The sequence below is a fragment of the Macrobrachium rosenbergii genome, chromosome 54, assembly GCF_040412425.1.
Source record: "Macrobrachium rosenbergii isolate ZJJX-2024 chromosome 54, ASM4041242v1, whole genome shotgun sequence".
Lineage (NCBI taxonomy): Eukaryota > Metazoa > Arthropoda > Malacostraca > Decapoda > Palaemonidae > Macrobrachium > Macrobrachium rosenbergii.
Window position 1 is genome coordinate 30272802 of NC_089794.1, and position 72089 is coordinate 30344890.

Sequence of the window (72089 nt, forward strand, 5' to 3'; positions counted from 1 at the left end):
TAATCTCCCAGAGAGAGAGAGAGAGAGAGAGAGAGAGAGAGAGAGAGAGAGAGAGAATGGAATTTACCTCCTGGAGGGGAGGGAGAGAGAGAGAGAGAGAGAAGAGAGAGAGAGAGAGAGAGAGAGAGAGAGAGAGAGAGAGCAGACTGGAATTTACCTCCAGGGAAAAGAGAGAGAGAGAGAGAGAGAGAGAGAGAGAGAGAGAGAGAGAGAGAGAGAGAGAGAGAGAGAGAGAGAGCACATACGTAAACTTGAATTTCAGATTGATGACCCAAAATTACTACCCTTCAGGAAGGTGGTGGTAATGTCGTCAGCAGCCACTCCCTGGATCTCCCAGGTCCAAGCCTGGGTGGAGTGGTGGGGGAGGAGGTTTGGGCACTGGTCATGTGTGCATATATTGGGTCTCTAAGTCATTTTACCCCATTGTAATGGCCTGTCCCATGCCCGTCATTTATAAGCGATAGTAATATATAATACGTAGTTAATACAAGGACGAACAACTGCAACCCCTTTTGTTCCTTTTACTGCATCTCCTTTCATATTCTCTTTCTTCCATCCTACTCTCCACCTTCTCCTAACAATTGATTCATAGTGCAACTGCTTTGAGGTTTTCATCCTGATGCACCTTTCAAACCTTTTACTGTCAATTTCCATTTCAGCGCTGAATGACCTCATAGGTCCCAGTGCTTGGCCTTTGGCCTAAACTCTATAATCATTTCAATTCAGTTAGATACGCCTTCAGTACGATGGCATCAAAGGTAACACCTGGGACAGATCTGGTTATGAGAAGTATCAGTTAATCTGCAGCAGGCACATGGAATAATTACGTCGACTAATGCAGCCTTTCCCAATTTCTCTGAGGTGAAGTAACCTTGGTGTGTGCAATACCAAATCACTCTCTTGCATTCAGATTTCATAAATTGTAAATTGTATCCGAGGATGACTGTATCTCTCTCTCTCTCTCTCTCTCTCTCTCTCTCTAGTAGGGTCAGTTTGCAATACTAAATTTCTTAGGAAGATGTCAGGTATTCATATCCAAGATACATTAAACTTTAAACATTCTCTCTCTCTCTCTCTCTCTCTCTCTCTCTCTCTCTCTCTCTCTCTCTCTCTCTCTCTCTCTCTAGTAGGGTCAGCTTGCAATACTAAATTTCTTAGTGAAGATGTGAGGTATTCATATCCAAGATACATTAAACTCTAAACATTCTCTCTCTCTCTCTCTCTCTCTCTCTCTCTCTCTCTCTCTCTCTCTCTCTCTCTCTCTAGTAAGGTCAGTTTGCAAAACTACATTAATGTCTCTATGAGGATGTGAGGTATACATATCCAAGATGCATTTAACATTAAACACCTCTCTCTCTCTCTCTCTCTCTCTCTCTCTCTCTCTCTCTCTCTCTCTCTCTCTCTCTTCCCGGAAGATTAGGTATCGTTGTTCATACACTGGGAAAACTACATTAATGTCTCTGTGAGGATGTGAGGTATACATATCCAATGTACATTAAACTCTCTCCCTCTCTCTCTCTCTCTCTCTCTCTCTCTCTCTCTCTCTCTCTCTCTCTCTCTCCACCTTCTGACTGAACTTAAAGTGAATATGTCGAATAGAAATCTAAAGCCGAAAAACTCAGGATAAACAGGACTTCCAAAAATCCAAAGATGGACTCCTGAATATTAAACTATATACAAATGCAAAACTCCTTTGGTTTTAATACCTCAGCCACTCCAAGAGGCAAATCCAATCCAGCCAGTTAATTGAAGGAGCCGATAGCGCATTATTTATTTAGGTCCGCAAAATGTTGATTTGCATATTCTCCGAAGGGAACGAAGAAGAAAGGAAAAGACTCCCAGTTTTTCTCTCGGTAAAAACTTGACTCGTATTCTGGATGTCCTCCGAAATAAACAATATTCGGAATGCGCTGATGTTTATTGTTTCGTTTTCGTTCCTATGACAAGAGTATTTTCTGAAAGGGAGGATATATTCCTATGACAAAGATATACATATTTTACCTTTAACATTCACTTTCTGCAAGGGGGGGTTATGTTCTTATGGCAAGATTATATAAGAGTTTTTTTGCCTTTAATACTCAGTCTCTGCAAGGGAGGATATATTCCTGTGGCAAGAATACATATTTCGCTTGTACATTCACTTTCTGCAAGGGAGGATATATTCTATGACACAATTATATATTTTGCCTTTTACATTCATTTTCTGCAAGGGAGGATATATTCCTATGAGACAATTATATATTTTCCCTTTTACATTCATTTTCTGCAAGGGAGGATATATTCCTATGACACAATTGTATATTTTGCCTCTTACATTCATTTTCTGCAAGGGAGGATATATTCCTATGAGACAATTATATATTTTCCCTTTTACATTCATTTTCTGCAAGGGAGGATATATTCCTATGACACAATTGTATATTTTGCCTTTAACATTCATTTTCTGCAAGGGAGGATATATTCCTATGACACAATTATATATTTTCCCTTTTACATTCATTTTCTGCAAGGGAGGATATATTCCTATGACACAATTGTATATTTTGCCTTTAACATTCATTTTCTGCAAGGAGGATATATTCCTATGACACAATTATATATTTTCCCTTTTACATTCATTTTCTGCAAGGGAGGATATATTCCTATGACACAATTGTATATTTTGCCTTTAACATTCATTTTCTGCAAGGGAGGATATATTCCTATGACACAATTATACATATTGCCTCTTACATTCATTTTCTGCAAGGGAGGATATATTCCTATGACACAATTATATATTTTGCCCTTTACATTCATTTTCTGCAAGGGAGGATATATTCCTATGACACAAATATATATTTTGCCTCTTACATTCATTTTCTGCAGGGGAAAATATATTCCTATGACACAATTATATATTTTGCCTTTTACATTAATTTTCTGCAAGGGAGGATATATTTCAATGACAAGATTATATAAGAGTTTTTTGCCTTTGATATTCAATTTATGCAAGGGAAGATATATTCCAACGACGAGAATATATATTTCGCCTTTAACATTCACTTTCTGCAAGGGAGGATATATTCCAATGACAAGAATATATATTTCGCCTTTAACATTCGCTTTCTGCGAGGGAGGATATTAATGTCTGAAAGGTGTGTGCATAATTTACATAAGTGAATTTAGTTGCCAGAGTTTCGAGCACATTGTACTTATGGCCTAATAGTTTATAACTGTGTAACTTTTCCTCGTAGTTGTTTAAAGTTCCCTCATGCATTTGTCACTGCAACATTGTCAGTCAATGAGAACTTGGAAAAAGAACGACAAAACACTTTTTAGTCAGTTCTGACAAAAAGTAAACATTTTGTCATATCTCTACTAGTCAGGATTACAACTTGAGATCAAAATGTTTTGAAATATAATAATATAGTAATAATAATAATATAGTAATAATAATAATAATAATAATAATAATAATAATAATAATAATAATAATAATTATTATTATTATTATTATTATTATTATTATTATTATTATTATTATTATTATTATTATTATTATTATTAAATATAATATTTTAAATAGTTTTTATTCTGTTAAACAAAAAAAATTTGCACTTTTTTCAGTTTTTCTACTAGTCAAGATACAAACTAAGGCTAAACTGTTTTGTGATATTATTATTATTATTATTATTATTATTATTATTATTATTATTATTATTATTATTATTATTATTATTTTTAAACTGTACCTAACATGTAAGCGAAGTCATTACGAGAATATGACAAAATAAATATGATTTAAGAATTCTATTTACAGTAATTTGTTGGTAAATCTCTCTAGAGATTCAGATTACACTACATCAAAGTCATTTCATCCCTCTAATCCTTTTACTAATAAAATCAACTGGCAAGTTCAGTCAAAAACAAGGAGCTAGCCATCACATAAATAAACAGATAAAAAATGCGCCGAAGTTTCTTCGGCGCAATCGAGTTTTCTGTACAGCCACTACAGCGTATAATCAAGGCCACCGAAAATAGATCTATCTTTCGGTGGCCTCGGTAGAATGGTGTATGAGCCGCGGCCTATGAAACTTTTTACCTACCTAATCACACTTCCAGACTCTCAGAAGTCTGATAGATTATTTGCTGCTAAATCAAAGCAAAGCAAAATCAAAGAAGCTGGACAGCTCAAAGGTGGGGAATGACGAAGGCTGAAGGATGGAAAGTAAAAGGCAAAAAGCAAAGAACTTTTAGTGCCATCTACAGAGTGCCAGCAAAGGCAGCCCCTATTAAAGCTTTGAAGAATGGCACTCCCTACAAAAAATAATGTTTACCAAGTCACAAAGAATATGAAAGACTGTATTATTATTATTATTATTATTATTATTATTATTATTATTATTATTATTATTATTATTATTATTATTATTATTATTATTACTCTAATGTTGGTGTATTTTGTAATATATTTTGCTAAGAATAAAACTAGAATTAAACAGTTTGTACAAGTGATATACTACTGACATATTTCAACTCAAAAACAAATAATGAAATGTCAATGATTGACATCATCATTGTTAATTCAGAAAGTAAAGAAAATCAAGCTGTCATAAAAAGATCATCAAAATATAAAATATTAAACAATCTAGTTTCCGATTCACAAAAAAATCATAATAAATAAATCATTTTGAAATGTAACTTTTCTAATTCGAATATGAAAAATATTAATTGTTCATAAATAACAACCCCAACGATAAGTGTTGCAGAAATGGAAAGCCAGAATTCACAGGATTATCCGGGAGGTGCATTAGCAATCTTCAGGATTTTGCAGATTTTGCGAGAGCATTTTTCGGGAAGAGATTAAATACCTGAATATCAGGAGGCAAAATATTATTTGGCAAAACATGAGCCAAACCTCTCTCTCTCTCTCTCTCTCTCTCTCTCTCTCTCTCTCTCTCTCTACATGAATAAAAAAAAAAACTTTTGAAAAATAATAAAAATGTGGCATCTGGAACTGAATAAAAGATAGAAAAGTATGGTAAATATTTGGAAAATTATGAGCCAAATCTCTCTCTCTCTCTCTCTCTCTCTCTCTCTCTCTCTCTCTCTCTCTCTCTCTCTCTCTCTCTCTCTCCATAAATTAAAAAGAAAACTGTTCAAAACCATAAAAAATTGAAAATTAAAACTGAATAAATAGTGCAAAAATATGACGAATATCACTTGGAAAAATACGATTTGAATGACCATACCTCTCTCTCTCAATGAATTTTTTTTTTAACTTTAAAGAAACTTTTATAACTGAATAAATAACGGAAAATAACCGTATTTCTAACTTTCGGACTACCACTACTACCAAAAGCAATAACGTCTCCACATATGAAGATTTCAAGTTTTAAATAGGTAAAAGCCCAATTAATGAGCCCAAAAAATTCAAATTGTAAGAGTCTTTTTTTTTTTATTCTGAACTGAAAACATCATTGACAAACATACAATTTCCTCCTCCTCTTCAAGCACAGAACACTAAATGTATACACAAGGTGAACTAAATTAACAAAACAAATATAAATTAGTACACAAAATTCAAATAACTTCATTTGAAAGCCATGGAATTAGATTACAGCGACGGTAAATTAAGAAGTACTTGCTGGTCAAAAAGGTATTTGTTAGTGTTTGCAAGTAGAATTGTTTATGCTTGTTGTTGCTGATGTACTGTGCTGGAATTAGAATGACTTGATGAATCCACATTCTTTCATTTGCATTTTTCATGTGTTTGGATAACTGCGCTCAGATGAATAAGAAAACAAAACTTGCATGAGACAATAATGTAATTTTTCTAGAGTGAAAGGAAATGTGATTACAATATTTATATGACAAAGATCATATACATACATTTTAGTATATGTGATTACAATAATTATATGAAAAAGATCATATACATACATTTTAGTATGTGAATACAATATTTATTTGAGCAAGATCATACACTGTACATACTTTATATATGAGAACCATCATATACATACATTTTGATAACAGAAAATATGAATGAAATTCTCAACAGAAAATTTTTAAAAATCTTTTAAAACAGAAAAGAGAGAACATTTCATACTGACAAGATCTGACAGAACAATGATGAGTAGATCTAAAATATTCAAGAAGGTGAATACTCCGCACATTGCATAAAGTATATAACGTTTTCAAACCAGAACAATGTGAGCATTTCGTAACGAAAATTAATGAGAGAGAAGTTACTCTAATAATGAATGATGTGACCTTTGCATCATAAAAGGAAATAGGAATCAACTGTGAAAAGATAAATCCGCAAAATTATAATGAAAGAAACTAAACCCACTACGAACCTCAGGTTCGTAGTGGTCGTAAAAAGATTAATCCAAAAAATATAATGAAAAATAATGAATCCATTATGAAACTGAGGAATCATAAAATTTTATAATGAAAGGCATTGTTCAACATTTCTGAAACTGTAGGATGCGAGGATTTATTTAAATTTTTATCTCATACGAGGCAATATCATTAACAGATTTACAAAATGGAATAACGCTGCCATTTTATGATGAAAGAAAAGCAGAGCGTAACGAATATGGAACTGGATAGTCAGAAAGGTATAATGAGCATTATACAGCACAGATTTACAAAATGCTACAAGGCAATCATTTTATGATGAAAGAAAGCAGAGGAAAACGAATATCGAACTGGATAATCAGTATAATGAAAATTATACAGTACAGATTTACAAAATGCAATAAGACAATCATTTTATGATGAAGAAAAAGCAGAGGAAAACGAATGTCGAACTGGATAATCAGAAACGTATAATGAACATTATAACAGTACAGATTTACAAAAATGCAATAAGACAATCATTTGATGATGAATGAAAAGCAGAGTAAAACGCTGATGAATAACTTCATAATGAACAATTATACAATACCTGCGAGACGGAACAAGGAGAAAACATATTTTCCTACCGAAAGGAATAAAACTCTTACGAGCAACTGTATAATGAACATCATACTATGTCTATGAGAAGGTACAATGATGAAAGCTAATTTTAGCACCAAGAGGAAATCCGAGTTAAAACAGTTTATCATGAGCCAGAAAAACTTTGTCATTAAAACATAACACAAGCACAATTTTTACCATGCAAAGTAAACTCCCGGCAAAACATGAAAAGTAGATTTTCCTCGGCTCCTGCAAGCAATAAACAAGCACAATCTCGGCTACGAGCCTGTTTACCTTAATAAAAAGGAATAAAACACACTTCCGGGGACTTTCCCGGCCGCAGTTTTATGTCAGACCAGCTGCCCAAAACGGCCTGCCGAGGGAAGGGTTTTCTCCAGACTTGAGTAAGTGATTATTTCGCCAACTTTTCTTTTTTAGTTTTCTGTAAAAGAAAACTATTGTGCCGGCTTTGTCTGTCCGTCCGCCCTCAGATCTTAAAAACTACTGAGGCTAGAGGGCTGCAAATTGGTATGTTGATCACCCACCCTCCAATCATCAAACATGCCAAATCGCAGCCCTCTAGCCTCAGTAGTTTTTATTTTATTTAAAATTTAGGTTAGCCATAATCGTCGTGCATCTGGCAACGATGTAGGCCATCACCGGGCCGTGGTTAAAGATTCATGGGCCGCAGATCATACAGCATTATACCGAGACTACCGAAAGACTGATCTGTTTTCGGTGGCCGTGATTATACGCTGTACAGAAAACTCGATTGCGCCGAAGAAACTTCGGCGCACATTTTACTCAATTTCTGACGGTTTTTCTTCTTTTCTCGGATCGTGTTTATTTTATAACTTTCATATAATTCTGATTTCTTCACTCATTCTAAAATTTGATTTATTTAAGAAGTCATTAATGTTTCTCAGTCTCTTCTTTTATATAATTTCTGACAATTTTTCTTTCGCTCTCAGAATGCCGTTTAATAATTTATAATTTTAAAAAATTTTCTACCTATTTATAATTCTGAAGATACGATTTTTCTGATTTCCTCACTTATCCTCAAATCCGATTTCTTTAAGTAATTTTAATGTTCCTCAGTCTCTTCTTTTATATATGATTTCAGACGATTTTTCTTTCCTTGTGAATATCGTTCAACACAATTTATGTATTTTTAAATTTTATTTTCTATCTTTCATATAATTCTGACGATTTTATTTTGTCTTATTTCTTAACTTATTGTCATATTCGATTTCACCAAAATAATCTTCTTATTTCTACAGCTTTTCTTTTATATAATTTCTCACGATTTTTCTGCCCCCCTCTCTCCAAGCATCGTTTATTTTCATTTTTTATTTTCCGTCTTTTTTACATAAATCTGACGATTCCAGTTTTTTTTTATTTCTTCACTTATTCTCGTGTTTATTTTTAAGATTTCCTTTCCCTCATTCATCACTTTTTTTTTTAGTACAATTTCCATTTTTCTCTCTTTCTCCGACTACAATTTCATACTATTTGAAAAAAAATTTTTTTTTGCCTTTCAAATAATTTTGACAATTCGATTTCCTTTATATTTTTCAGTTAATCTCACACTCAATATTTCAAAACTCTTGTCTTCTCCTCCACCTTTTATTTCATAGAATATCGAATGATTTTTTTTTTCTTATTTCTGCATTTCTTCTTTTATACAATTTTTGACATTTCTTTATTTCCATACTCATTCCTTTATACGATCTGACTTTTCTTTTTAAACGTTTTCTTTTACATAATTTCTAAATTTTATTTATCTTAATTCCTAATCTGTTCTTTCATAAAACTTAAGGCGATTCCTTCTTTCTCTCACTAACATTTACGTTATACAATTTTTGAAGTTTTCTCTTCATGTACTTCTAAATAAAAAAGTTTTGTCCATCATTTTATGATAAAAAAAAAACAATAAAACGCTTATGAGTAATTGTATAATGAACATCATACAATACCTGTGGGAAGGTACAATGATGGAAACTAATTTTAGCACAGTTTATCATTGGCCACAAAAACTTTGTCATTAAGACATAACACAAGCACAATTTTTACCATGCAAAGCAAACTCCCGGCAAAACATGAAAAGTAGATTTTCCTCGGCTCCTGCAAGCAATAAACAAGCACAATCTCGGCAACGAGTCCGTTTACCTTAATAAAAAAGGAATAAAACACACTTCCGGGGACTTGTTTCCTCGCCCAAAACAGCTGCCCAAAACGACCTGTGGGGAAGAGTTTGTTCCAGACTTAAATAAGTGATTATTTCGCCAACTATTCCCTTGTATGATTTCTGACCGGGTTCCTGGTTTTCTTTCCTCTTGGGAATTTCGTTTTATGTTATTCACCGTTTCTTTGTTTTGTTTCTTTTCTACACTTTACATGGTTCCGAGGTTTTGCTTTTTTCCGATTTCCTCACTTGTTTTCATATTTGATTTTTCAAACGATTATTTGTCCATTTCGTCACTTCTTGTTTCATAGAGTTTCTGTTGAATTTTCTGTCCCTCTCGAATATCGTTCGATACAATTTATGATTTTTTTATTTTGTACCTTTACATAATTCTAACGATTTGCTTTTTCTAATTTCTTAATTATTCTCGTTTTCAAAACCACAAGATTATCTTTTGACTCTCTCTCTCTCTCTCTCTCTCTCTCTCTCTCTCTCTCTCTCTCTCTCTCTCAAGACTCAAGACCTTTTTACTCTCTCTCTCTCTCTCTCTCTCAAGACTCTCTCTCTCTCTCTCCCCAAGACCTCAAGATTTTGTTTAGTCTCTCTCTCTCTCTCTCTCTCTCTCTCTCTCTCTCTCTCTCTCTCTCTCTCTCTCTCTCCAAAACCTCAAGATTTACCTTTTATTTTGATTCTCTCAGCGAGAGAAAGCGTACTCCCTTTCGGTTTAATATTTTCTTCTACGTCTGGGCCGTCGGCAGCAGAAATATAAGCAATATTTCCCCCAATCTTTATTTCGGCGAAGTTCAAATACTTGCGGGGAGCTCGTTTCTGTCAACATTTCTTCGAGCATGAAATTAGCTGTGCTCGTGGCATTTGCAAAAGTGGAGTCTCTCTCTCTCTCTCTCTCTCTCTCTCTCTCTCTCTCTCTCTCTCTCTCTCTCTGTGAGCGGTTTAAGACGTGGTGAGGAATATTTAGTTCTTGGAAACAATTACCTTCAAATAAGATACCAAGGTTCAAGAAGGAAGACGTTGGGTTTTAACCTTTCCAGACTATCAAAGACAAAAGCTGATTCCATTATCAATTATGAATTATCAGCGTCTCTCTCTCTCTCTCTCTCTCTCTCTCTCTCTCTCTCTCTCTCTCTCTTTTAAAAGCCATTCAAGAGCTTTGACAAAGTAACTTTCTAAAAAAACTTGTAATCGCATCTGCTGTCACTGACATGAAAATAAAATTTTTTTGCATAAACAATTCTCTCTCTCTCTCTCTCTCTCTCTCTCTCTCTCTCTCTCTCTCTCTCTCTCAGATGTCATGAAGTTCATAGTCTCACCAGATATTATTTAGCACAGATCAGTAAGACACATGACGACAAATATTAACCATGAAAAGTGGTAGTTATTTTTAAAAATGTCGAAAGATACAAATATTAACACTACATTAAGAAATACGAAGACTACAATATAAAATGCTTGAGAATCAAGGAAGGAAAACACAAAAGGGATCATGAAAAAATATCAGATTCTAAAATTCTCTTGAATTCCAGGGGTCGCTGCCATCAGCACAGAAGCCAAGGAACTGCGTACAAAGACAATTTCGGTACTGCAACGCCGATCTGTGCGTGTATATATGTGCACGCGCGTGCGCGCCTGATTTTGAGAATTACAAATAAAAGGCAGACTGGGCAAAATCAGACTTCTACATATTGAACGTTGTAAGCACTAAGCAAGGGCGCATGCGTGACCATGGATTTGATTTCTACCTAAACCCTATATAAAGGGCTGACGTCATCACCTGTTCCGTCTGGAGCCCGTTACCTGCAAAAACTTACGAACACACAAACAAAAACACACACGCGCACTCACATGTTACTTTTTGTGTCAGGTTACTTGAAAATTAAAGACAAAAGACATTTAACCATGATTCCCTATCTACAAAACTCCTAGCCGCAACTCCATAGCCACAAATCTCCTAACCAGAAATAACTAGCAAAAAATCCCTGGCTATAAATCCCTAGCTATAAATTCCTAGTTATAAATCCCTAGTTACAAATCCATAGCTACAAACCTCCTAGCCACAAATCCATAGCTACAAATCTCTTAACCATAAATCCCTAGCTACAAATCCCTAGCTATAAATCACCAGCTACAAATCCCTAGTTATAAGTCCCTAGCTACAAATCCCTAGTTACAAATCCCTAGCTACAAATCCCTGGCTACAAATCCCTGGCTAAAAATCCCTGGCTATAAATCCCCGATAGTTTTCCGAATGCCTTCCTGCAATCATTCCTTTCGCAACGATATCATCTCAGCCAGATCATCTGGTCCATTAAGCCCCCAACTCCGCCGAGGTCTTAAGTCTTGTCTTTCAGCGCTGGGTCCGCGAGGAACAGCGAGATGGAAAAAGAAGGGACTTTTTAGTGGGTTAAATGGAAAAACAAGTAAAAAATGCGCCGAAGTTTCTTCGACGCAATCGAGTTTTCTGTACAGCCGCTACAGCATATAATCAAGGCCATCGAAAATAGATCTATCTTTCGGTGGTCTCGGTATAATGCTGTATGGGCCGCGGGCCATGAAACTTTAACTACGGCCCGGTGGTGGCATAGCTTATATCGTTGCCAGCAGCACGATTATGGCTAACTCTAACCTTAAATAAAATAAAAACTTCTGAGGCTAGGGGGCTGCAATTTGATATGTCTGATGATTGGAGGTTGGATGATGAACATATCAATTTGCAGCCCGTTAGCCTCAGTAGCTTTTAAGATCTGAGGGCGGACAGAAAAAGTGCGGACGGACAGACAAAGCCGGCACAACAGTTTTCTTTTACAGAAAACCAAAATGTAATTCGATCAAATTTACGAGGGAAGACGGATCGACTAAAGAAAATTGTATTGATAAAAATCGCCAATTAGGAAGAGAAACGAAACAAAATTAAAGTGGAACGAATGTATTCTGAGCCAGTAATGATCTTGCTTGATCATAATAAAGAAAAAAAGAAAATTTTAGTGTGCTAAAAGGAAAAAAAATATATAATTCGAATGAATTTACGAGAAGACAGACAGGTTTAGAAAATCACCGTTCGAAAAAAAAAATGGTAATGATAAAAATCTTAAACTGAGGAAGTGATATAGACCAAAATCACGTGAAACAATAGTATTCTGACCTTTATAATGCACTTCAATGGAAAAACAGATCAAGACGGTTAATATAATTCTCTCTTCTGAGAAACGCTCGAGATATACAAATTATGTAATGTTCACGACTCGACAAATGTACAAAATTCAAAGCGTATAATTGAAAAAGAAAATTCTTTAATAATTTCTTTATATTTTGGGGATTTCCTACTTTCCCCAGCAAATGTTAATACGCCAGTTTACTCTGTTATCAAATTACAAGGTTTTACAGAAAAAGATAACATGAAATAATAATAATAATAATAATAATAATAATAATAATAATAATAATAATAATAATAATAATAATAATAATAATAATAAGGTCCACATTTGTATTTAGCATTGTACAGTATATTGCTATATACAGGAAGCTTCCGCCAACTTGATCAAGTTGGCGAAAGCTACCCGTATATAACAATATACTACATACATACCACTGTGGACTTTATTTTTTCATTTAAGATCACGAGAAACTGATGATATCAAATAACAATAACATTACCATAAAATATCCATTACCGCTTTCATCACAGCTCCCAAGGAAGGTTTGTTAGCAATCTTTCCCCAAAGTTTTCGAAAAAAAAGCTCCATGGTAACATTAACCTTCACCGGCCGATTGCCCAGACAATTAAGGGTTACCATCATACCTAAAGAGACAATGAATGGCCTCCGATCTCTTCCCAGAATCTCGACTCATAAGTATCTAACCTATGGAAGAAAGACCAATGGCCCCATAACTCTATAATCAGACTCCAGACCTCCACTCTTCCGTATTATCTACTCCCACATAGATATTATTATTATTATTATTATTATTATTATTATTATTATTATTATTATTATTATTATTATTATTATTATTATTATTATTTCAGTAGTTTAAACCTATTCACACACAGCAAGCACACCACAGGGGCCATTGACTTGAAATTCAAGCTTCCAAACAATGTTGGTTTCAACTTCCTACCGCAGACCCCACACTGCATCAGTAACTGATCAAGATACAGAGCCAGTGATGTTTCATCGCCCTGGGGGAGACGCCAGCCCGCGACATCTGAGTGGCATGCCATAACACTAACCACTGTACCAGCGGACCAGCTGAAAGAGGCGTTATAGTCAATATATCCATAGGGGCTATAGCCCTTTCCAACATCAGTATCATCTAACTATCTCCAAGGGCTACTGCCCTTTCTAGCATCAGTATCTTCTAGCCAACCCAAGGGCTATTGCCATTTCCAACATCAGTGTCTTCTTGCCATCTCCTGGGGCTACTGCCCTTCCTAGCATCAGTATTTCCTAGATAACTCCAAGGGCTACTGCCCTTTCCTGCATCAGTATTTTCTAGCCATCTCCATTGGCTATTGCCCTTTCCAGCATCAGTATTTTCTAGCCATCTCCAAAGGCTATTGCCCTTTCCAGCATCAGTATTTTCTAGCCATCTCCAAAGGCTATTGCCCTTTCCAGCATCAGTATTTTCTAGCCATCTCCAATGGCTATTGCCCTTTCCAGCATCAGTATTTTCTAGCCATCTCCAAAGGCTATTGCCCTTTCCAGCATCAGTATTTTCTAGCCATCTCCAAAGGCTATTGCCCTTTCCAGCATCAGTATTTTCTAGCCATCTCCAATGGCTATTGCCCTTTCCAGCATCAGTGGCTCCTAGCCATTTCCAAAGGCTATCGCCCTTTCCAGCGCCAGCATCTTCTAGCCATCTATATGGGAAACTGCCCTTTCCAGCATCAGTGACTCCTAGCCATCTCCACGGGCTATTGCACTTTCCAGCACTATTATCCTCTAGCCATCTCTGAGGGCTACTGTCTATTCTAGCATCAGTATCTTCTAGCCATCTCCAAGGGCTAATGCCCTTTCCAGTATTAGTATCTTCTAGCCATCTTCAAGGGTAACTGACCTTTCCAGCATCAGTATCTCTTAGCCGTCTCCAAGGGCAACTGCCATTTCCAGCATCAGTATCTTCTGGTCATCCCCAACCCTTCAATCTTCTTATTCCTATCGCCCTTTCCAAATCTTCCCATCTATATGGCCCTTTCCAGCATCAGTATCTAATCTCCAAAGTCCCCTTTCCAGCATCACATCCATAATCCAAAGGCTATCTTTCCAGCATCAGTCAGAGCCCAGAGAGCATCAGTATTTTCTAGCCATCTGGATGTTTACAGCATCAGTATTTTGAGCCATCTCCAAGCTACCTTGCATGAAGGTGATCTCCAAAGGCAGCATCAGTATTTAAAGGCTTTGCCCTTTCCAGCATCAGTTCAGCATCACTAGCCATACAACCTGGCCCTGTGTTAATTTTCTAGCCATCTCCAAAGGCTGAAGTTATTTTCTAGATCTCCAGACCCCCTTAGCATCAGATTTAAATTAATAATTTTCCAGCATCAGTTTTTCTATCTCAAACAGGCATTAGCATCAGTATGTTCTAGCAATCTAAAAGGCTATGAGCATGTGGCTGCCATTTCCAAAGGCTGATAAGAATTTCCAGCGCCAGCATCTTCTAGCATCTTTTATTTAGCATCAGTGACTAAACTCCACGGGCTTTGCACTTTCCAGCACTATATCCTCTAGCATCTCTGAATGATGATCAGTATCTTCTAGCCATCTCCATTCTAATGCCCTTCCAGTAAGTATCTTCTAGCCATCTTCAAGGGTAAACCTTTCCAGCATCAGTATCTCTTAGTCTTCTGTCTCAAGGGCAACTGCCATTTCCAGCATCAGTATCTTCTGGTCGTCCCCAACCCTTCAATCTTCTTTTCAAATACATTTCTGAGGCATAGATCAAACATCCATAATCCATTCTTTTAGCTCATCAGAAAGAGATCCCTGGGATGTTTACTGAACAAACGACCTGTACACTGATGGCATGGAACAAATTTATTTTTTCAGCAACTATACAACCTGAACTGTGTTATAAAACTGAAAAAGACCCGTTTGATTTAAATTAAAATTTCTTGAGTCAAACAGGCATTATTTGTGCAATAACTAAAAGTGTGAGTGTGTGAAAGCTGATAAGAATTCGAATAACACACTTTTATTTATGTTTAAACTAGCTTTTTTCAAGGTATAGCATGAATGATGATGAATATTATTCCTACTAATACTAATAAGGAAACAAAAGTGTCTGCATGCTGATCACTTGAAATGATTTCGTTTCAGATACATTTCTGAGGCATAGATCAAACAGCTACCACACTCGTTGAGTCTTTATTTCTAAACGCCAAAACCCCATGTTTATACAGACGACAAAAAGTTTGAATTAAAATTTCTTGATGACACATAGCCGACTGTTCAAATTTTTGAGTAAAAACCATCTATCTATCTATCTATCGATCTTTATTTAACTATGATATTCCGAGACAAAGCGAAAGTACGTCTGTACGAGGGACCAAGCACACAGTTTATAAGAAGAGGGAAAACTGTGGAAAAAACAAGGAAGGAATATTCACGGCCGGTTGGCCAAAGCATTTTCTTTTCTGCTTTATTATTTTTTTCACGATATTCGAAAAACTTTTTAAACGCTTCCATAATGGGTTTAACTTTCAATTGAACAAATATAGGAACAACAAACTTGAAGGCTTCGTCTTTTCACCTTTGAAATCTCCTAATGAAATGCCACTTGTTTGATACTAGTTGCAAATAGCTGCCCTATTTCATTTCCGTTAAGCAATGTGTACAGAGAAAATTATAACTGACTCATAACTTTGACAAAAACATCCAGTTTTATACAGGAAAAATCCACGTCTTTTTCATCTCGTAACTAATTTAACTGATATAGGTACTTTTCTCATTATCTCTTCCAGAAGCTATACTATACTATACTATACTATACTATGTCTGAGTTTTCAAGCAATAAGCGTATCTTCCACCATTCTCATTTCCAAGTTTAGAACTAAACGTTCCTGAGCCCCATTACGAAAATAAAATTCAAAATGTCAAGGTCATTTCAGAATTCGCCATTCGTTCATTCACTTTACTGCCGATACTGAAGAGGATTACTTCTATCTGTCAAAAGCAAAATTTCAACTGACACGATAACGACGACACAATCTCTGTCTGTCTGTCTGTCTGTCTGATCTTCTCTTTCTCTCTCTGTCTGTCTGTCTGTCTGTCTGTCTGTCTGTCTCTCTGTCTGTCTGTCTCAAGACCTCTATCTTTTTGTCTCTCTCTCTCTCTCTCTCTCTCTCTCTCTCTCTCTCTCTAAGATCTTCTTTTTTTGCTTTTTTGACTCTCTCTCTCTCTCTCTCTCTCTCTCTCTCTCTCTCTCTCTCTCTCTCTCTCTCTCTCAAGACCTCAATATCTTTTTTTTTTTTTTCTCTCTCTCTCTCTCTCTCTCTCTCTCTCTCTCTCTCTCTCTCTCATGATCATTTTTTGCTCTTTTGACCCCGCCCCTCTCTCTCTCTCTCTCTCTCTCTCTCTCTCTCTCTATCTCTCTCTCTCTCTCTCTCTCTGTGGACCTCAAGATTCATTTTTGCTTTTTTACTCTCTCTCTTTTTCTCTGTCTCTCTCTGTCTCTCTCTCTCTCTCTCTCTCTCTCTCTCTCTCGTCTCAACGAAAAAAATATACAAACGTGTCCACTTTCCTCTTTATATTTCCCTTCGGGCAGTTTCTGCAACAGAACATACAGCATTACTTGCTCATCTTTTTATTTTTCAAAGAAATTCACATAAGTCTTTGTTGGGTTTTGCCAACTTTTCTTCCACAAGGGAAATTACCTCAGCAAGAGTAAAACAGGGCATTTCTGACCAAATTATCATATAAGCAAAAAAAAAAACTTCTGCAGACTAAATTAACTTTTCGAATAAAATCTGAATACAGCTATGTATTCCTTGAAGAGCCAGTACATGAAGGCTTGCAATATCATTTTCACATTCCACAGACAGCTGGTCCGTCGGTATGGTCCCTAGTGTCGTGACATGCCGCTCAGATGTCCCGAGTTCGTGCCTCCCCCAGGGCGATGGAAAAATCACTGGCTCTGTATCATGATCAGTTACTGCCGCAGTGTGGTGTCTTCGGCGGAGGTTGAAACCGACATTCTTTGGAAGCTTGAATTTCAAGTCAATGGCCCCTTTGGTGTACTTGTTCCATGTGAATAGGTTTAAACTACTGAAATAATAAAGACACATTCCTGCTTCACTTATTGCAGTAAACAAACATTTAATGACATAAATCAACGAAGTACAAGGCATCAAAACGTTCATATCTGGAGCGACGATTCTCGACAAATTATTATTATTATTATTATTATTATTATTATTATTATTATTATTATTATTATTATTATTATTATTATTATTCAGAAGATGAAACCTATTCATATGGAACAAGCCCACCACAGGGGCCATTGACTTGAAATTGAAGCTTCCAAAGAATATCAAGGTGTTCATTAGGAAGAAGAAAGAGGAGATAAAGCGAAATACAGAAAGAACAGACCCCACTCACTTATTAAAAATAATAATAATAATAAAATAACAAATAGATAAAAACGTATTGAAATGGAAGACGAATAGTATTAGGGTAGCAATGCTTTGCACTTATCTTGAACCTCTGAAGTTTTTTTTCAAGTTTTTGACAAATAAACAACTTAGTTGATCAATTGATTTGCCATTTGGTCACTTGACTGATTGCTTGGCTTTTGAAACTGGCGTCGCAAAACTGGTCTTTTTGGGGTCCAACAAAGGTCCCTTAAACGACTAGTTAAATAAGGTATATTTTGATGGGACAAGGTTAGTGTGTCCATGTTTCCTATACTTTTAATATAACAGAGATTCAGATCTAAGCAAAAAGAATATACAGCTCAACAATTATTATTATTATTATTATTAGAACAACAATAATAATATTAAATAATAAAAAATATTATTATTATTATTATTATTATTATTATTGTTGTTGTTGTTGTTGTTGTCATAACGATAACAACAACAACAATAAATAATAAATAATAATAATAATAATAATAATAATAATAATAATAATAATAATAATATTATTATTATTATTACTATTACTATTATTATTATTATTATTATTATTATTATTATTATTATTATTATTATTATTATTATTATTATTATTATTATTATTATTATACCGCATATCTTGTACACTCAATGATAAACAGATATACAAATACAACTGATTATATTTAATCAGATAAAACTATCAATACATATCAATACATTCCTGATACACAGTATGTATTTCGAAAGCCCACTCCCTTTAGGTGAGCCTGAAACAACAAAATTGCTTCTGACATTCTGACTAAGCTGCAGCAGTCAGAACACTAATTCAAAGTGGCATTCAACACACAATCATTTACAGCATCCAAAATCAAATGTCAAAATGCATGTTTCGTACTAGTGAAATTATATAAATATCTCTAAAGGGAATAAAATATTTATTTCCCGTCTGCGTGTTGGAAGCATTGGTTGTTTTGGAAATGCATAAAGGAAAATGAAAATGAAAATTAAAACAATGCCTAATCCTGCTTAATCAGGCTAAGATGGACGGAATTTTTCCATTTGTGAAACTGAATTCCCATCTTGATTATTTCCAAATGTATCATCATAAAAACTGTGAAACTGAATTCACACCTTGATTATTTCCAAAACGTATCACCATAAAACTAGGTAACATTGTAAAAAAAAATATATACTGTATATATATATATATATATATATATATATATATATATATATATATATATATATATATATATATATATATATATATATATATATATATATATATATATATATATATATATATATATATATATATATATTGATCTCAAAATTCAAACAGAAATGTAAACAAAATATCCTATACAAAAAACAGGACATTTACCGACAAAAAGAAAGACAGAAATACAAAATATTTATCTTTGTCAGCTTTCTGTATTTTCCACGTTAAGAACATCCGATGGGTCTGACCACTCTGCTGATTTTTGTTTCTTCAAGCCGATGTGCTTCGATGTTCTTTCCAAGTTTTTAATTTCTTTTAAACAATTTTTTTTCTTTTGTAAATGAGGCTATTGTTTTCTTCATATGTACACCCTTATTTTCTTTTTCATTCTACTTACGATAGTTTCAGTTTTCTGTAAAAGAAAATTGTTGAGATGGCTATTTGTCTGTCCGTCCGCACTACTTCTGTCCGCCCTCAAATCTTAAAAACTACTGGGTCTAGAGGGCTGCGAATCGGAATGTTGATAATCCACTCTCCAATCATCAAACATATCAAATTGCAGCCCTCTAGCCTTAGTAGTTTTCATTTTATTTAAGGTTAAATTTAGCCAAGATCGTGCGTCTGGCAGCGCTTACGTGACAACAACAAAAGCCACCACAGGGCCGTGGTTGAAAGTTTCATGGGAGGCGGATGAGAGTTTCATACAGCGTTATACGCTGTACAGAAAAGTCGATTGCACCGAAAAAACTTCGGGGCATTTTTAACATATTTTATTTCGGCATTTTTTACGTGTTTTATTTCCTCTTCAGATTACTTGCGAACTGCAGAAATACACTAGCCTACTATGTCATAAAAGTGGCTCTCTGCTACCATGAATATGCAAAAGTTATTTATAACAGTACGAAAAATCTCTGTAACGAATGACGAAGAGAGAGAGTTTTCAGCAAAGCAGGAAGCAAAACTTCCATATTATGAAGACAAGACCTTGATCACGGGAGCAAAAATGAATCACAAATAGAACCTGAAAAATTAGGGTTAATACACTGCCTTCTTTTTGCAAGTAAATATTAAATTGCAGGACAAAGACATAAAAGTATATTCCACTGAATGTCCTGAAAAGAAGATTAATAAAAATCAAGTGCTTTTGTAAAATGTTTGTGAAATAAGATGAAATTTCTGCCACGAGAAAAATTAGGGTTAATATGCTGCCTTATTTTTCCAAGCAAATATTAAAATTTGGCACAAAACCATTAAAACACATTTCGCTGAATGTCCCGAAAATATGATTTTCAAAACTCAAGTGTTTTGTAAAATATTTATGATAAAATCTGATAAAATGTCTGACATTTGAATGAAAAAGTTGGCATATAACCTGGAAAGACCCAAAAATATAAAAATAGAAAAATAATTATTCAAAATCCAAAATGGCGTAGTGCAAGGGGAATTCTTAGTGCATAAATTTTTGTTAAATGACGTTATGAGATCTAAAGCCATGACGTCAAAAAAAGGAGAGAAATTAAAAAAAAAAGAGAAAGAAAAGAAAATAATAGATTCGATAATCATCTAAGTATTGTCGCCAATACGTAATATATAACAGTAAACTTGATACAATTCTCATTAAATGGGACTCATGTGGTGATTCCTTCACAGTTCAAGGTCACGTAAAAAAAATTTTTTCTCTTTTATTGTATATAAATACTGATAGTTATTTGAAAGACTATACCTCGATGGCCACGTCAAAAGTCAAAGGATTTATTGCGAAACTGAATAATGCAAATCGTTCATTTCCTTTCGTCGGAATGGATTTTAAATTCAACACACAATACAGATTTTTTCGAAAAAGTTTTTAGTCACTGCATTAACTAAATTAAGATAGTTAGATATAATTATTTTATTTTGAAGCTAAACAACGGGTAAAAACTAATAAAAAAACTGATTGATGATGTAATGAACTATTCACTGGATAAAATGAAAAAAAAAACATTCTCTCGATTTCGAACAAAATTCATCGGAAACGAAAAAAGAAAAACATCTCTTAAAAGGTAGATCAACAAATGAAAACATTCCTACAGATTTATAATACGCCAAGAGAGAAAAAAAGAAAAATATCTCTGAAAAGGTAGATCAACAAATGAAAACATTCCTACAGATTTATAATACACAAAGAAAGAACATTTATTATTTTTTAAATCTTTTTTTAGCTATATATCAGAGATATCGTTTGTGTTACAGATCGGACGACAGAAATCAATGACGCTGTCATGGAAGGTGACATGAAAAAAAAAATAAAAATAAAAATACATTAGGGGAACGGGGCAATACTGACAGCTTTTGAATTCGGCATCGAAAGGTTTGTCCTACATTCTACTTTTTTGGCGATGGACGATTTTATTCTGTTATTTTTCCAGACTTCAGAAAAAAAAAAACTTTAACGATACCGCCTGGGTATTTCTCTTTTTGTGTGTGTGATAACATTTCAGTTTCTGTTCTTAAATCTACTGTAAATATGTTGGATGTTATTGAAGATAACTTTTGAGATATATATATATATATATATATATATATATATATATATATATATATATATATATATATATATATATATATATACAGTATATATATATATATATATATATATATATATATATATATATATATATATATATATATATATATATATATATATATATATATATATACAGTGTATATATATATAGTATATACATGTCTGTATTCATATACATTTTCTTATATCTATTTTACAATGCGCCTATTTGCCAGCACAGTCAGACTCTTCCTTGATCGGTACATATAAAGCTACTGACCGACCACAATCCTTCTTAGCTTCACTGACCATTAGTATAGATATTAATATATAAACACACCCAGTAGTGTCTACGTGTGTGCGTGTGTGTGTATGTATGTATGTGTGTGTATTAATATTAATGACATTGTAACCGCCCACATTTCCCTTCCCATTACCACAAACCGTAAAAGTTTGTTAGCAATCATTCTCCATCGTCTCCTTGTCCAAGAGGCTCCGGGACCCCTATAAAACATCTAATGGACGATTTCCCCTACAACTGACTGTCAGGATTATACCCGGAGGCAATAAATGACCTCTGGGATCTCTCCAGCCCCTTAGCAGACAATGACACAAGCCCACAGAGTAGCGGGAGACTCAATAACCAGACCTCTCACTCCGTCAGTAGACTCTTTTCCAATCCGTATGAGAGCGCCGTCATAGCCAAGCTTCTTCCTGGGGTTATCTAACCCCCCAGCTTCTCTCTCTCACCTCCCCTATGCCCTCCTCCAGGCAGCTGGCGGGTATCTGAAGTCCCCTCCTGTATCCCTCCCACCCACCCTACAATGACCTCCTCTCCCATAATCCCTTCTGCCTTAATATCTTTCCACTTATCTTCTCCCTAATGTTGCGAGAGACATAACCGCCAAAACACGGCTCCTGCCATGGTGAGGATGGGTCTATTCCAGCTTCTGGTAAGATGTGTTTGAATTTTCAGATGGATTTAAGGTGAAAACTTTAATATATATGATTTTGTCTTTCATCACTGCCTAGCGAGCTAAGTGTTAACTCGCACCTACTATACAGTGTGTGAGGGTCGAATCACATAGCGGTACAAGAGGAGTGTCTACATTTATAAGTTTATTTCCCATTTGATAACCAAGTGTAAATATATATATATATATATATATATATATATATATATATATATATATATATATATATATATATATATATATATATATATATATATATATATATGATAGTTTGCAAATAATTTTACACATGACGTATTTAAGCATTAAAATATTAAGCAACAGATATACCATCAAGACTAGATTCACTTTACCTAAAGAACAACTTATGACACTGATGGTGGGCTAATAGTTACGAATACGACTTATCCAAGTTATGATGAACAATCGTCTCACTTTTATTCATTACATTTTCCCACAACGCGAAGACTAAATCAAGGAAAGTTGCCCAAAGCACGAAAAAGGAAAAAGTGACGAATTCGAGAATTGCAGCAGAAGAGAGAAAGGTTAAAAGAATTTATAAAAAAACATAAACAAGTAGAGAGTTCCACAACTCATTACTAGAAAAGAGAAACTAATACTGAACCCTACTGCCCTAAAATGGATGACTGCAGTATCTACAAAAAATACAAAACTGAGAAAAATGGTAGATACTCCCTTGTCTTACCAATGATTTTGCAGAGACTGCAAATGGGACCCCCGAAATAGAGCACTGAAGAAGCATTCTGAAACTGAGTAACTTGTGTATTAGCGTTTCACGAGCTCAATACGTGGTAAGCATTAAAGAATCATTCTGAAACTGTAGTAACTCGAGTATTAGTGCTTCACGAGCCCAATAGGTGGCACATCTCAACTTCGAAAATTTTGCAGATACTGCAGTTTCCCATTTTAGGGCAGGTGGAGCCTTAAGAGCATCGTCGATCTCCACAGAAAATTCAGAGAACTTACTTTGAGTCTAAATACTTTCAGCAAAGGTGCCTCCTTCCTAGGGAATCCTAAAGAAAGACCTTCAATTACTCATCCTCCTTGAACAGCTTCTTCGTCAAGGGAGTCCCAGAGAGCCTCGCCAAACAAGAGCCGGACATTTCCACTTTCTCTTTTGTTTTCCAGATGCGCGCTACGATTTTCTCGCTTGGTTGGCTGGCGAGCTGGAAGGTTTATCAAGCGATTTCTTGGCTCGAGCTGGTTATTTTCCCGTTCATTCAATACAAATAGCAATAAATAATTAATTCATTTATCATTAAAAACCACTACAGATATTATTTCTGTTTTTACTTAAAACTGACATACATTTTTATCGAAGTTAATAGGGCATGAACTCCCAAGCCAAGTAATGTTCACTACGTTATTCATCTACAGAGGCTGATTTCTATCTGCTGAGAGAGAGAGAGAGAGAGAGAGAGAGAGAGAGAGAGAGAGAGAGAGAGAGAGAGAGAGAGAGAGAGAGAGAGAGAGAGAAATAAGTTATTTTTCTTTGCCAATGAAAATAACGTTAAATTATTTTATTTACCACTAACTAATACTAAAAAGAAGTATTAATATTTCTACTTAAAATGACCATATATTTTTATTTGATAAGCTACAAACGCATGAACTCTCAAGCCAATTCAAGTTCGCTAAATAATTCGTTCAACAGAGAGAGAGAGAGAGAGAGAGAGAGAGAGAGAGAGAGAGAGAGAGAGAGAGAGAGAGAGAGACCTTAAAATGAATGACATTTGCACCTCATCTTATCCCAATAAAGTGTCACACCTCATATGAAGAATAACGCAAAAAAAAAAAAAAAGTTTCAAACTGCATCTGGTAAACTCAGGTACACGAACTCTACCAGAGGCTTAAAAACCTACTTCCTCAGAACGGAAAACAGATGAAAGTGGCAGAATTCTTTGAATTCCCAGAACGTTCTTACAACAAAATCACCTAATGATTCTAACACACAGCGGGCGTTCGTCAAGGAGGGTTATATACCCCATACCATTATATATATTAATTCACAGATATGAAAGAAGATATAGGCTCTGATTCCGAGCTTTCGCTTCGTGACGTGAAGATGACATGAAGCAATTTGAGAACGATATATTCGTGACAGGGAATGTAATGGCTTCGTGTTATTCGCGGGGCGCAGCAGGGAGCGAAAATGCTACGCTCGAACTGCGTGCCAGTGACTGAGAAATTAGACTGTCTTTTGCAAACTCTGAAAGGCAGAGGTAGGGAAAATAACTGCTAGAAAATGAATTAAGGGTTAAAATAGAAAAACTATCTATCTATCTATCTATCTATCTATCTCTATCTATCTATATTACATTAAAAATAATCTTGATAAAAACATAGACATACATAAATACATACATACATATACATACATATATAAATATATATATATATATATATATATATATATATATATATATATATATATATATATATATATATACATATATATATATATATATATATATATATATATATATATATATATATATATATATATATATATATACACACACATATATATATATATATATGTATATATATATATATATATATATATATATATATATACATATATATACATATATATACATATATATATATATATATATATATATATATATATATATATATATATATATATATATATAAATTACAGTAAAATAAGATAAAAAATATAGATTAAAAACATGAAAAATAGCAACTAAGTTACTGAAAAATTAGAATGTCTTATACAAACTCTGAAAGGCAGAGATGGTGAAGATAACTGCTAGAAAATGAATTAAGGGTTAAAAAAAAGAAAAAAATACACATATATATATATGTAATAAATTTCAGTAAAATAAATTACAGTAAAAAAGATAATCTAGATTAAAAAAACACGAAGAGTAGAAACTAAGTTACTGAGAAATTAGAATGTCTTATACAAACTCTGAAAGGCAGTGATATGGAAAATAACTGCTACAAAACGAACTAAAGGTTAAAAAAGAAAACCTACGTATATATAAATTACAGTAAAACAAATTACAGTGAAAAAAATAATCTAGATAAAAAAAACCTGAAAAACAGAAACTAAGTTATAAAGGAATGTCTCAGTTCTAAATCCAATTGCCTAACTGTATTCTCTTGAAGACTTAATAACATTATGAAAATTCCTACGCCCATCGCCTAGAAACCCGGCCCTCGGATAATGAAATTCAAGAGCTGAATAACACTACAGTCAAAACAGCAGCTGACAGCAGACATGGGGGGGAAATTGTTTTTAGTTAAGAGACACGACGAAAAAGAGACGCGTACAGTACATGCTTCCCTCACGTAGAACAGACTTCCTCGTCAGTTACATAATGAAGTATCTCTACGTGGGAGTACTGTAGTAGGGATTCCGGAGGCTTAGAGATTTTACGTCATTTGTGTGATATGAAAACTTTATAAAATGAAGTAAGCCTCTTGAAGTATTCAGTGCTTTCTCTTTTTATTATTTTTTTTCTATGTCTTGAAAAGGCAAGTCTACCTAAAGTACTTCTTTTACAAAGGTATAGTATTATAAATTCTGGCTTTTTTTCTACCGTGTAACAGAAAATTCTTCTTGGATGGAAAATGAATAATGATTTTTTACTCAAGTTTTTAGTTTTCCGTAAAAGAAAACTATTTTGCCGGTTTTGTCTATCCGTCCGCCCCAGATTTTAAAAACTACTGAGGCTAGAGGGCTGCAAATTGGTATGTTGACCATCCACCCTCCAGTCATCAAACGTACCAAACTGCAGCCCTCTAGCCTCAGTAGTTTTTATTTTATTTAAGGTTAAAGTTAGCCATAATCGTGTTTCTGGCAACGCCAGGACAAGCAACCACCGGCCTGTGGTTAAAGTTTCATGGGCCGCGGCTCACACAGCATTATACCGGGACCACCGAAAGATAGATCTATTTTCGGTGGTCTTGATTATACGACGTGCAGAAAACTCAATTGCGCCGAAGAAACTTCGGCTCATTTTTTACTTGTTTGGTGTTCGATAATGCAGAAGAAAATTTGATACAATATACATCCCAATAAACAGTTGGTCCCCCCAAAAAATGCGAAAAACGGAAGGACATCATGATAAACCTAGTCGACTTCTGTTTTTGTGCCAGACTGCCCAGACTGCAGCAGCCTAACGAACATGCAGAGAAAGACTGATAAGTGGAATAAGTGATAACTCAGTTTCTCAGTTCCTTTATTGCGAATTATATAATCCCAGCATCTAACTGCGTCCCCCCCCCCCGCCCCCCCAAATTCCTAATCTCTCATTTCTGATTCTTGAGTTAACTGAGTCCCAAAAGGAATGATTGTTCATGCGTTAAACAGTTCGCAAAAGATTACTCGACTTTCTTTTTTTTTTTGGGGGGGGGGCCAAATGTCACGTCACAAGCACAAGGTAATTTATTCCTCGAAGAAACGTTGGCAAAAACGAGCTGCTCAATATTTGAATTCCGCCGAAAAGGGAAAAGATTACCAAATCCTGCGTCCCAGAGCAGACATGGAATTCAAAACGGAAACAAACATTTTTTTCTGCTGAGATTATGGCAAGCTCTTTGAGAGAGAGAGAGAGAGAGAGAGAGAGAGAGAGAGAGAGAGAGAGAGAGAGAGAGAGAGAGATTATACTGCCGAAGCCCTCCCGTTTTGATGGTGTACGTTTAGACGAAGTAATGACCACTCACGGGAATACGTTGCTCTCTCTCTCTCTCTCTCTCTCTCTCTCTCTCTCTCTCTCTAACAATACTCTCTCTCTCTCTCTCTCTCTCTCTCTCTCTCTCTCTCTCTCTCTCTGCCCAGATCGACTTGAGGAATACAGAATTCAAGGGCACTTGCCTATATTGTCCCAATTCGTCTGGTTAGAGAATCGAACATATATTCTGCAATTTGTAAACTGAGTGCGCTTACTACTGCACTGCGAAGCCAGAGAGAGAGAGAGAGAGAGAGAGAGAGAGAGAGAGAGAGAGAGAGAGAGAGAGAGAGAGAGTATTGTTTCTGTACGAAATTAAGTAAAATTAATTGATTATTCACAAAGGGTATTAAGGATGCAGAAGTAAAACACCTAGGCCTAAATGTTTGAGCTCCTCTGGAATTTATGATCTGAAAATGGAAGTTACTTTTTCTAAAATTCCAGTTAAAGAGAAACCACGAATATTAAACGTATTCATAAAAATTTTCAGACATGTTCCAGACAGAGATGAGTCCAGGGCCAAGAAAATGAAAGAACTAGCCAGCAGTTCTACCCTGGAAACTCGTACTGGAATTAATGTATCATGGAAAGGTGCTACTTGAGAGTGCAGTTGTTGAGACCGTCAACATATCACTGCAGTAGTGTTGCGGAATTCATTATACAGTCTATACTTAAAAAAAGACTTTTAAAAGTGGGAAAGCCATAATCAATCCAGGACTGAATATTTTAAGGATATAATTCCAACGCTTGGTGGTAGAGTAAAAAGCCCCGCTGATCTTCACACTGCCCGGAAGACTGCAGTATCTGCAAAAATGCAAAACTGAGAAAAATGGTAGATACTCCCTTGCCCTACTACTGATTTTGCAGATACTGCAAATGGGATCCCCCTAAATACTCCTGGAAATCATTGAAGAATCATTCTGAAACTGCAGTAACTTGTGTATTAGCGTTTCACGAGCCCAATAGGTGGCATATCATATCTCAATTTCGAAAATTTTGCAGAAACTGCAGTTTTCCATTTTAGGGCAGTATGCAGGTATAAGCAGGATGAATTCAATTTGCATCATAACGGCATAAAAAGGCCGAAAGCTTCTCTCATCAAAGGCTCATGAAAGCTCTTCTTTAAAATCACTGGACAACTCGTGTCTCTAAATGATTCGATAAATGGAAATCAAACGAACGCGAATATTTTTTGATGAATATCAAACGGCAAAAAAGACTTCATTTGCTGATATCTGATTTATGCGCGTTGCCAATAAAAACGCAAAGCCCTCAAGCCAATTTTGCTCGATCTTGCTGAAGCAAAAATTATAATTTTCATTTTTATTTTGTTGGAAAATGCTTTGATAATCAGTATCAGTACTGGCATTATGAACTAGGAAAGAAATATGTTGCTAAACACGACTGAGATTGATTTCATTTATTTATTCATTTTCCTGGCTTCAGATGATTTTGTGTGTCATCTCACACTGCATTTTCAGAGAGAGAGAGAGAGAGAGAGAGAGAGAGAGAGAGAGAGAGAGAGAGAGAGAGAGAGAGAGAGAGAGAGATATTTACGCAAAAACCGCTGAGTTTTAGATTTTAAAGATGGCAGATGTGTTAAGAGTTTCTCCACAAAATTGTTTTGTTCAAACACTTACAAATCCCTTTTTAGAATAATGACACAGGAACTGAAAGGATGGTGGAAGAAATGAGGGTAAAAAGAATAGGAGGGAGAGTGATTAAGGAAATGGGAGAGAAGAGAAGAGGAGAGATGATCTCTTGTAAGAGAGAGAGAGAGAGAGAGAGAGAGAGAGAGAGAGAGAGAGAGAGAGAGAGAGAGAGAGAGAGAGATTGTGCAAACATCGCTGAGTGTTGGATCTCAAAGACAGCAGATGCAATTACATGTTTCTTTATGAAATTATTATTATTTTTTTTTTTTGCATATTGGAAAAATCCCTTCTCGAATAAAGACACAAAGGCAGTGGATGGGAACCGACAGGATGGTAGAAGAAAATGAGGATAAGAAGAGGAGGGAGGAGAGTGAGTAAGAGAAGAGAGAAGAGGAAAGATGATCCCTTTGCAGAGAGAGAGAGAGAGAGAGAGAGAGAGAGAGAGAGAGAGAGAGAGAGAGAGAGAGAGAGAGGAGCTGAGATTCTTTTGCCTAATTCAAGATTATCAATATATGTATATATATATATATATATATATATATATATATATATATATATATATATATATATATATATATGTGTGTGTGTGTGTGTGTGTGTGTGTGTGTACTTATGTATGTATGTATATCCACATATGCATAATGCATATATAATTACTATTATTCCATTGTGAAATTTCTTACAAAATATCCGTGCAATTAAATTTAAAATTTACTAACTCCAGAACACTAGCATACTCGAGATTCTGCACATTTGACAAATTTCACCACTCACAACATCCGTAAAAATAATAAAGTTGAAAGTAAACGATATGTAATTCGCATAATTATTCGGATTCAGGCTCTCAATTCTATAAAAAAAAGGGGGTTAAATAACAATGAACACTGAGCAGATTCGGAGTGATTCCTAAATGCCAATTGTTATTAAGACACAAAATCTCCCAATATATACCTTCAATTTCTCCCTATTTCTGCTTTATAAGATAACACTGGCTTACCTTCGCTATCTCTCCACCATCAGTAGGGGAACTCCCCTTACCTCCCCCACCATCTCATAAACACCCAGAGAGTTAGGCGATCCTTGTCTGTGATGGGCTGGGCAGAGCAGGATGAAAAGGAATGGTATCCTACAGGATGGATGGGATGGAGGAAGAGGCGGGGGGAAGAAGGATACGATTGGAAAGAGATCCTAAGATTGGCTGATTGGGTGACTGAGCGAAGATCCGGCGTCAGAAAGGCTTCCGGGAGGTGAGAAGGAATATACTGCCCTAAAATGGAAGACTGCAGTTTCTGCAAAAATACAAAACTGATAAAAATGGTAGATACTCCCTTGCCTTACGACTGATTTTGCAGATACTGCAAATGGGAGCCCCTAAATACTCGTGGAAAGCGTTGAAGAATCATTCTGAAACTGCAGTAACTTGTGTATTAGTGTTTCACGAGCCCGATAGGTGGCATATCTCAATTTCGAAAATTTTGCAGATACTGCAGTTTTCCATTTTAGGGCAGAATAGGCCTATGAAGACGACAGAGATAATGACCATGTTTTTTTTTTGAGTTTTTCGTGGGGTGTTCTTTATAAACGTAGTCCTATATTGTATTTTTTTTTTTATAAAGAGCTGTTTATTAAGGGGGTGGTGAGGTTTGGAATAAGGTTAACTGAGTCCATATATAACCTGTGAACGATGAAGTATATCTGACCTAAAAGCTGAGATGAGATCATAATCTATTTCCTCTAATTATGTATACAATGATGGCCGATAACTGTCGAGGAAACTGGCCTGTGTATGTTGAATGGGACCAAACACCTAGGACAAAAGTAATGTTGCAAAATCAAAATCATTGGTAACAAACATTAAAGGAAGCAACGTGAAAGATATAATGGACATCATGTTCTCTCCCCTCCTTCTTGTATTGAATTTATTAATTATAGCATCATCAATTTAATCTTAAAACCTTCTTATTACTGTTACAATTTTGAAATAATAACTGTACCTATAATTCTAAATATGGTGCTATTAATCTAGTAAAGAAAAAAAAATTATTATTAAAGAACTGATTCCATGAAGCTGCCGTACTAGTTTTGTGATGGCATTTGAGAAAAAACGTTTTATAAGTTAAGAGACCAAAGTAGATACTAAACTCCTGTCTAATCCACTTAACGGGCTCCTGTAAGTTTATAACATATTCAACCAGTTCCTTGTCAAGATCTTCACATACAGGCTATTTCAAAAACAAGAACCCGTGCTGGTATGTACATAAGCTTAATCTATCGGTAAAAATAACAATGGCAGAGTTTGTTTGGTTTTCGAGATAAAGTTTTTCACCTTCATGACGCTCAGAATTTCTTTACGTTCAGAAACTGGTCTCTTTCCTGAAAGCTTTGAAAAATTCTGATCAATAAAAGAACATTGAGAAATATAACTTTTTTCTCGATTAACTATTCATAATTTCTGTAATTATTCTCTTGTTTGTTTGAGTGTTTTCTGTTGCACCGCCTATGTATTCCTTTTTGCTGTTACTCAATTTAGAAGTAAATGCACCGTTCCATAATTAACTGGACTCAGTAAGAGGGTAAACTGCGTTGCCTTTTCTTTACCCAGTATCTTTTCCGATGAAATGAATTCATGCAAAATTACAGCTTAATCATTCTGCAAAGAAACAATAATAAATGAGTACGATCCGTCTACTTTAAATTCTCTCATAAACTGGATCGTTTGAAAACCCAAACTCCCCCGCTTCGTACTCTCTGCCATCTGATTCTCAAGTATAATTGGTTCCTAAAAGCAATTATTGCTTATGCATCGAACCATTCCCAAAGGCCAGACTTTTACAAAAGCTACAGGCAATGCTGATTCCATCCTCGGAGAGAAACGTTGACAAAAACGAGGCCGGATCATTTGAATTTCATGAAAAAAAGAATTGCTGGAAAAGGCCACAAGGTGGGAGGAATAGGATATTTATAACACAAAAGAAATTCACTTTCCATTGTTAAATCTTTGAACCCTAAAAAAAGAAGAGAACAGGAAAGAGGAAGAGAGAGATGGGCAATTCTACCAGAGAGAGAGAGAGAGAGAGAGAGAGAGAGAGAGAGAGAGAGAGAGAGAGAGAGAGAGAGAGAGAGAGACTTTGCCAATAAATTTTGTAACTGCTTGACAATAAACCATTTAAGTATTCAAGACTAGGCCCACTATGTTACCATAAGCATCTACTTGAAGAGAAAATACATACTTTAAAATGCGATTAAGATACAGTTTCGTACTTCTTAAAATGTAAACAAACGCACTTTGACCTTTGACTGGTACAAGAAAGACTCTTTAAAAGCAATAAATTTCAGGTTCCATCACATCCAATTTCAATAAATAAAAGCAATTCTACCTCAATGTTTTTACCGTAACAAGAAAGGAAACTATATCCAGTCTTCACTCTTCAGCAAGTGAGTTCCCTCAACATCTCACAAATATACTGCGAGATAAGTGATCCCTGTCTCTGATGAGCTGGGAAGAGAAGGAAAGTGAGGAACAATATGGGATCTAGGAAGAATAATAATATGGAGATAAGGAACTGAGTAGAAGAATATTGAAGTTAGGCCTAAGGCCAAGCGCTGGGACCTATGAGACATTCAACGCTGAAAGGGAAATTGAGAGTAAGAAGGTTTGAAAGGTGTAGCAGGAGGAAAACCTCGCGGCTGCTCTATGAAAATTGATAGAGGGGGTGGAAAGTCAGATGGAGGAGAGAGAATATGAACGGAATACAGTAAAAGGAATGAAAGGGGTTGCAGCTAGGGGCCGAAGGACGCTGCAAATACCCTTAAGTAATGCCTACAATGCACCACGTGAGGTGCAATGACGGCACTATCCCCCTACGGGGAGAAAATAAGGAAGGAATAGGAACGAAAGGGGCCAAGGGAATAAGGGTAAAGTGGATTTGGAAAAAGAGTAAAGAGGATTTCCTAAAGCAGTCACGAGATAGCTTTTTGGAATCTTTCGATGGAGTGGAAAGTCTCCGGAATCTTTGGGGTTCTGGAAAGGGATCTTTGGGGTTCTTGAATAAGATCTTTGGGGTTCTGGAAAGGGATCTTTGGGGTTCTGGAAAGGGATCTTTGAGGATCTGGAAAGGGATCTTTGGGGTTCTGGAAAGGGATCTTTGGGGTTCTGGAAAGGGATCTTTGAGGTTCTGGAATGGGATCTTTGGAGTTCTGGAAAGGGATCTTTGGGGTTCTGGAAGAATGATCTTTGGAGTTCTGGAAAGGGATCTTTGGGGCTCTGGAAAGGGATCTTTGGGGTTCTGGAAAGGGATATTTGGGGTTCTGGAAAGGGAGTTTGGGGTTCTGGAATGAGATCTTTGGGGCTCTGGAAAGGGATCTTTGGGGTTCTGGAATGGGATCTTTGGGGTTCTGGAAAGGGATCTTTGGGGTTCTGGAAAGGGATCTTTGGGGTTCTGGAAAGGGATCTTTGGGGTTCTGGAAAGGAATCCTTGGGGTTCTGGAAAGGGATCCTTGGGGTTCTGGAAAGGGATCCTTGGGGTTCTGGAAAGGGAGTGGCAACATAGATGCTGATCATCTGGAAAGAGATTGAAAGCCATGTCTTGTCTCTCGCTATAATGCTGACCGTTGATTGCCTGGGAAATCACCCATCTATTGTTTAAGTGTGGTCTAAGACCCTTAAGGACAAGAGAAATGGTGGGGAATGATTGTAAAAAAATATTATTACCTGAATTTCATTTGTTATTCCTAACGTTGCACAAAATATATCTTATATATTTTTATTATAAGAATTTTTTCCAGAATGTTACAAGGAGTATTTTCTCTCTAAAATACTGTTCTTTCATTAAGCGAGAATCCCAATAAGATTTTTTTTTAGATTTTAAAGATGACCTAATCGACCTCAGCATTGCTCAGATTCACGTCGTACTCAGTCCCTGGAGGCTCCAAAAGATTCCTGGAAATGTCATGGAAATAGATGGTTTGCTTTCCTTTCATTATTCTTGACTTCTTCCACACAGAGATTGAACAATTACGTATTAAGAGTTTCCTTCTTATTTTTGCCAAGTCAGCGCTTTTATGTGCTTTTATAAACGTTCTTTGGATTCCAATGCCTTTTGGGGTTAAGGTTTTTTCATATTTTTCCCTTACTTGTTTCATAAAACCAATAGGCTCTCACGACACTAGTACCACACCTGGCACAGTGCTGCCACATCAGCAAGGTACCATACTTTCTCGGCTGCCTTCGCCGAGAGAAGCTCCTCTCAATTTTGGCCATGAACGGCCATAATAACTGGACGTAACGTTCACAAAAGAAACTGGCCCCGGTAAGGAAAACTGACGCACGTCACGATTAATTCAGCAGTCGCCTGTCTTCGTGATTTCATATCTGATAAGACACTTTACGCGATTCTGAAGACGAAAATCTGTTAGAGGAGTAACCGAGAGATCTCGTTTTCCAGCTCGTACAAAACGGGAAGTTGCAAACCCAACTTCTTCCACTTCCGCTTCCTAATTTCTGCTCCCTGACGATTCTCAAGTTAATAAGATTCTCGAAAGCAATTATTGCTCATGCGTTTAAACCTTCAACAAAGCCTCCACTTTTTGCAAATGCCACGAGCACAGCTAATTTCATTCTGGAAGAAACGGCGACAAAAAACGAGGTCCCGAGTATTTGAATTCCGCGAAGAAGAAAAGGTTAGCTAAATATTCCGTTTGTTTTGTAGAGGAAATTGGCAGCGGAAAATTATTGTGCTTGTTGTCAGCGAGAATGGGAAATTTGCTGAATCAGAGAGAGAGAGAGAGAGAGAGAGAGAGAGAGAGAGAGAGAGAGAGAGAGAGAGAGAGAGAGAGAGAGAGAATCTTAATGTTATCCCTCTACGCCACGCCAATCATTATTATTCAAAAGGTTTATTATTAAAACCTGTTACTAAGAATTTTATAGGGCATAAATATTTTTTTCCCAAAAATAACTGTATATTATTTCAGAAATTAAAAACAGCTATGTTCAGCCCCCGATACAATTTTCTTAAGCTAAACTTACATCTCCATAAGTAAAGAATAGTACAATATTCACCTCTGGGTCAAAAAATAATATAAGCTCACCCTTCACCATTTCCTAATATTTATTCAAAATAACAGTGGAATAAAACAGCTTACCAAACTCATCGGCCGCAGTCGTTCTTAATTCTGTAATGGTGAAATAGCTCCATTCTGTAACAATAAATCATACCCATCCAAAAATGCAAGTGAAACTATACAGTGCCAAATCACCAAAACTATATTTTAAAAAATCAATCGAATGATTAATTTGCAAACATAATGTGCAACTAGTAGTGAAAACAATTCTCTGCTATAAATAACAATTAGGCTACAAAACATCCCCTCTCTGTAAATATTTACAATTCACTTTTTATTCCCGCTGTCGTCCCTCCTAAGGAAAACTTATTCTCTTTGCAGTCTCGGCGTCGTCAGGAGGGGAACATCCCTCGCCATCTCATAAATATCCGGCGAGTTAAGTGATCCCCGACTCTGGCGTCCTCTGGAAAGAGGGGGAGGAAGGCAGAGGGTATCGGATAGGAAGAGAGAGGAACGGGAGGTAAGAGAGGCACAGGAGAGGAAAAGAGGCATAAATTATTGTTGAATAAATGACGGGAAGGTACTAATAGGCTGATAGGATGCAGGGAGAAAGGATAACAGATAGATGAAGGATAAAGAGATAATCCTTGTGGCATGGTTGGGCAGAAAGGTGTCTAAGCATCTCCTCAGCTAAAAAAAATAAAGAAAAAAATTCTATAGCTAGGGATTTTTACAGCTTTGGAAAAAGATTATGGCGTCTTGAACATCTCGATCTAAATTTTAACGATTCAGTGTTGAGACGCGGTTGAGAAACGTAGACCATTTCTGATCTTTGGATACAATGCTGTTGTTAAATATTTGAGTAATTGGACAGTGGATACGTCTGCGAGTCTCATGGGCAAGATGATGACTGAGATTCACTGCTGACATCTATTGATGTGTATTATATATATTGATTTATATCATATATATATTGATGTATATTAGGGGAAAAACGTCAACCGAAATCCTTTTCAGAATACTTAATAAAAATTGCAATTACCTTCTATATGCCAGTTCACTGATTCTTCTTTTGATTAGCTATCATTTTTTTTGTTTGTAATTGGCGAATATTTATCTTCTTCAATTCGTACATATGTCTGTTTTCATTTTTTTATTGTATTCCGAAAAAACCGGCCTGACCCATTTTCGACATAGATATTCAGTTTTATCCCTACCAAGTATTTCACGTTCATTATTTTTTCATGTGTATGTTGCTTCCCCTATTTATCAAAATTAAACCTCCTCCATTTATCTGTTATTAACACAGATAATCACTAGCAAATCTGAATAACGAAGACACCGATGAAAACGAGCAATAAAAAAAATTGCGCCAAAGTTTCTTCGGCGCAATCGAGTTTTCTGTACAGCGTATAATCAAGGTCGCCGAAAATAGATCTATCTTTCGGTGGTCTCGGTATAATGCTGCATGAGCCGCGGCCCATGAAACTTTAACCACGGCCCGGTGGTGGCCTGTCCTATATCATTGCCAGACGCATGATTATGGCTAACTTTAATTTTAAATAATATAAAAATTACTGAGGCTAGAGGGCTGCAATTTGGTATGTTTCATGATTGGGGATGGATGATCAACATACCAATTTGCAACCCTCAAGCCTCGGTTGTTTTTAAGATCTGATGGCGGACAGAAAAAGTGCGGACGGACAGACCAAGCCGGCACAATAATTTTCTTTTACAGAAAATTAAAACGGGGAGATTAATCAATAAAGCTTACTATTTTGTTTGAGTAAACCCGGGAAGGAAGTTTCACAAAGAAAACTTAGTTGTTTAACCTAAGAATTACAAAACAATTATGAGAGAGAGAGAGAGAGAGAGAGAGAGAGAGAGAGAGAGAGAGAGAGAGAGAGAGAGAGAGAGATTCAATGTCACTGTAGCTTCCAATTTTGGATCTTTGGATATTAAGGAATTTGTAATTTATAGAATAAATTAAGGAATTTGTAATTTTTAGAATAAAATGTAAATTCTCACTACACAATCTCCCCTGCCACAGAATCAATTTCCTGGCATTTATGGGAAATAAGATCTCTTAGAAGTGAAATATAAAATAAAGTTTGTATTCTGACTCAGAGAGAGAGAGAGAGAGAGAGAGAGAGAGAGAGAGACATTCGAAACTCAGTATCAGCAGCAAAGTGACGATTATTTGACAATTGCTTTCTAAAATGATTTTGTTCAAGCATTTAGGAAATCTTTTACTATGAGTAAAGACATGGTTATGGGACGGAAACCATAATGTTGGAAGACGATAAAGACGGAAGAAAAGGAAGAGGAAAGGGAGGGGAGAGGAAGGGAAAAAAGGGAGAGGAAAGGAAACAACTGTCTTCCTCCCTTGAACCATTTTTGGCTCTAGATTTTGTTGACAGATTTTTTCTTTTAAATTTTTCTCCCATTTCTCTTGCTGCAAATATTTTTTGCTTTTTCATCTGCATCACTCCATATAAGCCCTGTCTTTTATGCCATTTTTTCCATGACATTCAGGAAAGCATTGTTTTTTATTTGCTCTGGTCGACAGCCTATTTACCTGGAAATATTTTCATTTTTACGTGAATTTTTCAGAGAATATTTGAAATCCAGTTTTAACCACTGATGAAAGTCCTGGATTCACAATACGGATGTTACGTTCCAGAAAATTTTGCCTCTGTCATTTATAAGACTTAAACTTTTTCGTCCAGATAAAAAAAAGAGGACTATTGAAAAAATTAAAACATAAAACTTAGCAAATTTGAAATCTTTCTCTCAAACTGAGACCTCAGGGAATAATTAAGAGATGACAGATGTATAATATTTTTCTCTTTATCTCATTTCTTTTGCTGTTAAATTCTCATTTTACCTTATTTTTGTAGATATTTTGTATCATATGAACTATTCGTCAAAACTTTTTTCTATCTTTACATATTAATATCATTCTCTTAATTTTTGACTAACCTGTTTTTTTCTCGCGAAGTTTATTATATACTGAAAAAAATACACTGATAAAACTGAAAACTTTTTCAAATTAATTTTCAGAATCTGATGTTAAAAGGGCGGAAAGGAAAGGCCTCCATCTGGACTTTATCTTCAGGATGCAGAAATAAATGGATAAACGAAAAGTTACGTAAAGCAACAGAAAATTGGATATAAAAGAAATAAGAAAGCGTATTCAGAAGTAGAAGAAAAGGAAACAGACTATAAATTAATAGAAAAATTTAATAAAATAAAAAAGAAAAGAAATATTAAGGTAAAACGTAGTAGAAGTTTGATCTCAAAATGTAGGATGATCACATTTAAAAAGAAATTATACACAATATATATACATATGTATACAAATGGAAAGAGAAGCACGTTAAAAGAATATATAAATATATATATATATATATATATATATATATATATATATATTTATATATATATATATATATATATATATATATATATATATATATATATATTATATATATATATATATTGTTTTTCTTACACACACTCTTGAAGAAGAAGTCATCAAAAGTTCTTGGTGTGCAATTGTATAACAGAGCACGAAACACTTAACAAACAACTATATTAAAAACAAATAACCGATAATTAGCGTACTCCCTCCCACTTTCACTGACCCTTTCCAAATGTTTCCTTCTTCTTCCGGCTATTCAATTCCAAATTTAACTCGTTCCCAAATGCAATTACTGTTCAATCGTTAGACCTCCCAAAAACGTTTGGCATTGCAAGAAAAATAATAAAAAAACGTTTTGCCATCGCCAGGTGCTGATTTAATCTCCCATTGGAAAAAACGTTGAAAGGAAAAACGTTCGGTGTGTTTGAAGGTCAATTTTTACAACAAACAACAAGCAAACAAACAACAGAATGAATAAACAACGTATCCTGATGCAGAAACTGCTTATTAAGGAGTAAGAAAACTGACCGGGAAAAGATTACATCTGTTGTTAGGAAGCGGGAATACTTGGAGAGAGAGAGAGAGAGAGAGAGAGAGAGAGAGAGAGAGAGAGAGAGAGAGAGAGAGGAGTTAATTGTGATTTCTGCGAAACCTCACGATTGCCAGGTCGACAGACCACTGACAGTTTTGGCAAAGAGGAAAAACGGAGGGTAAAATCACTAAAGTAAGTTTGCGTACATTTTACTTTGGTGGTACATTACGGGTGCTGGAAGGGTGCCAGACCTTGGGGACGCGGAAGGGGAGAGGGGAGGGGAAAGGGGGAGGGGTGAAGGATTATTACTGGAACAGAAAGACATGGCTGGAAGAGCACCATGCAAGTGGAATGGTGAAATCAATGATTAGAAGAATCAAATGTTATGGAGGGTTTGCGGTATTTGAGTGCAGTTATTCAGTAGATAACATTACTTCTTTTCGGATATTACCTATCTGTTTGTTTATTTATTTAACCATTTTCGGTAAAAGCAAAGCACGAATGATAAATTAATCAATTTTTCCCTGCAACAAACCTGCACATTTTTTCATCTCAATACCAGATTACATTTTGCAAAACCTTTACCCTTTGATACATTTCGAACATGCAAAGAACTACGAGCTTAAATCATGAACGTAACAGAGCTCATATTTTACAAGTAATCTTTTGGGTCTTTTAAACTGGGGACAAAAGTCGGTCTGGAATGGCGTAAAAATGCTCTGGAAATCTGGACGGGAATTGTAAGACCAGAGAGAAATCTGCGTCGGCAAACATAATAACAAATATTTTTCTTCTCTTGGGACTTTTCTCTCTCTTTGATTAAACAGACGCTTTTGCGTGGGAGAGAGAGAGAGAGAGAGAGAGAGAGAGAGAGAGAGAGAGAGAGCTGAATGCAATTCAAGGAAAAGGGCACAACGATATGTATGTATATATATATAATATAAATATATATATATATATATATATATAAAATATGTGTGGTACGTATGTACATTCAGGTGTATACATATATATGTATATATATTATCTAAAGTATGGAAAGACAGGCAGAACCTCATTTTTGATTTATGAGAAGTAGGAAGAGACAAGAAAAGAACATAGTGAAAAGATGAAACAGAAACATAGAAAAGAAAGAGAGAGAGAAGAGAGAGAGAGAGAGAGAGAGAGAGAGAGAAACAATATGGAAGTGTGGATTCAGGTGTTAAAGATCAATGAGACGGGCAAATTCCAATCATTAAAGAAGAAGAAGGAATGGAGAAGAAAAGGAAAATAAACACTGGTTTTTTTTATCTTAAAAATGGGACATCAAAAAAAGCTTCCAGTCCTTTTGGTTTAATTAAGTCTTATTTTTTTGTTGTCTTGCTAAAACGTGAATGTATTTATGCCCCACCTGTATGTGTAATGGTGTGTGAGAGAGAGAGAGAGAGAGAGAGAGAGAGAGAGAGAGAGAGAGAGAGAGAGAGAGAGAGAGAGAGAGAGAGGTTTTTATAAATGGCTTCATTTCTGCGTCGTGAAAATCATACCACCTCACACCACGTTGAGGACACACTGTTTTTACTTATAAGATGGTGAGCATTTTCAGAGAACACTGCTCTCTCTCTCTCTCTCTCTCTCTCTCTCTCTCTCACACACAATTGTAGAGTACAGCAGTCGAGTAACATCCAGGTACTGAGAGAGAGAAAGAGGTGAGATATTTGGAGCAAAATCAATGACGGCACTAAGACCTCTTTGTGCATTCACTTTCATGTCTCAGAGAGAGAGAGAGAGAGAGAGAGAGAGAGAGAGAGAGAGAGAGAGAGAGAGAGAGAATTTACAGATGCAGCTTATTTCCAGAACTGGAATATGCGTTTCCTTTACCTTCGACAGGGGGTAAATAAGGAGAGGTTTGGAAACTTCTCGTGAAAGGGAAAATTCCCCTAACTGTCAGTTCGGGAATCCATGAATTCGGGAATTTGTCGTCCCGGGAATGCCCTTCCGTAAACATGTCGTTTACGCGAACTTATCGGAGATAAAGTCTCTTCGCAGGAAGGCATTTCTGTACAACTATCTCTATGCTTCCATCAGACAGTTTAACCTTGATATTAAAATTGACCCAGAAATGGTCAGTTCAAATTTGATTCCTGGTTTACCGATGGGAGATTCTTATGGGCGAACGTTATGCCAGAGGTTTTGGTAATATTATAAATACAAAATTTTCATATCTATTGAAGGGAATGGAATTCAAATTTAAGAATGAAGGCCAGCCACTGGGACCTATGAGGTCATTCAGCGCTGAAAAGGAAATTTTCATATCTGCTGAATAGAATGCAATATAATATTCGGACCAAATGTCAAACACTGGGAACTATGAGGCCATTCAGCCCTGAAGAGGAAATTGAAAGTAAAAAAGTTTTGAAGGTATAACAGGAGAAAAACTTCGTAGTCGCACTATGAAACAACACTGTTAGGAGAGGGTGGAAAGTAAGACGGAAGTAAGAGAACATGAACGGAGGTACAATAAAAGGAATGGCAGGGGTTGTAGCTTGGGGCCGAAGGGACGCTGCAAAGAACCTTAAGTATTGCCAACAGTGCACCGCACGAGGTGCACTGTCGGCTCTTCCCCCCCGTAAGGAAGCAAAAACATTTCACGACAAGAAGAAGAAGAAGAAGAAGAAGAAGAAGAAGAAGAAGAAGAAGAAGAAGAAGAAGAAGAACAACAACAACAACAACAACAACAACAACAACAACAACAACAATAATAATAATAATAATAATATTAATAATAATAATAATAATAGCCCCCACCACGAAATTAACCACAGGAATGTAATCTAGTTCTTGTCCATTATAAGCGGACCCAAAGTCACAGAGATTAATGAAGTCGATTAGATTTCGCAAAATACTTTCATTTCGAGGCCATTAGGACCAACAACAAACAAAGTCATTTTGACCGAGCAAGACCGGCCTAATTTAGCTCAAACATCAGCTGATTACTCTGAATTTTAAATGAACTTACTCCATGACTCGAGTTTATTAATTTTTTTTTAATTTTTCATTTGTTTTGAAGTTATCTCTCTACGCCGCGCCAATCATTATTATTCAAAAGAATTTTTAGTAGAACCTGTTAATAAGAATTTTATAGGCTGTATAATTTTTTTTAAATAACTGTGCAGTATTTCAGAAATTGAAAACAGTTACGTTCAGCCTCCGATACAATTTTCTTCCGCTAAAACTACATCTCCACAAGTAAAAGAAACAACAGCACAATATTCACGTTTGGAGTCAAAAAGCAATATATATTCACCCTCCACCATCTCCTAACACTTCATTCAAATTACAGTGGAACCAAAACATCCCACCAAAGTCATCAGCCCGCAGCCGTTCATATTTTTGTAATGATGAAAATGGCTGTATTCTGTAACAACAAGTCATACCTAACCAAAAATGCAAGTGAAACTATACAGCGCCAAATCACCGAAACTATATTTTAAAAATTAATCGAATGATTAATTTGCAAACATAATGTGCAACTAGCAGTGAAAACAATTATCTGCTATAAATAACCATCAGGCTACAAAACATCCCCTCTCTGTAAATATTTACAATTCACTTTTTATTCCCGCTGTCGTCCCTCCTAAGGAAAACTTATTCTCTTTGCAGTCTCGGCGTCGTCAGGAGTGGAACATCCCTCGCCATCTCATAAATATCCGGCGAGTTAAGTGATCCCCGACTCTGGCGTCCTCTGGAAAGAGGGGGAGGAAGGCAGAGGGTATCGGATAGGAAGAGAGAGGAACGGGAGGTAAGTGAGGCACAGGAGAGGAAACGAGGCATAAATTATTGTTGAATAAATGACGGGGAGGTACTATAAGGCTGATAGGATGCAGGAGAAAGGATAACAGAAAGATGGAGGATAGATAGATAATCCTTGTGGCATGGTTGGGCAGAAAGGTGTCTAAGCATCTCCTCAACTAAAAAGAAAAAAATTCTATAGCTAAGGATTTTACAGCTTTGGAAAAATAAATTATAACGGTTCAGTCTTGAACATCTTGATTATATATTACAAAAATGCGGTTCAGTGTGGAGACAAGGTTGAAGAAACATAGACCATTTCTGATCTTTGGATAAAATGCTGTTCTTAATTATCTGAGTAATTGGACAGTGGATAGTGGATACGTCTGCGAGTCTCATGGGCGAGATTATGACTGATATTCACTGCTGACAAATATTGACGTATACTATAGATATTGATGTATATAATATATATTGATGTATATTAGGGGAAAAACGTCAACCGAAATCCTTTTCAGAATACTTAATGAAAATTGCAATTTCCTTCTATATGCCAGTTCACTGATTCTTCTAGTGATTAGCTATCATTTATTTTGTTTGTTATTGGCGAATATTGATCTTCTTCAATTCGTACATATGTCTGTTTTCATTTTTTTATTGTATTCCGGAAAAACCGGCCTGCCCCATTTTCGACATAAATATTCAGTTTTATCCCTACCAAGTATTTCACGTTCAGTATTTTTTCATGTGTATGTTGCTTCCCCTATTTATCAAAGTTAAACCTACTCCATTTATCTGTTTTAACACAGACAATCACTAGCAAATCTGAATAACGAAGACACCGATGAAAACGAGCAATAAAAAAAATTGCGCCAAAGTTTCTTCGGCGCAATCGAGTTTTCTGTACAGCATATAATCAAGGTCACCGAAAATAGATCTATCTTTCGGTGGTCTCGGTATAATGCTGTATCAGCCGCGACTCATGAAACTTTAACCACGGGTCGGTGGTGGCCTGTCCTATATCACTGCCAGACGCATGATTATGGCTAACTTTTATTTTAAATAATATAAACATTACTGAGGCTAGAGGGCTGCAATTTGGTATGTTTCATGATTGGAGGGTGGATGATCAACATACCAATTTGCAACCCTCAAGCCTCGGTAGTTTTTAAGATCTGATGGCGGACAGAAAAAGTGCGGACGGACAGACCAAGCCGGCACAATAATTTTCTTTTACAGAAAATTAAAACGGGGAGATTAATCAATAAAGCTTACTATTTTGTTTGAGTAAACCCGGGAAGGAAGTTTCACAAAGAAAACAGTTGTTTAACCTAAGAATTACAAAACAATTATGAGAGAGAGAGAGAGAGAGAGAGAGAGAGAGAGAGAGAGAGAGAGAGAGAGAGAGAGAGAGATTCAATGTCACTGTAGCTTCCAATTTCGGATCTCTGGATATTAAGGAATTTGTAATTTATAGAATAAAATGTAAATTTTCAATTTCTACACCAATCTCCCCTGCCACAGAATCAATTTCCTGGCATTTATGGGAAATAAGATCTCTTAGAAGTGAAATATAAAATAAAGTTTGTATTCTGACTCAGAGAGAGAGAGAGAGAGAGAGAGAGAGAGAGAGAGAGAGAGAGAGAGAGAGAGAGAGAGAGAGAGAGACATTCGAAACTCAGTATCAGCAGCAAAGTGACGATTATTTGACAATTGCTTTCTAAAATGATTTTGTTCAAGCACTTAGGAAATCTTTTACTATGAGTTATAGGACGGAAACCGTAATGTTGGAAGACGATAAAGACGGAAGAAAAGGAGGGGGAAAGGGAGGGGAGAGGAAGGGGAAAAAAGGGAGAGGAAAGGAACCAACTGTCTTCCTCCCTTGAACCATTTTTGGTTCTAGATTTTGTTGACAGATTTTTTTCTTTTAAATTTTTCTCCCAACTCTCTTGCTGCAAATATTTTTTGCTTTTTCATCTGCATCACTCCATATAAGCCCTGTCTTTTATGCCATTTTTTCCATGACATTCAGGAAAGCATTGTTTTTTATTTGCTCTGGTCGACAGCCTATTTACCTGGAAATATTTTCATATTTACGTGAATTTTTCAGAGAATATTTGAAATCCAGTTTTAACCACTGATGAAAGTCCTGGATTCACAATACGGATGTTACGTTCCAGAAAATTTTGCCTCTGTCATTTATAAGACTTAAACTTTTTCGTCCAGATAAAAAAAAAGGACTATTGAAAAAATTAAAACATAAAACTTAGCAAATTTGAAATCTTTGTCTCAAACTGAGACCTCAGGGAATAATTAAGAGATGACAGATGTAGAGTATTTTTCTCTTTATCTCATTTCTTTTGCTGTTAAATTCTCATTTTACCTTATTTTTGTAGATATTTTGTATCATATGAACTATTCGTCAAAACTTTTTCTATCTTTACATATTAATATCATTCTCGTAATTTTTGACTAACCTGTTTTTTCTCATGAAGTTTATTATATACTGAAAAAATACACTGATAAAACTGAAAACTTTTTCAAATTAATTTTCAGAATCTGATGTTAAAAGGGCGGAAAGGAAAGGCCTCCATCAGGACTTTATCTTCAGGATGCAGAAATAAATGGATAAACGAAAAGTTACGTAAAGCAATAGAAAATTGGATATAAAAGAAATAAGAAAGCGTATTCAGAAGTAGAAGAAAAGGAAACAGACTATAAATTAATAGAAAATTTAATAAAATTAAAAAAGAAAAGAAATATTAAGGTAAAACGTAGTAGAAGTTTGATCTCAAAATGTAGGATGATCACATTTAAAAAGAAATTATACACAATATATATACATATGTATACAAATGGAAAGAGAAGCACGTTAAAAGAATATATAAATATATATATATATATATATATATATATATATTTATATATATATATATATATATATATATATATATATATATATATATATATATATTTATATATATATATATATATATATATATATATATATATATATATATATATATATATTGTTTTTCTTACACACACTCTTGAAGAAGAAGTCATCAAAAGTTCTTGGTGTGCAATTGTATAACAGAGCACGAAACACTTAACAAACAACTATATTAAAAACAAATAACCGATAATTAGCGCACTGCCTCCCACTTTCACTGACCCTTTCCAAATGTTTCGTTCTTCTTCCGGCTATTCAATTCCAAATTTAACTCGTTCCCAAATGCAATTACTGTTCAATCGTTAGACCTCCCAAAAACGTTTGGCATTGCAAGAAAAAAAAAAACGTTTTGCCATCGCCAGGTGCTGATTTAATCTCCCATTGGAAGAAACGTTGAAAGGAAAAACGTTCGGTGTGTTTGAATGTCAATTTTTACAACAAACAACAAGCAAACAAACAACAGAATGAATAAAGAACGTATCCTGATGCAGAAACTGCTTATTAAGGAGTAAGAAAACTGACCGGAAAAGATTACATCTGTTGTTAGGAAGCGGGAATACTTGGAGAGAGAGAGAGAGAGAGAGAGAGAGAGAGAGAGAGAGAGAGAGAGAGAGAGAGAGAGAGAGAGAGAGAGGAGTTAATTGTGATTTCTGCGAAACCTCACGATTGCCAGGTCGACAGACCACTGACAGTTTTGGCAAAGAGGAAAAACGGAGGCAAAATCACTAAGTAAGTTTGCGTAAATTTTACTTTGGTAGTACATTACGGTGCTGGAAGGGGTGCCAGACCTTGGGGGGACGCGGAAGGGGAGAGGGGGAGGGGAAAGGGGGGAGGGGTGAAGGATTATTACTGGAACAGAAAGACATGGCTGGAAGAACACCATGCAAGTGGAATGGTGAAATCAATGATTAGAAGAATCAAATGTTATGGAGGGTTTGCGGTATTTGAGTGCAGTTATTCAGAAGATAACATTACTTCTTTTTGGATATTTACTTATCTGTTTGCTTATTTATTTAACCATTTTCGGTAAAAGCAAAGCACGAATGATAAACTAATCAATTTTTACCTGCAACAAACCTGCACATTTTTTCATCTCAACACCAGATTACATTTTGCAAAACCTTTACCCTTTGATACATTTCGAACATGCAAAGACCTACGAGCCTAAATCATGAACGTAATAGAGCTCATATTTTACAAGTAATCTTTTGGGTCTTTTAAACTGGGGACAAAAGTCAGTCTGGAATGGCGTAAAAATGCTCTGGAAATCTGGACGGGAATTGTAAGACCAGAGAGAAATCTGCGTCGGCAAACATAATAACAAATATTTTTCTTCTCTTGGGACTTTTCTCTCTTTGATTAAACAGACGCTTTTGGGAGAGAGAGAGAGAGAGAGAGAGAGAGAGAGAGAGAGAGAGAGAGAGAGAGAGAGAGAGAGAGAGAGAGAGAGAGCATGGAAGTAAAAGTGGTGTCATTCAGGTGTTCAAGATCAATGAGACGGGCAAATTCCAATTCCCAGCAGATTCCAAAGAAGAAAAGAAACGAAGAAGAAAACAATAAAAAAAATATAACTGGGACTTTTTATGCTCATTAAAATAGGGACGTTTTATCACACAAAAAGCTTCCAGTCCTTTTGGTTTAATTAAGTCTTTTTTTCTCTCGTCTTGCTAAAATGTGAATGTATTTATGCCCCACCTGTATGTGTAATGGTAGAGAGAGAGAGAGAGAGAGAGAGAGAGAGAGAGAGAGAGAGAGAGAGAGAGAGAGTTTTATCAATGGCTTCATTTCTGCGTCGTGAGAATCATACCACGTTGAGGAGACACTGTTATTACTTATAAGATGGCGAGCATTTTCACAGAACACTGCTCTCTCTCTCTCTCTTTCTCTCTCTCTCTCTCTCTCTCTCACACACACACACAAATTGTAGCTTACAGCAGTCGAGTAACATCCAGATACTGAGAGAGAGAAAGAGGTGAGATATTTGGAGCAAAATCAATGAAGGCACTAAGACCTCTTTGTGCATTCACTTTCATGTCTCAGAGAGAGAGAGAGAGAGAGAGAGAGAGAGAGAGAGAGAGAGAGAGAGAGAGAGAGAGAATATACAGATGCAGCTTATTTCCAGAACTGGGATATGCCTTTCCTTTTCCTTCGACAGGGGTAAATAAGGAGAGGTTTGCAAACTTCGTGAAAGGGAGAATTCTCCTAACTGTCAGTTCTGGGAATCCATGAATTCGGGAATTTGTCGTCCTGGGAATGCCCTTCCGTAAACATGTCGTTTACGAGAACTTATCGGAGATAAAGTCTCTTCTGCAGGAAGGCATTTCTGTACAACTATCTCTATGCTTCCGTCAGACAGTTTAACCTTGATATTAAAATTGACCCAGAAATGGTCAGTTAAAATTTGATTCCTGGTTTACCGATGGGAGATTCTTATGGGCGAACGTTATGTCAGAGGTTTTGGTAATATTATAAATACAAAATTTTCATATCTGCTGAAGGGAAAGGAATTCAAATTTTAGAATGAAGGCCAGGCACTGGGACCTATGAGGTCATTCAGCGCTGAAAAGGAAATTTTCATATTTGCTGAATAGAATGCAATATAATATTCGGACCAAAGGCCAAGCACTGGGACTTATGAGGTCATTCAGCGCTGAAAATTAAATTGAAAGTAAAAAGGTTTCAAAGGTATAACAAGAGAAAAACTTCGCAGTCGCACTATGAAACAATATTGTTAGGAGAGGGTGGAAAGTAAGACGGAAGTAAGAGAACATGAACGGAGGTACAATAAAAGGAATGACAGGGGTTGAAGCTAGGGGCCGAAGGGACGCTGCAAAGAACCTTAAGTAGCGCCAACAGTGCACCGTATGAGGTGCACTGACTGCTCTACCCCCCGTACGGAAGCAAAAATATTTCACGACAATAAGAAACAACAACAACAACAACAACAACAATAATAATAATAATAATAATAATAATAATAATAAGAGCCCCCACCACGAAATTAACCACAGGAATGTAATCTAGCTCTTCTCCATTATAAGCGGACCCAAAGTCACAGAGATTAATGAAGTCGATTAGATTTCGCAAAATACTTTCATTTCGAGGCCATTAGGACCAACAACAAACAAAGTCATTTTGACCGAGCAAGACCGGCCTAATTTAGCTCAAACATCAGCTGATTACTCTGAATTTTAAATGAACTTACTCCATGACTCGAGTTTATTAATTTTTTTTTATTTTTTCATTTGTTTTGAAGTTATCTCTCTACGCCGCGCCAATCATTATTATTCAAAAGATTTTTTAGTAGAACCTGTTACTAAGAATTTTATAGGCCGTATAATTTTTCTTTCAAAAATAATTGTGTAGTATTTCAGAAATTAAAAACAGTTATGTTTAGCCCCCGATACAATTTTCTTCCGCTAAACCTACATCTCCACAAATAAAAGAAACAACAGCACAATATTCACGTTTGGAGTCAAAAGGCAATATATATTCACCCTCCACCATCTCCTAACACTTCATTCAAATTACAGTGGAACCAAAACATCCCACCAAAGTCATCAGCCCGCAGCCGTTCATATTTTTGTAATGATGAAAATGGCTGTATTCTGTAACAACAAGTCATACCTAACCAAAAATGCAAGTGAAACTATACACCACCAAATCACCAAAACTATATTTAAAAAAATCAATCGAATGATTAATTTGTAAACATAATGTCCAACTAGTAGTGAAAACAATTCTCTGCTATAAATAACAATTAGGCTACAAAACATCCCCTTTCTGTAAATATTTACAATTCACTTTTTATTCCCGCTGTCGTCCCTCCTAAGGAAAACTTATTCTCTTTGCAGTCTCGGCGTCGTCAGGAGGGGAACATCCCTCGCCATCTCATAAATATCCGGCGAGTTAAGTGATCCCCGACTCTGGCGTCCTCTGGAAAGAGGGGAGGAAGGCAGAGGGTATCGGATAGGAAGAGAGAGGAACGGGAGGTAAGAGAGGCACAGGAGAGGAAAAGAGGCATAAATTATTGTTGAATAAATGACGGGGAGGTACTATAAGGCTGATAGGATGCAGGGAGAAAGGATAACAGAAAGATGGAGGATAGATAGATCATCTTTGTAGCACGGTTGGGCAGAAAGGTGTCTAAGCATCTCCTCAACTAAAAAGAAAAAAATTCTATAGCTAAGGATTTTACAGCTTTGGAAAAAGGTTATGGCGTCTTGAACATCTCGATTATATATTACAAAAACGGTTCAGTGTGGAGACGAGGTTGAGAAACATAGACCATTTCTGATCTTTGGATAAAATGCTGTTCTTAATTATCTGAGTAATTGGACAGTGGATACGTCTGCGAGTCTCATGGGCGAGATTATGACTGATATTCACTGCTGACAAATATTGACGTATACTATAGATATTGATGTATATAATATATATTGATGTATATTAGGGGAAAAACGTCAACCAAAATCATTTTCAGAATACTTAATAAAAATTGCAATTTCCTTCTATATGCCAGTTCACTGATTCTTCTTTTGATTAGCTATCATTTATTTTGTTTGTTATTGGCGAATATTTATCTTCTTCAATTCGTACATATGTCTGTTTTCATTTTTTTATTGTATTCCGGAAAAAACCGGCCTGACCCATTTTCGACATAAATATCCAGTTTTATCACTACCAAGTATTTCACGTTCAGTATTTTTTCATGTGTATGTTGCTTCCCCTATTTATCAAAGTTAAACCTACTCCATTTATCTGTTATTAACACAGACAATCACTAGCAAATCTGAATAACGAAGACACCGATGAAAACGAGCATTAAAAAAAAATGCGCCTAAGTTTCTTCGGCGCAATCGAGTTTTCTGTACAGCGTATAATCAAGGTCGCCGAAAATAGATCTATCTTTCGGTGGTCTCGGTATAATGCTGCATGAGCCGCGGCCCATGAATCTTTAACCACGGCCCGGTGGTGGCCTGTCCTATATCATTGCCAGACGCATGATAATGGCTAACTTTAATTTTAAATAATATAAACATTACTGAGGCTAGAGGGCTGCAATTTGGAATGTTTCATGATTGGAGGGTGGATGATCAACATACCAATTTGCAACCCTCAAGCCTCGGTAGTTTTTAAGATCTGATGGCGGACAGAAAAAGTGCGGACGGACAGACCAAGCCGGCACAATAGTTTTCTTTTACAGAAAATTAAAACGGGGAGATTAATCAATAAAGCTTACTATTTTGTTTGAGTAAACCCGGGAAGGAAGTTTCAAAAGAAAACTTAGTTGTTTAACCTAAGAATTACAAAACAATTATGAGAGAGAGAGAGAGAGAGAGAGAGAGAGAGAGAGAGAGAGAGAGAGAGAGAGAGAGAGAGAGAGAGAGATTCAATGTCACTGTAGCTCCAATTTCGGATCTTTGGATATTAAGGAATTTGTAATTTATAGAATAAAATGTAAATTTTCAATTTCTACACCAATCTCCCTGCCACAGAATCAATTTCCTGGCATTTATGGGAAATAAGATCTCTTAGAAGGGAAATATAAAATAAAGTTTGTATTCTGACTCAGAGAGAGAGAGAGAGAGAGAGAGAGAGAGAGAGAGAGAGAGAGAGAGAGAGAGAGAGAGAGAGAGAGACATTCGAAACTCAGTATCAGCAGCAAAGTGACAATTATTTGACAATTGCTTTCTAAAATGATTTTGTTCAAGCACTTAGAAATCTTTTACTATGAGTAAAGACATGGTTATAGGACGGAAACCGTAATGTTGGAAGACGATAAAGACGGAAGAAAAGGGGGGGAAAGGGAGGGGAGAGGAAGGGGAAAAAGTGAGAGGAAAGGAAACAACTGTCTTCCTCCCTTGAACCATTTTTTGGTTCTAGATTTTGTTGACAGATTTTTTCTTTTAAATTTTTCTCCCATTTCTCTTGCTGCAAATATTTTTTGCTTTTTCATCTGCATCACTCCATATAAGCCCTGTCTTTTATGCCATTTTTTCCATGACATTCAGGAAAGCATTGTTTTTTATTTGCTCTGGTCGACAGCCTATTTACCTGGAAATATTTTCATATTTACGTGAATTTTTCAGAGAATATTTGCAATCCAGTTTTAACCACTGATGAAAGTCCTGGATTCACAATACGGATGTTACGTTCCTGAAAATTTTGCCTCTGTCATTTATAAGACTTAAACTTTTTCGTCCAGATAAAAAAAAAGAGGACTATTGAAAAAATTAAAACATAAAACTTAGCAAATTTGAAATCTTTCTCTCAAACTGAGACCTCGGGGAATAATTAAGAGATGACAGATGTAGAGTATTTTTCTTTTATCTCATTTCTTTTGCTGTTAAATTCTCATTTTACCTTATTTTTGTAGATATTTTGTATCATATGAACTATTCGTCAAAACTTTTTCTATCTTTACATATTAATATCATTCTCGTAATTTTTGACTAACCTGTTTTTTCTCGCGAAGTTTATTATATACTGAAAAAAAATACACTGATAAAACTGAAAAACTTTTTTCATATTAATTTTCAGAATCTGATGTTAAAAGGGCGGAAAGGAAAGGCCTCCATCAGGACTTTATCTTCAGGATGCAGAAATAAATGGATAAACGAAAAGTTACGTAAAGCAATAGAAAATTGGATATAAAAGAAATAAGAAAGCGTATTCAGAAGTAGAAGAAAAGGAAACAGACTATAAATTAATAGGAAAACTTAATAAAATAAAAAAGAAAAGAAATATTAAGGTAAAACGTAGTAGAAGTTTGATCTCAAAATGTAGGATGATCACATTTAAAAAGAAATTATACACAATATATATACATATGTAAATATATATATATATATATATATATATATATATATATATAAATATATATATATATATATATATATATATATATATATATATATATATATATATATATATAAATATATATATATATATATATATATATATATATATATATATATATATATATATATATATATATATATATATATATATATATATATATATATATATATATATAAATATATATATATATATATGTATATATATATATATATATATATATATATATATATATATATATATATATATACATTAAAACCTTGCATAACCGATAATTAGCGTACTCCCTCCCACTTTCACTAATACTTTATAATGCTTCGTTTTTCCGGCTATTCAATTCCAAATTTAACTCGTTCCCAAATGCAATTACTGTTCAATCGTTAGACCTCCCAAAAACGTTTGGCATTGCAAGAAAAATAATAAAAAAAAAGTATTGCCATCGCCAGGTGCTGATTTAATCTCCCATTGGAAAAAACGTTGAAAGGAAAAACGTTCGGTGTGTTTGAATGTCAATTTTTACAACAAACAACGAGCAAACAAACAACAGAATGAATAAAGAACGTATCCTGATGCAGAAACTGCTTATTAAGGAGTAAGAAAACAGACCGGAAAAGATTACATCTGTTGTTAGGAAGGGAATACTTGGAGAGAGAGAGAGAGAGAGAGAGAGAGAGAGAGAGAGAGAGAGAGAGAGAGAGAGAGAGAGAAGAGTTAATTGTGATTTCTGCGAAACCTCACGATTGCCAGGCCGACAGACCACTGACAGTTTTGGCAAAGAGGAAAAACGGAGGGCAAAATCACTAAGTAAGTTTGCGTAAATTTTACTTTGGTAGTACATTACGAGTGCTGGAAGGGGGTGCCAGACCTTGGGGGACGCGGAAGGGGAGAGGGGGAGGGGAAAGGGGGGAGGGGTGAAGGATTATTACTGGAACAGAAAGACATGGCTGGAAGAACACCATGCAAGTGGAATGGTGAAAGCATTGATTAGAACAATCAAATGTTATGTAGGGTTTGCGGTATTTGAGTGCAGTTATTCAGTAGATAACATTACTTCTTTTCGGACATTACGTATCTGTTTGTTTATTTATTTAACCATTTTCGGTAAAAGCAAAACACGAATAATAAACTATTGTATTTTTCCCTGCAACAAACCTGCACATATTTACATCTCAACACCAGATTACATTTTGCAAAACCTTTACCCTTTGATACATTTCGAACACGCAAAGACCTACGAGCTTAAATCATGAACGTAATAGAGCTCATATTTTACAAGTAATCTTTTGGGTCTTTTAAACTGGGGACAAAAGTCGGTCTGGAATGGCGTAAAAATGCTCTGGAAATCTGGACGGGAATTGTAAGACCAGAGAGAAATCTGCGTCGGCAAACATAATAACAAATATTTTTCTTCTCTTGGGACTTTTCTCTCTCTTTGATTAAACAGACGCTTTTGCGTGGAGAGAGAGAGAGAGAGAGAGAGAGAGAGAGAGAGAGAGAGAGAGAGAGAGAGAGAGAGAGAGAGAGAGCATGGAAGTAAAAGTGGTGTCATTCAGGTGTTCAAGATCAATGAGACGGGCAAATTCCAATTCCCAGCAGATTCCAAAGAAGAAAAGAAACGAAGAAGAAAACAATAAAAAAATATAAGTGGGACTTTTTATGCTCATTAAAATAGGGACGTTTTATCACACAAAAAGCTTCCAGTCCTTTTGGTTTAATTAAGTCTTTTTTTTCTCTCGTCTTGCTAAAATGTGAATGTATTTATGCCCCACCTGTATGTGTAATGGTATGAGAGAGAGAGAGAGAGAGAGAGAGAGAGAGAGAGAGAGAGAGAGAGAGAGAGAGAGAGAGAGAGAGAGAGAGAGAGAGTTTTTAATAAATGGCTTCATTTCTGCGCCCTGAGAATCATACCACGTTGAGGAGACACTGTTTTTACTTATAAGATGGCGAGCATTTTCACAGAACACTGCTCTCTCTCTCTCTCTCTCTCTCTCTCTCTCTCTCTCTCTCTCTCTCTCACACACACAATTGTAGCTTACAGCAGTCGAGTAACATCCAGATACTGAGAGAGAGAAAGAGGTGAGATATTTGGAACAAAATCAATGAAGGCACTACCTTACAGACCTTACCTTACAGACCTTACAATTCGTTCGGGTTGCCCCAGGTCCCTCAGTGTGAGGCGCCTTTGATGTCTACCAGAGAGTTGCTAACGCATCTTCCGGTATATTTTGCATCTTCCAGTCTTGGATGGTCTGGGATGCATCTTAGATATTTGTCGAGCTTATTCTTAAACACATCTACGCTCACTCCTGTTATGTTCCTCAGATGAGCTGGTAGCGCATTGAATAGACGCTGCATTATCGATGCTGGTGCGTGGTGGATTAATGTCCTGTGTGCTTTCCTTAATTTTCCTGGTATAGTTTTTGGCACTATTAATCTACCTCTGCTTGCTCTTTTTGATAATTTTAGTTCCATGATATTTTCGGTAATTCCTTCTATCTGTTTCCATGCTTGAATTACCATGTAGCGTTCTCTTCTCCTTTCAAGACTATATAAATTTAAGAATTGTAGTCTTTCCCAGTAGTCAAGGTCCTTAACTTCTTCTATTCTAGCTGTAAATGACCTTGGTACACTCTCTATTTGTGCAATATCCTTTTTGGTAGTGTGGGTACCATATTATATTGCAATATTCAAGTGGACTACGTACGTACGTTTTATAAAGCATAATCATGTGTTCAGCTTTTCTTGTTTTGAAGTGCCGGAACAACATTCCCATTTTTGCTTTGCATTTTGCCAATAGAATTGCTATTTGATCATTGCATAACATATTCCTATTCAACATCACACCAAGGTCTTTAACTGCTTCCTTGTTTGTGATTGTCTCATTATTAGGTCCTTAATATGCATATAGCATTCCTACTTTATCACCATAGTTCATTGATTCAAATTTATCAGAGTTAAATACCATCCTATTTATCTCTGCCCATTTATATATTTTATTTAGGTCTCTTTGTAGCGAGTTCCTATCTTCATCACAAGCAATTTCTCTACTTATTCTTGTGTCATCTGCGAAACTTCTTACTACTGAGTCCTTAACATTACTGTCTATGTCTGCAATCATAATCACAAACAGCAATGCAGCTAACACTGCACCCTGTGTTACACCGGATATTACCGTAGCTTCATCCGATTTCTCATCGTTTGCAATCACTATCTGTTTTCTGTTTTGCAAAAATTCTTTTATCCATCTTCCTACTTTGTCAACAATGTTATGTTTTCTAATTTTTTTCGCTAATATATTATGATCTACCTTGTCAAAAGCTTTTGCAAAGTCTAGGTAAACCACATCTGTATCTTTTTCATTTATCATATTTTTATATATGCTTTCATGGTGGACTAACAGTTGGGTTTGTGTACTTTTTTCCGGGTACAAAACCATGTTGTCCTATATTGAACAATCTATTTTTCATTAAATGTTTCATTATATTTTTTTTATTACCCTTTCATATACTTTCATAATATGAGATGTCAGACTCACAGGCCTATAATTACTTGCCTCTAGTCTTGAACCACTTTTGAAAGTAGGAGTAATATATGCTAATTTATGCTCATCATAAATCTTGCCTGTATCTATACTTTGTCTTAATAATATTGCTAGCGGCTTTGCGATTGAATGAACCACTTTCTTTAACAATATGACAGGTACTCTATCTGGTCCTGCTGCTGATCCATTTTTAATTTCATTAATAGCCTGCACAATATCGGCTTCTGTAATATCTATATCTGATAAGTATTCAGTATTTTCATCTCTTATTTCTGTATCATTATCTTCATTTTCAATTCTAGGTGTAAATTCACTCTTATATCTTTCTGCTAATATGTTACATATTTCCTTTTTTCATTCGTTAATCGCCCTTCAATTCTTAGAGGGCCTATTTCTACTCTTATTTTATTCATCTTTTTTGCATATGAATAAAAAATTTTAGGGTTTTGCTTGATATTTTGTAGTGTCATTTCTTCTAGGTTCCCTTTTTCATTTTCTTTTGATTGTATAATCTTTTGTTCTGCATTTTCTATCTTACTTTTTAGTTCCATCACTTTCCATGCATTCTTTTCTTTTGCAAGAGCTTTTTCCACTTTCTAATTTTCTGGAACAAGATCCTTCTGTCTCTTGGAATTCGTGACTGATGATTACTTTTTTCTTCGGTATATATTTTTCCACTATTTCCTCTAATATTTTATATAATATATCGGTATTTACCTGTATATCATCACTTACAAATATATTTTCCCATTCTTTGTTTAATTCTTCATTTATTTTTGACCAATTTATATTCTTACTATAGAAATTGTATTTTCCATATCCTTCCCATTTTTCGTTTCTTGCTTTTCTTTGTTTTCATATGTTCTGGAACGGACTGTTAGTTCTATGACATTATGGTCCGAAATACTCGTGTTATATACTATTATTTCTTTAACATAGTTCACCTCATTCACAAATACTAGGTCTAAAATATTATCCTTTCTTGTTGGTAGGTGATTTATTTGCTGAATGTTATGTTCTAGTAGCATATCTAATAGCTTTTCAAATTGCCTCTTGTCTTCTGCACTACTATTGCTCTCTTTTTTATATGTATAAATGCAACCACAGTCTCCTATTCGTTCTTTCCATTCTACAAAAGGAAAGTTAAAGTCTCCGGTTAGGAGTATAGTCCAGTCCTTGTGATTTCTACATATTTCATCCAATTTTTCAATTATTATGTCAAACTCTTTAGTATTAGGGTCTATATATTACAATGTTCACTAATTTTTCAGATTCAAATTCTACCGCTATTAATTCACATTCTGTGTTACTATATTTCTCACAGATTTTTCCTTGATTGGCATCTCTCCCATATATCGCGGTTCCCCCTTGATTTCTAGTTTTTTCTATCTGATCTATAAGTTTGGAAACCATTTATCTGGTCATCATTACCAGTATCTTGGGAATACCAGGTTTCACTTATATTCAATATTTCTATTTTTTTTCATTTTGGGTTAGTTCTTCTAAGAACTCTATCTTTCTTTTGAGTTACTCGAAACTAAACCCTGCGCGTTCATCACTATGATGGTTTGCATATTATCTCCATTATCTAATATGGGTAATAATAAGGATTTTCCCATGTCTCTTTCCTGTTCTGATATGTTGATCTTTTTCATTTCCAGAAATTCGTACATTATAAAATCCAACTTTTCCATTATACTTGTTCTTCCAGCTTCATATTTATTCACTTTGTGCATAAACCTGCACTTATCTCCATATCTGCACCATCCCTTAGCATCATAGATACATTGCTTGTTCCTTGTGCTATATCTAGGTGCTGATGGCTCATATCGTGGTGCTGACATTTCATAATGTGTTGTTGGCTTGTTTTTGCCTTCATCACATGATCTTTGTTCTTTTCTTTATTTGTTTCATTTTTACCTTGATTTTTTATATGTATTTGATTTTGATTTTGGTTTTTCATGGCTACAGGATGCATGTACCTACATTTCTTATTAAACCTACATCCATTTCCTTCTTTCCATTTTCTACATATTTTTGGATGTAGATCGCTGCATTCCTCTTCATAGCCATCTAGATATGCACATTTGCCATATATCTCATAATTGTGACATATCTTGGGATGTTTGTAATAACATCTTTCACCAAACCTGCAATTCCCTCTTTTCAAAAGGGTGCATACTGTGTCTTTCTTTTCTTTTTTTTTCTTGTTCTTTCCCATCAGTATGGAGATCCGGGTACAACCTCTTTGGGATTTTATTTTGATTTATCATGTCATAATTTATTTCTTCATAAGTATGTTGCTGTATTGCCTCATATGTAGAATCTATGAGTTTCTCTGCATCCATACTATTATCCTGTTCTTTGTTTTCATTAATCTTTTCCTCTCTTCAGTCTTATTTTCTTCTTTTCTATTTTCCTCTTCTTCCTCTTCTTCATCCTCTTCATCTTCTTCATCCTCCACAATCTGTACATTAAGTCTTGATTTAATGACCTTGTCTATCCATACTAGACATGTTGAGCAAAATATTTTTGTGTCCTTATTTCTATTTTGCTCAACTTCAGCACATGAAGGGTGTGTCGGTACGTGGCAAGCATAGCATTTCCTAATCAGGTTTTGTGGATTTACAATGCTATACCACACTCTACATAGTTTACATGCTTTAGGCATCCGTTTGCCTATTGCATCAATCAATATATTCACTAATTCCACCGTACTTATTTTCTTTGATGGAATGTGTTGATTTTTGTAGATTTTCTTTATAAGTCTTTTGATAACTTGAACTTTCATTGGTATCCCTTCTATTATTTTCATTATATTTTCTACAGATTTGCTCCAGTTTGAAGGATCGTATCCTTTCAATATGTCTGTGAATGATTTCACATCTTTTTGGTCGATGTTGCAATTTATCTCCACGATCAACAAACCAAGTTCCCTTCCTGCCAATTCATCATATTGAATATCTCCTATGCATGCAAGATTTCTCCACCTTTTGCCACTATTGGTTGACTCCTCCATGATTTTCAGAATTTATTAATTCACTCGTAAACAACTTATTAGACGGTTTATCACTCTAATCTGATATTAAGCTAATCACCGATAGTTCACGAACACTTTTAGCTATATTTCATTCGCAATTGTATGTAAGACGCGTATTATCCGGTAGATTATCCAGACCATGAATGATTACGTCTCACCGAGAGAATGTCACATCACAGAGACCTCTTTGTGCATTCACTTTCATGTCTCAGAGAGAGAGAGAGAGAGAGAGAGAGAGAGAGAGAGAGAGAGAGAGAGAGAGAGAGAGAGAGAATATACAGATGCAGCTTATTTCCAGAACTGGGATATGCCTTTCCTTTTCCTTCGACAGGGGGCAAATAAGGAGAGGTTTGCAAACTTCTCGTGAAAGGGAGAATTCCCCTAACTGTCAGTTCGGGAATCCATGAATTCGGGAATTTGTCGTCCCGGGAATGCCCTTCCGTAAACATGTCGTTTACGAGAACTTATCGGAGATAAAGTCTCTTCGCAGGAAGGCATTTCTGTACAACTATCTCTATCCTTCCATCAGACAGTTTAACCTTGATATTAAAATTGACCCAGAAATGGTCAGTTTAAATTTGATTCCTGGTTTACCGATGGGAGATTTTTATGGGGCGAATGTTATGCCAGAGGGTTTAGTAATATTATAAATATGAAAATTTCATATCCATTGAAGGGAATGGAATTCAAATTTTAGAATGAAGGCCAGGCACTGGGACCTATGAGGTCATTCTGCGCTGCAAAGGAAATTTTCATATTTGCTGAATAGAATGCAATATAATATTCGGACCAAAGGTCAAACATTGGGAACTATGAGGCCATTCAGCCCTGAAGAGGAAATTGAAAGTAAAAAGGTTCTGAAGGTATAACAGGAGAAAAACTTATCAGTTGTACTATGAAACAATATTGTTAGGAGAGTACGGAAAGTAAGATGGAAGTAAGAGAACATGAACGGAGGTACAGTAAAAGGAATGACAGGGTTTGCAGCCAGGGGCCGAAGGGACGCTCCAAAGAATCTTAAGTAGTGCCAACAGTGCACCGCACGAGGTGCACTGTCGGCTCTTCCCCCCCGTACGGAAGCAGAAACATTTCACAACAACAACAACAACAATAATAATAATAATAATAATAATAATAATAATAATAATAATAATAATAATAATAATAATAATAATAATAATAATAAGAGCCCCCACCACGAAATTAACCACAGGAATGTAATCTAGCTCTTCTCCATTATAAGCGGACCCAAAGTCACAGAGATTAATGAAGTCGATTAGATTTCGCAAAATACTTTCATTTCGAGGCCATTAGGACCAACAACAAACAAAGTCATTTTGACCGAGCAAGACCGGCCTAATTTAGCTCAAACATCAGCTGATTACTCTGAATTTTAAATGAACTTACTCCATGACTCGAGTTTATTCATTTCTTTTACTTTTTCATTTATTTTTATCCGTTAAGGGAATGTCTTGTTCATGAGTTTGCTGAAGTCGGATGCTTAAGAAATATCCACATTTTTAAATTTGTAATTCACTGATTTTTTGTCATATTTTGGAAATGACTTTTTAAGCATTTTTTTATTTTAATATAATAATTTTTGTCAAATTTTGGAATTACATATTTTTGTTTTTTTAGCCTCTTCTTAATCTGCAATCTATTAATTTTTGTCATTTTGGAATTGATATATTTTTGTTTCTTTCTTACCATTGACCAACAAATTTCTGGCAACCATTCATATACGTCACGAGGTCAGTGAAGAAATATAATGAATATGATTAATGAATGTAATAAAATAGTTTAAAAAATGTAATAAGGCAGCAAGTTACAGTATGATCATTAAAGACGGTTTGGAAATATGACATCTTACCTTGGGTGTGAATAAGTATTACTACTACTAATACTACTACTACTACTACTACTGCTACTACTACTACTACTACTACTATTAGTAGCACCACTACTAGTGAATCTGTCACTCAAACAATACGACGAATTAGAGACGAGAAATCATGACAATGACAGTAGTTTTTGCTCAAATCGTCAGCCCTTTAAAAGATGGTTTTTACGGAAATTGTAACCACTATAATTACTGCCTGTATTGTTTCTCTTATTCTACTTTTGAGAGTGTAAATAAAACAAAAAATCCATTCAACCCTTCACTCTGGCTACGACTCCCAACAGCTGACTAGCCATCAGATAAACAATTCACTTCTTTGGTCAACAGAGGCCCTGTGAGAGATACCTGATCTTTTATTAGTAAGTAAGAGAGAGAGAGAGAGAGAGAGAGAGAGAGAGAGAGAGAGAGAGAGAGAGAGAGAATCCGATTTTAACCATGCCTATCGTTCTATATACCCTCTCACTTACATATATACACACACACACACACACACACATATATATATATATATATATATATATATATATATATATATATATATATATATATATATATATAGATAGAACAAGAGAGAGATATATATACAGAGAGAAACAACAGCATATATAGGGTAAATTTGCTGAATATTTCTGAAATAATAATTAGTGTCCAACTGGCATTTATGAGAGAGAAAGAGAGAGAGAGAGAGAGAGAGAGAGAGAGAGAGAGAGAGAGAGAGAGAGAGAGATCTACGTAGTACTACAGATCATTTTCAAAATAATAATAATAATAATAATAATAATAATAATAATAATAATAATAATAATAATAATAATAATAATAATAACAATAATAATAATTTCCTTACCACTCTTGACGAGGTTACTGCTTCCACTGTTTTTATCTTCCTGGATGAAGAAAAAAAAGACTAATACGAAGAATTCTTCAGACCAAAACAACACAGGGCAAAAAAACGCAACGATAAAAAAAAACACGCAGAAATTGTTCCCAATTAAGAAGAAAGGAACAACAGCTCTCACAATGAGAACGCCATGTTGACACATCATGATGCATAATTCCTTTTCTTTTGTACAAACACTGAGTTTTACCTGCTATGCAAATGACACACACTCTCACATTGTTAGGATATGAGAGAGAGAGAGAGAGAGAGAGAGAGAGAGAGAGAGAGAGAGAGAGAGAGAGAGAGTAATTAGACATAATTACGAAAACTTATGTTTGTCCCGCTGTTTAGTTTTCTATGCTTTTCAGGTCCTAATTATGCTTCTTTTTCCAAACGATATTTAGTTTTCCCGTTTTCTATGCCGGTGAAATGAGACATAAAATGTGGAGAGAGAGAGAGAGAGAGAGAGAGAGAGAGAGAGAGAGAGAGAGAGAGAGAGAGAGAGAGAGAGAGAGAGAGTATTCAATTTTCTATTAATACATTCGAAAATGTATGACAGAAAATTTGGTAATAATAATAATAATAATAATAATAATAATAATAATAATAATAATAATAATAATAATAATAATAATAATAATAATAAGTAATTAGTAGTAGTAGTAGTATTGGTAGTATAAAAACCAACCATATTCTGAGTTATTTGTATATTTTTCTCGCACCAACAAATTATAGCCGAGAAATGAATAAAAGATCAAATCATGATAAGTTGAGTCTTGAGCGCATTATACTTGCAAATAACTCAAAACAGAAATTCATTATATCACCTGAAAAACGCTGTAAACCTTTTACAAAATCCCACGTCAGATTAGGTGGAAATCCTAATTTGTTCCTAAATTGTATTTAAAATATATAAAATATATAAAATAAAGTCAAAATTAATGTAATCTATAATATATTCGGAATATTGTTGTCAAAATTAACGTAACCTATATTTGGAATATTGTTAAGGTAGAAATTATCTTGTAAAAAAAATGGAAAAAACTGTAAACCATTTCTAAAATCTTTCGCCAAACGAAATGAAAATCCTAACAGCCATCCCTATACTGCATTTGAAATATATTTTAAAATGTATCCGGAACATTCTTAAGGCAAGAGTTATCTCGGCAGAAAATAATCTTGCCTCTTTACCGGCAGCGAAGGCGATATTTTCCTATCTTTGTTTACTCGCGGGAATATATAATCCCGATTTTCCAGCCCCAAGTAAATACGACGTCTCGGTCGGCTCTTTCAATTAACTTGTAGGATTGGATTTGCTTCTTGATGTGGAAGGGGGTTTTAACCTCAAGGAGCTTTGCATTTGTATATCATTTATTATTCAGGGGTCAATCTTTCTCCGCTTTTACCGAGAAGTCGTTTGTATTTTTTTGGCAATTTTTCCGCCGGGTTTTCCTTTTTCCAGCTTCGAAAAACATCGCTCTTGTGCTGCTGCTGCTGTTATCCGCTGGATAACAGCTTGGCATGAATATTAAAGAAAACTTGAGGTTATCAGTTCGGTAACTGATAAGCCAAGTTAGGGCTCTGATGGTTTGAATTCCTTGAGTACAAAGAAACTTTACTGAGTTTACAAATGGTTTGAATTTAAAAAGAATCTTTACTGAGTATGAATGGTTTTAATTTTGAGTACAAAGAATCTTGACGGAGTTTACAAATGGTTTGAATTCCTTGAGTGCAAAGAATCTTTACTGAGTTTACGAATGGTTTTAATTCCTTGAGTACATAGAATCTTGACTGAGTTTACAAATGGTTTGAATTCCTTGAGTGCAAAGAATCTTTACTGAGTTTACGAATGGTTTTAATTCCTTGAGTACAAAGAATCTTGACTGGGTTTACAAATGGTTTGAATTCCTTGAGTACAAAGAATCTTGACTGAGTTTACAAATGGTTTGAATTCCTTGAGTACAAAGAAACTTGACTGAGTTTACAAATGGTTTGAATTCCTTGAGTACAAAGAAACTTTAGAGAGTTTACAAATGTTAAATTACTGATTATGCAACTCAGCTTCTTAGAATCTTTCTTCTTCTAAAGAGGTACAAAATAGCCCACTAGGGGGCTTCAGTTTCTGGTAAGAAGAGGAATCATCTCTAAGTCATAAAAATATATTAGTTAATAATCTCAACTTGGATTTCCCTGGTTTCTTTTCGCAGGAAGAAACGCTGAGTTGACGATTCATTAATTTGGGTTTCCAATGACACATTTCTTGGCAGCTCTAGATGTTATTTGTAATTTACCTTCAGTGAGACACTTCCCTCAATGGTGGATTTATTGGATGAGCGACAAAAGAGATTCCTTTCTAAGTTACAGACTTACGGGAGGATAGCTAAATCCCTTATACGTTCTATTCCTTTCTTTTTGTAACCCTTAAGATAATGCTCCCTACGTTCCACATTTAGTGGAAAACGTCTGATAACACAATATTCCACAATCTTTAATTGCACATAAAAGAAACCTTACTTCCAATGTTGAGGAATTCCTGGAAATATGCCAACAACAGCTTATAAAATTACCACACTTCCAGTGTTGAGGAATTCCAGGAAATATGCCAAAAGCAGCGTACAAAATTACCATACTTGCAATGGTGAGGAATTCCTGGAAATATGCCAACAACAGCTTATAAAATTACCATACTTTCATTGTTGAGGAATTCCTGGAAATATGCCAACAACAGTTTATAAAATTACTATGCTTCCAGTGTTGAGGAATTTCTGGAAATATGCCAACAACAGCTAATAAAATTACCATACTTCCAGTGTTGAGGAATTCCTGGAAATATGCAAACAACAGCTTATAAAATTACCATATTTCCAATGTTGAGGAATTCCTGGAAATATCCCAAAAGCTGCTTATAAAATTACCATACATCCAGTGTTGATGAATTCCAGGAAATATGCCAAAAGCAACTTATAAAATCACTATTCTTCCAATGTTGAGGAATTCCTGGAAATATGCAACAACAGCTTATAAAATTATGTTCCAGGCTTTCAATGGTGAAACAGCAGAATCACTGGAGAAGCAAATACGTAACTTGTTTTATGTTGCAGAATCACTGAAGGAATAATTTATCACACATGTTGCAGAATCACTGGATGGATAAATGGATCACTAAATGAAGAAGAATCATTGAATGAACAAATTTATCACTTTGTGTTTAGCAGTCACTGAGAAAATAAAAGTACCACTTTGGAAAATCTTCAGAGGAACATTATCACTATATGTTGTAGTCACCGAAAGAATAAAGCATCACTTAATAGTGTTGGATAGTCACTGTAATAAAGCATCACTTAATAATGTTGGATAGTCACTGTAATAAAGCATCACTTAATAATGTTGGATAGTCACTGTAATAAAGCATCACTTAATAATGTTGGATAGTCACTGTAATAAAGCATCACTTAATAATGTTGGATAGTCACTGTAATAAAGCATCACTTAATAATGTTGGATAGTCACTGTAATAAAGCATCACTTAATAGTGTTGGATAGTCACTGTAATAAAGCATCACTTAATAATGTTGGATAGTCACTAAAAAGCATCACTTAATAATGTTGGATAGTCACTGCAAAAAGCATCACTTAATAATGTTGGATAGTCACTGTAATAAAGCATCACTTAATAATGTTGGATAGTCACTGTAATAAAGCATCACTTAATAATGTTGGATAGTCACTGTAAAAACAAAGTATCACTATACGCAACAGAAGTGCTTGAAGAACAAACGGAATTCTTTATTAGGTCACAAAAAAAAGGAGCTCTTTGTTTATTATAGAACAATGGAAGCTACAAAATTATAATTATATTTGTTGTAGAGTCATGGAGGGGGGGGGGTCAACAAATAATTCTTTTATAAGCTGCAGGGCAAGAAAAATGTATCGCCTTATTTGTAACTGCAAACAGAGGAAGATCACCATAACCTGTCACATGTTAGGTTACGGTCGCACTCAAAGTTCCTCAAGGAGCAGGAATGTGCTGGCATAAGACCAGCTTCATCTAAAACAACAATATCATCCCTTTATGCGCTGGCAGGCGAGTCTCATAAATGAATCTAATTGGATTATTTATTCCTGCATGTAGAATTACACCGGGTAGAACAACAGTCTAGAAATGTTAATTGTTTGTTTTCCATTTTTTTCTTCAATGCATCCAGACAGCCACCGGTATATTATTTAGGACCTTTTCAATCTTTTATCTTTTAAATCATAACTTTAATATTTACGAAGATTCTAAATCTTATTTTTATTTTGTTACCTATTTAAAATTTGATGATAAATAATTTTATATATTTATACATCACCATCTTCCACATTTCTTATCTATGAATGGCAAAGGAAACGATTGTCCATTTAATTCTTTACATTATCCTGTCACTGACTTTCCATATTGTAACCAAAAGATTAGTATACGGTAAATAATATTCCTCTTACAGAATCCACCCGTATTAGCATACAATACCTAGTAACTTCGCATAACATACTCGGCAACTTCAGAACGCAAGGACAAAAATTACTGCCGAACTCTGGCCAATGAACACGAACGATACGAGAAGACCGGCAAAGTCAAATAAGCAGAGTCTGAAATGCGCCAAAACTTCGCTCGCCAGAGTTTCCGACGATTTTATCTGATATTAATGGGATTTCTCGGTCTGGTTCAGGCTTTCCACGACGCTTCGGAATATTCGAAAGGAAAATTACTGGGCTGGGATTATTGCTCTCTCGGAAATTATACAGGGCTTTTACTTTCATTTGTGAGCGTGCGATAAGATTGTCGTGCTTTGCGCGCTCTCTCTCTCTCTCTCTCTCTCTCTCTCTCTCTCTCAGTTGTCAAGTTCGTAGCCTGCGATACTCCTCTCTCCTCTCCTCTCTCTCTCTCTCTCTCTCTCTCTCTCTCTCTCTCTCTCTCTCTCTCTCTCTCTCATACAAACACACAATATGAAATTCAAAGCAGCGATCTTCTCTCTCTCTCTCTCAGCTGAAAAGTTCATGGCCGGTGATATAATCTCTCTCTCTCTCTCTCTCTCTCTCTCTCTCTCTCTCTCTCTCTCTAAAGTTCATAGCTGGTGATAAGGTGTCTCTCTCTCTCTCTCTCTCTCTCTCTCTCTCTCTCTCAGCTGTAAAGTTCATAGCCGGTGATATGCTCTCTCTCTCTCTCTCTCTCTCTCTCTCTCTCTCTCTCTCTCAGTTGTAAAGTTCATAGCCCTCTCTCTCTACCTCTCTCTCTCGCGCTCTCTCTCTCGCTCTCTCAGTTGTAAAGTGCATAGCCCTCTGTCTCTCTACCTCTCTCTCTCTCAGTTGTAAAGTTCATAGCCCTCTCTCTCTGGAGGGGATCTCTCTCGCGCTCTCTCTCTCTCTCTCAGTTGTAAAGTGCATAGCCCTCTGTCTCTCTATCAGCTCTCAGTTGTAAAGTTCATAGCCCTCTGATTGTAAAGTGCATAGCCCTCTGTCTCTCTCTCTCTCTCTCTCTTGTAAAGTGCATAGCCCTCTGTCTCTCTACCTCTCTCTCTCTCAGTTGTAAAGTGCATAGCCCTCTGTCTCTCTACCTCTCTCTCTCTCAGTTGTAAAGTGCATAGCCTCTCTCTCCTCTCTCTCTCTCAGTTGTAAAGTTCATAGCCCTCTCTCTCTACCTCTCTCTCTCGCTCTCTCAGTTGTAAAGTGCATAGCCCTCTGTCTCTCTACCTCTCTCTCTCTCAGTTGTAAAGTTCATAGCCCTCTCTCTACCTCGCTCTGTCTGTCTGTCTGTCTGTCTGTCTGTCTCTCTCTCTCTCTCTCTCTCTCTCTCTCTCAGTTGTAAAGTTCATAGCCCTCTCTCTACCTCGCTCTGTCTGTCTGTCTGTCTGTCTGTCTGTCTCTCTCTCTCTCTCTCTCTCTCTCTCAGTTGTAAAGTTCATAGCCCTCTCTCTACCTCGCTCTGTCTGTCTGTCTGTCTGTCTCTCTCTCTCTCTCTCTCTCTCTCTCTCTCTCTCTCTCTCAGCTGTAAAGTTCATTGCCGGTGATAAGTGCTCTCTCTCTCTCTCTCTCTCTCTCTCTCTCTCTCTCTCTCTCTCTCCTTGAATTCTCTGAAAATGTCTTGCACAGATTTTTCCTTAAAACTTGCTACTAAGAATCCCCTCCGAACTCCTTTGTACCTGTATATTTCCTAAGGACTGTTGTGCAGTGATATAAAGGCATGAAGACTGTGTCTGAAGGCTCCAGATATAGCCTTCCTTCAAAATTTTCCCCGAACCTTTTGAAATCCCTTGGGCTGTAACTCACCGTAAGACTATATGAATTCTTATTTTTAAACATTTATATGAATTCTCAAAAACTCTGAAGTCTCATCATAAGAATAAAAGTATTCTAATTTTTAGTTTTCTGTAAAAGAAAACTATTGTGCCGGCTTTGTCTGTCCGTCCGCGCTTTATTCTGTCCGCACGTTTTTCTGTCCGCCCTCACATCTTAAAAACTACTGAGGCAAGAGGGCTGCAAATTGGTATGTTGATCATCACCCTCCACTCATCAAACATACCAAATTGCAGCCCTCTAGCCTCAGTAGTTTTCATTTTATTTATGGTTAAAGTTAGCCATAATCGTGCTTCTGGCAACGACACAGGATAGGCTACCAGGGGGCAGTGGTTAAAGTTTCGTGGGCCGCGGCTCATACAGCATTATACCAGACCACCGAAAGAGAGATCTATTTTCGGTGGTCTTGATTATACGCTGTAGCGGCTGTCCATAAAACTGATTGCGCCCAAGAAACTCGGCGCATTTTTTTACTTGTTTTAAATTTATATGACTTCTCAAACACTCCCAAGTCTCACCATAAGAATAAAAGAATTTTTCTTTTTAAAATGATTTTATGTGATTTCTCAAACAACTCCTACGTCCTAAGTCTCCCAATAAGCCCTGATAACTGAATACTTCATGATTCTCCACAGTGATTACAAAACCCGATTTATCCTAAAGAGGCATTAAATATAAAAAGCCTGTGGTAGTTAATTCTCCACGAAGGCTATCTTCCATGAATTCTCCAGAAAAGTCTTTATGAATTAATTTTCCAGCTTGACAACTTATCAAAATCATTCGGCCAATTCTCTATACAAAACTTAAATTCTCCATATAAATAATTTCACGAATTCTCCAATATTTCTAATTTACTTGAATTCACTCAAAAACTCATTATTCTCATAAAAAATTCATTATTCCTGAATTCTCAGACTTTTTCGATGCACCAAAATTCGGTAATTCAATGGATCTTCGTACTGAACTATATTTTTCAGCCTGGCCCAACGACGTCGCCTCTCTCTCTCTCTCTCTCTCTCTCTCTCTCTCTCTCTCTCTCTCTCTCTCTCTCTCTCTCTCTCGTCCAGAACATAAGGAAAACGTCCAATTACACTTACGACCTCCCTCATTAACTTGAAGGGCTTCCTGTGTATATTTTTATTCGATTTCCTTTTTCATTATTCCTGTCACCCGCTTCTTTTCCTATGTTCATTATTCCTGTTACCCCTCTTGCGCCTTTTTTTTTTTATTTTTCTTTTTCTCGGCTTCCATTATATCGCTGAAATTGAGATCATGATTCTTTTAGACATTTTCCATTACTCCTTTGTTATTTTTGCACCGTTCTCTTCTCACTGCTTCTTTTGTCCTTTATCAATAATATATTTCTTATCCGGCTTCATTTTCATTCATCTTGGATCTCTCTCTCACTCACTTTCCTCAAAATTATTTTGCGGTTCAAAATGCAGAAAAGCATTTCTGAAGTTTATTTCACATGTCGGTGTAATGCTTGGATGGATGACCACGAATCAATTGCAGACGCTTGTCGACTCTCAGTTCCGTGACCTTTTGTGCAATTTGCAGAAAAACTTACGAGTCAAACAGGTGTTATGCTGAATCACAACAAATTCCGAAAAGCCTATTGAATGAGTCAATAATTTTGGAGGTATTTTAGTTTTCTGTAAAAGAAAACTATTGTGCTGGCTTTGTCTGTCCGTCCGCACTTTTTCTGTCCGCACCTTTTCTGTCAGCCCTCAGATCTTAAAACCTACTGCGGCTAGTGGGCTGCAAATTGGTATGTTGATCATCCACCTTCTAATCATCAAACATCCCAAAATGCAGCCCTCTAGCCTCAGTAGTTTTTATTTTATTTAAGGTTAAATTTATCCATAATCTTGCTTCTGGCAACGATATAGGACAGGCCACCACCGGGCCGTGGTTAAAGCTTCATGTGCAGCGGCTCATACAGCATTATATCGAGACCACCGAAAGATAGATCTATTTTTGGTGGCCTTGATTATACGCTGTAGCGTCTGTACAGAAAACCCGATTGCGCCGAAGAAACTTCGGGTCATTTTTTTACTTGTTTGTATTAATTACTGAAGTAAGTATTATTAATTTATTAAACAAAAACAAAAAAGAAAATAGTTAGGAATTCCACAGATTTGGATAAAATTTCCACTTGAAACTATAAAACAATGCTAGATGTAATCGCTAACACAAGTAACAGGCTTTAGAAATATGTTTTAATAAAACCCAGTTAAAATTAATCAACAGAATTCATAACGTTTACCTCTTTTATCCCAGGATTTACGCAAAATCATTTAACAAAACATTTACGCAAACATTTTCGCTGGCTCTTATGAAGAACCATTTATGCAAATTTTAAACAATTGTGTCTGGCTCTTTTTCGGAATTTTTTTTAAGGACTTACGAAGGTTCTTTTTTAATAAGTAATTTCTATAAACTCTTGCAGTCAATCGTTTATACAAATTCACTAAAAACAAATCTTTTGCTTGACTCATTTTAGGAATCTTTTTGTGGATTTACGATGATTCTTTTTCAATAAGTAATTTCTATAAACTCTTTCAGCCAATCATTTATGCAATTTCATTCAAAATTTGTTTTTTTTTACCCATTTTAGGAATCTTTTTAAAGACTTACGAAGGTTCTTTTTTTTTGTTAAGTAATTTCAATGAACTTTATCAGTCAACCATTTATGCAAATTCATACAACAAAGATTTATACTCAAAAGAATTCACAGAACATTTGCACAATCTTTCCGTAATAAAAAATTTATCGAGATTTTCATGAAAGAAATGTTTGAGGAAACATTTCAAACATAGGATTAATGCGCTATTCTTCCAGTAACATTTGTGAGATACCGTTCAACAAACATTAATGCATGCAAGGTCAGTTAACAAATCATTTTAAGTAAACTTCCAAAGAAGATTTATTTTAGGTTTGTTTTTCAATAAACAAGTAAAAAATGCGCCGAAGTTTCTTCGTTGCAATCGAGTTTTCTGTACAGCCGCAACAGCGTATAATCAAGGTCACCGAAAATAGATCTATCTTTCGGTGGTTTCGGTACAAAGCACGATCGTGGCTAACTTTAACCTTAAAAAAAATAAAAACAACTGAGGCTAGAGGGCTGCCAATTGATACGTTTGATGATTGGAGGGTGGATGATCAACATACCAATTTGCAGCCATCTAGCCCCAGGAGTTTTTTAGATCTGAGGGCGGACAGAAAAAGTGGGGACAGAAAAAAAAAGTGCGGACGGGCAGTTTTCTTTAAAAGAAAACTGCTTTTAGGAAACTAGAAATTACGCAATCTATTAACAAATCATTGTTTAACGAAAAATTTTATAATTATGGGTTAATATAAGGTTTTGTATCCGAAACATTTATGCGAACCCAAGCAAACGTTTTTAAAAATACTCTTAACGAACGATTTATCTATAAATAATTCTAACTGTGCATTTAACAATCTATGCCCTCTCTCTTTCAATAGCTTTCCGTAAAAGAAAACCATTGTGTTGGCTTTGTCTGTCCGCTGCACTTTTTTCTGTCCGCCCTCAGATCTTAAAAACTACTAAGGTTAGAGGGCTGCAAATTGGTATGTTGATCATGCACCCTCCTATCATCAAATCATTCCAAATTGCAGCCTTCTAGCCTCAGTAGTTTTAATTTTATCTAAGGTAAAGTTAGGCATGATCGTGATTCTGGCGACGATATAAGATAGGCCACCACCAAGCCGTGGTTAAAGTTTCACGGGTCGCGGCTCATAGTGCATTATACCGAGACCACCGAAAGATAGATCCAGTTTCGGAGGCCTTGATTATGCGCTGTAGCGGTTGTACAGAAAACTAGATTGCGCCGGAGCATTTTTTACTTGTTTTTTCTTTCATTCTTTCCTTAAGTCTTCAGC